This window comes from Corella eumyota, chromosome 1 (genome assembly GCF_963082875.1).
Source record: "Corella eumyota chromosome 1, kaCorEumy4.1, whole genome shotgun sequence".
Classification (NCBI taxonomy): Eukaryota; Metazoa; Chordata; class Ascidiacea; order Phlebobranchia; family Corellidae; genus Corella; species Corella eumyota.
In genome coordinates, this window is record NC_137490.1 from 701,375 (window position 1) to 773,463 (window position 72,089).

Genomic DNA, 72,089 nt, shown 5'->3' on the forward strand with positions numbered 1-72,089 from the left:
TCCCGAAGGTTATGAAAACATTTGTAAACTATTAAAGTTGTTTCATATAAATATATTATACTACAAAAAACTATCTAATGTTCCAATTTACCTTAATTTTACACTTTTTAAACTACTTTTAGATAACAGTTCAGCTTATGAGGAAATTGCTTTACGGATAAATTTAAATCCTGTGAACTACATAAACGCAGGGGCGCAAAATTTAGAAATTCATGAAAACAATGGTAAATTATTACCTAAATTATCATATTGTTTCTTATAAATACTATACACAAATCAAAAATAAAAAAACTATCCATTATTGCGATAAACTTTCCTTTGACATATTTTAAACCTTTTAAGGGGAAAACTTAGCTTCCAGGGAAAATGCATTACAAGTAAACTCACTTTATGAAAGTTACACGATTGAGTTAACAGAGTTGTTGGCGTTTTATTTGGAGTTATCAAAAAACAAGCAACAACTTAAAAAACAGTTTAGGGTTAGTAACTAACTTACATTGAAATATATAGATTAACTCTGTAGAAATACTTTTAGCTGACATACTGCCTTAAAAAAATCCCTATTAGTAAATATCTTTTGAAGATTGTTGACAAACATTAGTAATTAATATTAAAATGATATTTTTCACCCGACAGAAGTTGGAAAATATATCTTTCAAACTAAAAACAAGTTGTTTTGTTGCTGAGAGACAAGAGAGTGGGAACTTAAGCACTACAATACTACCATGTATGTATATAATAAATTGCATAATTTTGTGGTATAACATGTAATAAAATTTTTATTTGAGTTAGTTGCCCTGTTATTTTAAAACCTTTTCTTATTTAGATGATAGTAACCGCGTAAAATTACAGTCCAAAGAAAACAATTACATTAATGCAAGTTATATTACTGTAAGTTGTACAACAACATTATATTACAAATATAAAAGTATTTTTTTATAAAACTAACTCTACTACTAGTTTATTTTAAAACAAAATAATTCTTAATAAGAACATCATAAGCCTATGCTATGCCTGCTTGTTTTTTTTTGTTTAGTGTCCTGACCAGCAACAAAAGTTTATAGCTACATGCAACCCTGTTTCACAAACTGTTTCTAATTTCTGGCAAATGGTGTTTGAACACAATTGTAAACTGATTGTCATGTTGGCCAACATTGGGGAAGGTGAAGAGGTAATTATTATGTTGCATAATATGAATATTTTTATAAAAAATATTTTGTTTCTAATTTAAACTACATAAAAAAACAATTAATATACTAATATGTATATAAAATATGATTATTTCGACAAAAAAATATGTATATACATATGTATTGTTTTTGTAAATACTTGAGGACTTTACAGTCTTAAAAAATTAGTGACTTTTATTGCCAAGACCTAGTTTAAGTTGACTTTGGCAGTTCGGGATATTGTTAATTAAAATTGCCTACCTTATTTGCAGAGAGCTGCAGCTTAAAAGTTGTCACATATTCAGGTTATGTATTTTATCATGCTACAATACTATTTAAAAAGCAGCTTAAGATTTAAACAATAAAGCATTATTATTAACAGGAACAAAGTTATGAATATTGGGCAAAAAAGGGCACAACAAAACAATTCAGAAACATTAATGTGAATACAAAAGATGAAGTTGTATTTGATGGATATGTGAAACGAACTTTTCTTTTAAGCTTTGTAGATCAAACTTATAATACAGTAAGTTTAAAAAAATTACTTAAAACACTTTACTGTAATGTTATAATATTTTCCTTTTTTAAATATAGCATTTAAATAATCCATAACAGATTTGAATAGTTTGTTTAACCATAAAAAAATATACATACCAACAACTCTTTTGTCAACATACAACTTTGGAAAAATCGCAACCAATTAACAAGAGTGTTTTACAAAACAATGCACATTTTAGATTGCTCAAACAGTGACTCAGTTTCAATTTACAACATGGCCAGACAATAACGTTCCAATCCTAACAACTCCTTTTATCAGGTTTTATCAACATATAATGAAGTTAAATAAAACTTATCGACACAAAACACCGATAACTGTGCACTGCAGGTAATTATGCATAACAACCAATAAAACTTGGTTGGCAGTTTAAGTGTAAGCTGTACTAAGGTATTTTTGTGTTTTTTTATCTTTATCAAAATATAGTGTTATTTATTTACAAATATTTTAATTTTAACAGCGCTGGTGTAGGTAGAACTGGTACTTTTATTGCGCTTGATTGTTTAATGCAAGAGTTAAACCAGAAACAAAGTGTGAACATTTTTGAAACTGTCATTAACCTAAGAAAACAGAGAGCTTTTATGGTTCAGACTGAGGTATAATTAAGTCTAACATAATTTTAATTATTAATCACAGTAAGATTTCACATTACAACTTATGCCATAAAGTGATTTAATATTTTGTTTAATACTTTTTAATTGTCATTAAATACAGGAGGAATATCTCTTTCTGCACAAACTAGTTGTTGAAATAAACTTATACGGAGACACTGATGTTAATTGTAGAGATTTCAAAAAAATTAAAATGTGAATATAAATTTTTTTGTTTCTTCTTTAACTAGAATTATAGCATGATAGAAATTTGTGCAATAGGTTTTATAAATTTAATTTTGTTGGGTTTATTACCTGATTTAAAAAAATTAATTTCTTTGTATAACCAAATATACCTTGTTTAAATTTAGATTTACCAAGTTTGCTGAGCAATTTAACAAACTAGATTTAATCAAACCTCAAAATGCAACAAGTGAAATTGCCACAAGACCTGAAAATATTAGAAAAAATACAAACAACAATTTTTTGCCATGTAAGCAAAATTGCTCATGCAACAAAAATACCTTTAAAAAAAACTTTTTTTCGTATAGCACTTACTTTTTATTTAGATGACCACTCCATTTGCCATCTTCCCCCCTTACCCAACACCAATTCACCAGTTTATTACAATGCTTCATTATTCAATGTAAGTAATCTAACAAACAGAATGAATTTAACAAACAAATGGGTTTATAACTTTATAACTGCAGAAGTGTTAATATTTAATTTATTCAACAGTTTGGTACAATACCAATAATAGCAGCCCAAACACCAACAAATCTTAATTTTGTGGAGTTTTGGCATTGTATCTGGCACAAAAACGCACAAACCATAGTCATGTTAGAACAGGTAAAAGAAGCCCTTAGTCAGTACTAAAGTCTAAATTAAAAAATTGTTAAAAAAGTAAACCAAACGATGTAAATAATCTAATTTCATTTTTTTGCACACAAATTGTATTTTTTATAAATAACAAAAACCCTAATTTGTTTTTAGTATGTACAATCTGTTAAACATACAACTAATAGGCTTGATTATGGAAAATTAGCAAAGCCAGAAATTAGCATTTTTGTTTTAAAGTTATAAACCTTAATTAATTTTTAGACCAATTTACATCAGTACTTGCCAAATGCAAATGAAAAAACAAAAATGTTTGGAAATTACAAAGTTACTCTGGTTTCAGTGGCACAAGTGACAACATATGTTGAAAAAAGGAAAATTATACTTACTCTTAGTGATATTTCGGTAATATATAAAAGTTTTAATTAAAAAAAAAATTACTGTCAACTACAATAACTAAGCAAACTTGAATAAGCAGTATTAATATAATGAAAATAATAAAGTTTTTTAAGGCCCATAACAACTTTAAAATTAAATAAATAACCTATCATGGCCATTTAACGCGGTTTAACACATCTACATTTTTTAAAATGGCACCAAACTTTGTGTTATGTAAAAACAAAACATTAATCAACTATTTCTTAAGGTTGAAATCAACCATTTTCTTCTAGCAAACCTAGATGATAATATATTCTTTTCTAACTGGGTAGAGGTTGTAAATTTATTCTCCTCCAATTGTGGAGTGATAGTTGATTTAGTGGACAGAGTTAACAAAAGTTCACTTACATGTGGGGGGAGTATTGCTGTTCATTGTAGGTGGGTTTCAGTTTATTCGTTAGCTGATCAAAAAACAGTTTGTAAACTTTGACCTATTCTAGGCTACTTAAAGTAACATAAAAACAAATTACCAAAAATACAAACAATTAGGTTAATAACTAGTTATGTATTTTTTTATTAAATAAAACATATAACTTTTGCAAATTTTTTATAACTGCAGTAGCAAAAAAATAAAAATATTTTTTGCAAATATAATATTATGTTCTTGTTTAACTGTTTTAAAACACTACTTAAACAGTGATGGAGCAGGACGAACAGGGGTGTTCATCGGAGCTTTAAACTTGATTGAAAGAATCAAGAATGAAAACAAGGTTGATGTTTTGAGGACTGTTAAGGACATGAGAGATATAAGACCAGGAATGGTGGAGAATTTGGTAAAAAATATTTTTTTTCTTTAAGTTAATCACCATAAACTGTTTTAGGGAAATTATTAAAAAATTTAAGCTAAAACAAATCAAATAAGGTGTTATACAATAAACAATTTTAGGTTCATAGATAGAATTTATTTTATTTTTAGGACCAGTATTGTGCACTTTATGATATTGCAGAATCTTATCTTTCATCATTATCATATTATCAAAATTTCCAACCAAATAAATTTTAAACTTTTTAAATGTTGTTTATCAATAGTTATAAATTACCAAAAATAATATTTTCTGTATAATTTATAAGGGATTCATAATGAAAAGAGTTTTTAATTATCGATTACATTTGTGTAAAAAAATTACATTTGTGCTATAAATAACAATACTGTTTATAAAGTGATTTGTTAGGTATGCTTTTAAAAAAATTGTTGTATTTATTTAATAATAAACAAATCCATTGAAATTTATATATTAAATTTGCTTTCTGTATTAAACATAAATAAAAAATTTTCAAATCTGTTAATTTTTTATACCAAGTTTAGGTCATTTAAATTACTAAGTAATAATTAAAAAAATTATTAAAACAAGAGTAAAAATTAATATAATAAAATATCATTCAACACATAAAACATGTTAAATTACACATCAAGTGTTTACTATGTAATAAAAAGACGTGCTTTACATTGTTTAACAACCTTCCATGCAAACAAACATCTTAACAGTTTCTCTATTTTGTTTGTTCATGTGTTTGTGCAAATCAATAAAATCAGGTTATTTTTAAACCATGAATACATGATAAAGATATAAAGCACAATGACGTTGCGTTAGAGTTTTGGTATTAATAATCTCAAAAAATAAAAAAAAATTTTATGATGAAAAAATATTTTTTAAAGAAAATTTTTTTTTAAATCCCAGTTTAGTTTATTTTTACATTTTTTCAGCTTTATACAGCTTAAAAAGAAATATTATACTAATTTTAAAATATTAAACAGTTCGTTTAGAATGGTTATACTTTTAAATAGTTAATTAATGTTGTATAATTTTAAACTAAAGCATACTTTTACAATAATGCTGTAAAAATAAATTTGTTCTGCAAAATGACTTTGAAATTTTTTTCCTTAACTTTGGGTATTTTGTTTATTGCTTCTACACCATGTAAAGGTAAAAACTAAAGGTATATATGTGTATTTTATTTTCTATAATTGTTATAAAAACTACTTTTAAACTTAAAAATATGATCTCAACAGGAACCTTGGATGCTACAACAACTCACAATGGATACGAGATTAGTTTTTACACACATTCACTTTCTATAAGCCAACCTGAAGCTGAACAACTTTGTGTCGACAGTGGAGGAACTTTGCTTATAATTAAAGACTTAGCAACCCAGACTGCTGTTGAAAGTGTACTTGATATTATAAATCACACACCTGGTGGGTGGGCTTCTGGTTATTGGCTTGGTGCAAGTGGTTACTCACATCCATACACTTATACTTGGAGTGATGGTACACCAGTTCCTGAACCAGATACAAGTTCAGCTGATGGTTATGAAAACTGGTTTGTTTCATCAGGTGCTAATCCCAAGTATAATCCAGGACATCTTCGAATAAGATCTTCAGATTGTTGTGTTCGAGGAAGTTGGTATGATCATGCGGGTAATTTTCCAGGATACATTTGCCAAAAGAGTAAGTATCTTGAAAACTAATGTACAAAAAATATAATTTTTGTTATTTTTTATCTACATTTATAAAATAGCACAATTATACTTCTGTTTATTTATCAGTGTGAAAAGGCCAACATAAGGCTTTAATGAAAAGGAGATTGTTATTAATAAACTAAATAATTTAAAAATAGCATTTTAGCATCTAATGATGTGGTCTGTAATTTAAGATAACAAACCTGATAATTTTATAAACTGATTTCTTAAGAACAATATTATTTAAAGGATAATCCATTTGAATTTAGTAAATATTTCAACTCATTACTAAATTATTTAATTTTTTAAGTGTTTATTTAAAAATTAGATACAAAATGATTTTAAAAAAGTATAAGCTTAGATTTTTTATTTTAAACTCTTACAATAGATAAAAAGAGTTTTTTTTCATAAAATTAAATGCTAGAAATTTTCCAAGATAATTATTCTAGGTTAAAAATTGTTTTTGTAATTTAAACGCTAAATATCATTAACAGGAACCTTTGATGCTACAACAACTCACAATGGATACGAGATTAGTTTTCACACACATTCACTCCCTCTAAGCCAACCTGAAGCTGAACAACTTTGTGTCAACAGTGGGGGAACTTTACTTATAATTAAAGATTTAGCAACCCAGACTGCTGTTGAAAGTGTACTTGATGATTTAAATGACCAAACACCTGGTGGGTGGAGTTCTGGTTATTGGCTTGGTGCAAGTGGACATGCAGATCCATACAACTATACTTGGAGTGATGGTACACCAGTTCCTGAACCAGATACAAGTTCAGCTGATGGTTATGAAAACTGGTTTGTTTCATCAAGTGCTCCTAATCCCAGGTATAATCCAGGATATCTTAGGATTAGATCTTCATCATGTTGTAGTCGAGGAACTTGGTATGATCATAATAGTTATTTTCCAGGATACATTTGCCAAAGGCGTGAGTATTATTAGAAATAATGCAAAAAATATATTTTTTAAAGATTTAGTTTTCAAAGTGGTATAGTATAAATGTTGTCAGTGTTAGTTGTAAAATAGGTCTATTATATATATTTAAATGTGCTTTATTGAAATTAAATTTCTTAGATTGCTAAATATAGCAAAACTATTTTTTAGTAGTAAACATCGTTTGCCAAAAACAAATCTGCACTAAAGGCAAACAAATGAAGTTAACTCATTTAATTTCCACAACAAACTACCTTAAAACAAGATAGCAATGTGTTTTATGTTACAATATTTTCCTGGTTTTTATTCGTTTATGTTCACATAGTTCTGGTAGTAATAATTGTAAAATAGGTATACTCCACAAATTAATAACATTAAAATTTTCAAACCACAATTCTACAACAATCAAGTCACGTTTAAATTAAACCTATAAAACATTAAACCACACACCAATTGTTTACCAAGTAATAAAATGACGTACTTTACATTGTTTAACAACCTCCATGTAAACAAACATTTTAACAGTTTCTTTAATGACTAAGTTCTCAAAACCTAGTTAATTATAATAAAAAATAGAAATATAATAAAACAATACTTAATACTTAATTTAGTGGTCCAACATTAGTTTTTTTATTATATTTTTTTTGTAAATATCTTTATCCTCGATGTGGGAAAGTCGAATGGCGACTTAAACATAGAGTAACATCATGTACTTCGACCCAGTCTCGAGTTGCCTGTGGCAGTTTGGAATATTAAAGATTATAATTGCCCAATAATTATTCTGTTGATTAAGTGCCGACTCAGCACCTTACTCAAGGGCACTACAGCATGAGGTTGGTGGGGATTGAACCCACGACCTCATGTGTGGTGTAGCAAGTGTTCTTACCACTACACCAAGGTGCCGATTTTAATAAGTGACCTGCTGATTAGGTATATTAATGTTACATTACTGAAACTTCAACTTTGTAGATATATGCAGTTCTACACCCTGTAAAAATGGAGGAACATGCAACCATGCTATGAATGATGATGGTTATAATTGTGATTGCACTCCTGGCTTTAGTGGTTTAACATGTGAAATAGGTTTGTTGTATTTGTGATATAAATATAGACATATATATTTAGGGTATCTTCCACATTAAGTTATTTATTTGTATCACGATATAGCATAACTTTATATAGTGTAAATGTCAATAAACATGTTTGTAATTGTAAACCTGAGTATGTGGCACAAGCTGTGGAAATGGTGTGTATGTATTTAAATAAGTTGTGTTCCTGATAGTCTTATGTTATGCTGTGTATAATTTAATTGCAGACTCGAAACAAATATGTTTTAAATTTACCAGATGCTTGTGCTGGTTCAACTTGTCAAAATGGGGGAACATGTCATCGCGATACATCTCATGATGGGTTTACTTGTACTTGTACTCCTGGGTATAGTGGCACTATATGCGAAATAGGTTCGTTGTTTAATTCTGTTGTGTTCCTCATAATCTTATGCTTTTGCTTTGTATAATTTGCCTGTCCATGAAAACAAATATGTTTTAAATTTACCAGATGCTTGTGCTGGTTTAACTTGTCAAAATGGAGGAACATGTACTCGAGATACAACTGGAGGCGGGTTTACTTGTGCTTGTACTCCTGGGTATAGTGGAACTATATGCGAAATAGGTTCGTTGTTTAATTCTGTTAGTGTTTTTACTAGTCTTATGTGTTGCTGTGTATATATTATTTATGTGTTCTTATAGATGCTTGTACCCTGTATACTTGTCAAAATGGAGGAACGTGTACTCGAGATACAAGTGATGATGGTTTTACTTGTACTTGTAAACCTGGATATAGTGGCACTATATGTGAAATAGGTTTGTTGTTAGATTAAAACTTAGATTTTACAACAAAAAACAACTATTACAAATCAAATACTATTGATACTCCAATTATTTTTATATAGTGGCCTAACATGTGAAATGGGTAAACTGTGACTTGCAAAGCATAAGACTATAAGAAACATAAAATTATATATTTTTACAAATTTTTTTAATTTTTTTAAAAAAAATATGGTCCAAATTGTTGTTTTTAATAAACTACATATGGTAAATTTGCCTAGATGTTTAACATAGTTTATGTAAAAATTGAAGAACATGTAATCGTAATAAAGATGGCTTAGAATATACTTGTTTTTGTAATCCTGGGTTTTCTGGTTAAATTGTGAAATAGTAAACAAAAAGGATATTATATATACAGCAATCAAACAAAATAATTCAAATTATATATATATTTAGATCCATGTTTACCTAATCTATGTCAAAATGGTGGAACATGTATTCGTGATGTTGATGGAATGGGTTATACCTGCAACTGTACGGCTATGTTTGGTGGTCCAAATTGTGAAATGGGTTTGTAATAATAAGCTCATTAGGAAATTAAAACTACTAACACATGCATAAATGTTGTTGGTTTAAGTGACAAATGTTTTTGTTTACATGGCTTTATTGGTGATTAATGTCAAACAAGTTTACCCTTTAAAGTATATTTTTAACTTTGCAGATAATATAAACTTTAGTTATTGTTAACAAATACAATTTTAAACTATTTCAACATCTAAGTAAATTATATTTAGGCACATGCAGCCCCAACCCATGTAAAAATGGTGGAACTTGTACATTGAATGGTGCAACTTTTAACTGTTATTGTAGAGCAGGGTATGCTGGTGATTACTGTGAATTAGGTATAAACAAAAAAATAACATGTATAGAGTTAATTTAAAACTAAAAAAATGATCCCAAAGTTGATAAGGTTTTAGTAAACAAATTAAGCATAATTATGTTAATTAATAAATAACCAAACATCACAAAACAGCAAACACTCGTTTTTTTTGTATATATTTTTATCCTCAATGTGGGAAAGTCGAATGCGCAACTTAAACATAGAGTAACATTAGTTACTCTGACCCAGTCTCGAGTTGCCTGTGGCAGTTTGGGATATTAAAGATTATAATTGCCCGATAATTATGCTGCTGATAAAGTGCTGGCTCAGCAGGAGTTTATAGCGCCTTACTTAAGGGCGCTACAGCATGAGATCAGTGGGGATTAAACCCATGACCCCATGTGTGGTGTAGCAAGTGTTCTTACCACTTCACCATGCTGCTAGTTGTACATACCCTTATTAAATATTTATCCAAATTAAAAAAAAAAAAACAGTTTATTTTTAACATTCTTATTGTTTTAGATCCATGTACCATACAACCATGTGTTAACAATGCAACCTGTAATGTTAATGAACCAACTTATATATGTGATTGTTTGGATGGTTTTTATAATAAAAACTGCTCATCAGGTAAATATTATTGGTAATCTAAATATTTGCATACAATTGTAAAAATATATTTATAAATACAAAAAAAATAACTGCAAATTTGGGTATAAACAACAAATTTTTATTCAAATCCTTTATAATGAAACTAATAATGTTTTAGATGCATGTTCACCCAACCCCTATTATAACAATGTTCAATGTACAAGAAAACCACAAGGTTTATATGAGTGCAGTTGTAAAGAAAATTATGAGGGAATTGACTGCAGTGAAGGTATGGAAATATCATATTTGTTTTTTTAGAACTAAAATGATTTTAGAACTACTTTAGCTAAAAAACTTACTTTTAAAACTAAAATTAAACATTTTCACATAAATAAAAAAAATAATAAAAATAAATTTTAAATAAGTTTTAGTTACGTTAAAATAAATCTTTGTTTAAAGTTAATAATTAGATATTTATACTTTTTCACAGTTATATTTGAACTACAACCTGAGCTTGAATACTCATTATTTGTGAGTCAACAGGAACCTAGTTCATTTCAAACAGCTTACTATCGCAGTATTGGACATGGGGGAGGATTGGTTATTATTAAAGATAACATAACACAAGATGTACTTGAGAAATATCTAAGAAAATATTCAAGTGGTAATATATGGATTGGCGGACAAAATCAAGGAGGAGGTATTAGGCTTTGAACGCGATTTTATGATTTATTAAGTTACTTTTTTTTTATAGAAGTTACTTTTTTAGGCCAAACCCAGCAATAATTTTTGTTATTATATTCTCAAGCTGCCTTTACCATTAAACTGCTGAATGTTATAAGAATCTGCACTTTTTTATATCTTATTAAAAATTACCAAAATTGATATTTAGAGTCGGCAGCATAGTAGTAAGAACACTGTGCATCACTATATGAGGTTCTGAGGTAACCCTCTCTGCTTTCATGCTGTAGCACCTTTGAGTAAGGCGCTATAAACAGTATGAACGCCTGCTTAGCAAACCCTTAATCAGCAATGTTATTATTGGGAAATTGTAATCTATAATATCACAAACCACTAAAGTCAACTTAGAACTGGGTTGGGGTAACTGATGTTACTTCATGTTTAGGTCGTGAAGTCAACCTTCCCAGACTGACGATAAATAAACATAAAAGTAAATGTAAAAAAATATTTTAATTAAGTTTGGAAATGATTAGACAACAGTGAGATACCAACAACCCCCACTAGTGATGGTTATAGTAATTGGGAAATACTGGAAACAAAGATAGGAAATGAAGGAGATTGTTTGATGATTGACAGCTCAAATTTTAAATGAAAACCACAAAGTTGTTCAACTTTGTTGGATTTTGTTGTTGAAAAATCAGGTTGGATTAAAAATAACAAATTATATTAAAAATGGTTAATTAATAAATAAGAAAATAATTAACAAAATTTTAATTTGAATGATTCTAATTTTTAAATATAAGTGGTTTATATTTCGGTATTCATCTAAAAATACTTTAATTTATCTAAAATTACTTTAGATTCTGTTTCAATATGTTCTGACTCAAAATGTGAAAATGATGGAATTTGTCATGAAAGTGGAGTTCATTTTTCTTGTGATTGCTTAAGTGGTTATAATGGTGAAGTGTGTGAAAATATAATACCAGATGAAGGTTAGTTTATATATTTTAGGTAACTTTTCAAATAGTTAACCCTTAGCTTTATGTAGTTATGCCAGTAGTTCTTTTTACAATCCCCCGTCGCTTGTAAATATATAACATATTAATAATTTTATTTTCTAATTGGCTTTTTATTTAGAGAAGTTACTTATCTCTTAATTTTAAACAGATGCCATACTTGGTTTAGTTTTGGTTCTTATAATAACATTAAAATACCTTTTTCTATTTTAAGGTAATAATGTAACAATCTACATTGTGGTAGGAGTGGTTGTTCCACTTTTGGTGATTCTTGCCATGATTGGAGTTTATTTTTGGAGAAAAAGGTAATTTTATAAAAGTTATAATAAAAACATATTAGGATTAACAATTAAATATTTTTATTTTTAGATACACAAAAGCAAGAAATCCTGATAAAGTTCATAAAAACATTGGTAATAACCCTTAATATAAAAATTATTTAATGCCTATTGAACTATCAAACTTTATTTATTTTAATTATTTTTAGTTAAGAACTCAGCTTATGAAGAGATTGTTTTAAAAGTGAATTTTAATTATGAAAGTTTTACAATCAAGTTAACTGATATCTTGGCAGTTTATTTAAAGCTATCGAGAAACAATCAACAACTTAAAGAACAGTTTAAGGTGAAGTTAACTGCATTGAAAATATAGGCCTAATTAAAAAATATTTAGCCACAAACTTATTTAAAATAACCTTAAATACAATATTGGTAAAAAATATTTATCTTCAATTTTCTTTTTATTCCTAACAGAAGTTAGAAAACGCATCAACAAAACTACAAACAAGTTGTTCAGTTGCTGAGAAACAAGAAAACAAGAAATTCAGCACAACTATATTACCATGTATGTTAATAAAGTAAATACTACTAGTATAAGATATATTAACAATATTAAATATTAATGCCAACACCCATGTAGTTCAAAAACTCATTGTCTTTTTTTTAGATAACTGCAATCGAGTAATATTAAAATCCAATGAACACAACTATATCAATGCAAGTTATATTAACGTAAGTTCTGCAACAATTTTGCTAAACAAAAAGGATTGGTATTTTGTGGGCATATATATTGAAAAATGATATATAAAAAATTGTAAAAGAGGGATTATACTTATAAAACAAATAGCCTGTATTTGACCTGTTTGTTTGTTTTTGTTTAGTGTCCTGACCAGCAACAAAAATTTATAGCAACTTGCAACCCTGTTTTACAAACTGTTTCTAATTTCTGACAAATGGTGTTAGAACATGATTGTAAACTGATTGTCATGTTGGCTAACATTGGAGAAAATGAAAAGGTATTTATTGTTGTTTCATAATTTAGTATTAAGAGCAAGAAATACTTTAGTGGTATTGACTTAAATTACTCAACAGAACATTTTATACTACCAATACATAACCTTTTATGTTATACACAATTCAATGTTAAAAGGAAATTGTTTTAAACAGGAAAAATGTAATAAATACTGGCCAGAAGATGGCACAACAAAACAATATGGTAATATCAATGTGAAAACAAAAGATGAAGTTGTATTAGATGGATATGTGAAAAGAACTTTTCTTATTAACTTCGTGGATGAAACTTATAATAGCGTAGGTTTAAAAGTGTATTTAAAAACAATTTAAAGGTATGTTAAAAAACGAAATTTATAGTAAATACAATGATTCTAATAATTTATGACTCATTCTCATATGGTCTGTTCAAGCATAGGGCTTGTGGACATAAAAATGTTTTTGTATCCAACTTTTTGTTACTTTACAACTTGATTTAAACAAATAACTTTACGACAATAACCAAACAAATTTGTTACTCAAAATAGATTGCCCAAACAGTGACCCAGTTTCAATATACAACATGGCCAGACAACAACGTTCCAATCCTAACAACTCCTTTTATTAGGTTTTATCAACATATAATGAAGTTAAATAAAACATTTCGACACAAAACACCAATAACTGTGCACTGCAGGTAATTACTTATAACTACCAATAAACCTTGGCATGGTTGATAGATTGTAATCCTGTATCAAAATTATTAAAAAAGGGCATTTTTATTAGTGGTTTTAAACTGTGTTTTTACATGTTTATATTTACATATGAAACTTTTTACAGCGGTGGAGTGGGTAGAACTGGTACTTTTATTGGGTTTGATTGTATGATGAAAAATATACTTCAAAAACAAAATGTGAACATTTTTGAAACTGTTATGAACCTTAGAAAACAACGAGTTTTTATGGTTCAGACTAAGGTATTGTTAATTCAATTATAATTTTTGCTAACACACATAGTTCACATACTCTTAGTTTGACCCTTTAAATTATATAATAATCTTTTAAACACTTCATGCTTCAAAATAATTTTTGTTTAAGAGTTATTAAAATAATCTTTTTATATTAAATACAGGAAGAATATCTCTTTTTGCACAAATTAGTTGCGGAAATAAACTTATTTGGTGACACTGATATTGATTGTAAGGATTTAAAGCATCAAATTAAGAAATTGGAAAAGTAACTAAAATATTTTTTTTTTTTTTTGATAAAAAATACTACATGACAAATTTTAAAATAAGAATAGTTTTAAGACATACTTGTAATGATAAACCAAAACTAAATTAATGTTTTAAAACCCTGATTTAAAAATAGACTCTCTTAAAATTTAGATTTAACAAGTTTGCTGGGGAATTCAATAATTTAGATTTAATCAAACTGCAGAATGCAACAAACGAAATTGCTACAAGACCGGAAAACAAAGAAAAAAATTTGAACAACATTATTTTGCCATGTAAGCTTAGTTCACTTACAACAAAAAAGCAATAAGTTAAAATATAAAAATTACTTTTATAGTACTTTTTATTTAGATGATTACTCCATTTGCCATCTTCCACCTTTACCCAACAACAATTCACCAGTTTATTACAATGCCTCATTATTTAATGTAAGTAACAATCTGATATACAAATTAACTAACAAATTTGCCATTTTTTTTGTATATATTTTATCCTTGATTGACATAGAGTAACATCAGTTACTCCAACCAACTCTCAAGTTGCCTTTGGCAGTTTGGGATATTACATAGACTATAATTGTTTGCAGGAGTTTATACCATTTAAAGCGCCTTACTTAAGGGGCGCTACAGCATAAGAGCAGTGGAGATTAAACACATGACCTCATGTGGTGTAGCAAATGTTTTTACCATTACATCATGCTGCTGGTATTATTACAACATCTTAAAATAGTATAACAGTAAACTCAATAAATCGTAATCAAAATATTACAACTCTTCAACAGTGTGGTACAACACCAATAATAGCAGCCCAAACACCAACTAACATCAATTTTGTGGAGTTTTGGCATTGTATTTGGCACCAAAGAATACAAACCATTGTCATGCTAGAACAAGTAAAACAAAATTTCGTTTAAAACTAAAGTATTCTATTCTAAATTATGTTTGCAAACAGATTGTACTAATACAAATGTTTTAAATATAAAAAATATCTTTTAACTCATTGGAAAAACAGTTTTTAATATGACTGTGGACCTTTAAAAATTCAAATTAATACAAATCTAATTATTTTATGTTATAAGCTATATTTTTTGATTAATATTTAGACTGAGGAACATCAATATTGGCCAGATGCAAATAGAGAAACAAAAATGTTTGGAAATTACAAAGTTACTTTTGTTTCAGAGGAACAAGTGACAACTTATGTAACCAAAAGAAAGTTTTTACTGGCTTTAAATAATGTTAAAGTAAAAGTGTTATTTTGAAATACAAAAAATAGTAAGAATTTGTAAATAACAACTACATTAACAAAGAAATTTAAAAAAAATCATTAAAAAAAACAAAAATGTAAAAACTAACATGCATTCCAGTCCAACTATTCGTCGAATTAAATTAACATAAAACTAATCAATAAATCCATTAAAACAATACCTATCTGATTATTTCTAAGGTTAAGATCAACCATTTTCAACTAGCAAACCTGGATGAGCATTTATCTCCTGCTAACTGTGGTGTAATAGTTGATTTGGTGGACAGGGTTCACAAAAGTTCACTCACATGTGGAGGGAGTATTGCTGTACATTGTAGGTGGGTTAAAAAAAATAGTGAGCTATTAAAAAAATTGATCTGCAGCAATATGTATTTGTACGTCTAAACCTATTCTGTAAACCAAAAAAAAACTAAAACAGTCCACTAAACCAATATTAAGAGGCAGAAGACCACTGTTAAGTAAAAAGAAAAAGGTTATATGTATTAATTGTTAAATTAACCCAATTATTTTTGCAAAACTAATAATCATTGTAACTTGCTTAAAACTTTATTTAGTTAATATAAATTTTTCTAATTTTGTGATAACCTAAATAAATGTTTTGACAGTGATGGAGCAGGACAAACAGGGGTGTTTATTGGAGCTTTAAACTTGATTGAAAGAATCAAGAATGAAAACAAGGTTGATGTTTTAAGGACTGTTAAGGACATGAGAGATATAAGACCAGGAATGGTGGAGAATTTGGTAAGATAAAAATTATACTTATTTAGTTCAATACTTTTTTAACAACTTGCAGGTGTTTAGCTAAATTTTTTTTTAAATAATCCACATACATAAACATCTTCCTGGTAAATGCTAACTTAACTATAAACAAAAAATCCTTTAAAAATAAAAACGAACATTTTTTAATTCTAATTAGCAAATATAAAAAACCCTCAATGTAATAGCAATATAAGGTAAGTATTCTCCAATAAATAATATTAAACATTTTGTTTAGGATCAATATCGATCACTTTATGATATTGCAGAATTTTATATAGCATCGTTATCAAATTACCAGAATTTTCAACCAATAAAATCCTAAAAATATTTAACTGAAGAATAAATTAATTTCTTTTTTGTTGGTATATAATTATAGCTTATGTTGCTTTATGTCCAGTCTATTGCATTTTTGTAAGTAATTAAAACTTTTAAAAAATTATGATTTTGTAACAAATCAATAAAAATTTATCAACTACACAAATTCTTTTGATAAACCAAAATTTATGATTTATTTTATAGATACATTAACAATGCGTTGGAATTTTTGCAATTTTTTTTAATGTAAAAATTTCATTTGTTACAGAATGATAGAGAAACTAGTTAATATTTATTAGGTAGCATATAAAAGGTCACATTATTAAACCAAATTTGCTAAATTTAAATGTCAGGCTTTAGCTAAACATTTTTCTAATTTGTTAAATTTTGTTTATTTTAAATTTTAATTAAGAACATTTATACTATTTTAGAAATTCTGTTATTCTATTTGTTAAATAAAGTGTTTATATTAACAGCATAACCATGCACATTGTCTTTGTTTCTATAATGCAATTTCCCAAATGTTAACACAATTTATAAAAAATTATAAATAAATGTCAATTTAAAACAGTTAAAACCCCTTTAAAAATTTACCACATGTTTAACACAAAAGTAACATCCAAAATTCCACAAGTTATTTAAACACCTAAATATTTTCAATTAAATATAAAACCTCATGCCAAGTGTTTTGCGGTGTAATAAAACGACCTAAACCATTTATTAATAATTTAATACCCAACAAAAATTTTTGCCATTTAGTTATTATGTTTGCTTACAGGTGCAAACTATTAAAATCTTGGTATATTTTAATATACAAATCTAATAAAAACTTATAAACCCTTTTGATCTTGCATTTAATGATTTAATTTTTGGCAATAATAAGCTTAGTAATTTAAAGAACAAAATTTGGATAGAATAATAGTTGATGCTAAACTTATTTATTTTTGTATCATAGTTAGGTTAAATGTATTATTTCATGGTAAGGTTAAATATATTGAAGTGGGAGTGGAGAAAATGTTAAATAAATTTAAAATTTTACTGTTTATATATTTAATTTAAAGAAATGTTTAAATAAAGAGATATTTTTAAAATGAATTTGATTTTTTTTGGTTTTGTTTTAATTCTAAGTGGTTTTACAACATGCAAAGGTAAGAAATACATTAATTTCATTTTTTTCTTTAATATACACTATTTGGTCTAGGTATTTAAAAAAAAAAAATTCACTTATTTTTAAACAGGAAGTGATCCAGATTCTACAATAACTTACAATGGATATGAGATTGATTTTTACACCAACACACCTTCCATAAGCCAGCCTGAAGCTGAACAAGTTTGTGCTGAAAATGGGGGAACTTTGCTTATAATTAAGGATTCAGCAACACAGAATGTTACTTACTCTAAAATCTTAGAACTTAACTATGGGGCAACTGGTGGCTGGAGTTCTGGTTATTGGCTTGGTGCAAGTGGTTACTCAGATCCATACAACTATACTTGGAGTGATGGATCTCCAGTACCTGAATATGGCGCAAGTACAACCAACAATTATGAGAATTGGAATCCTTCTTATTACCCTAGGTATAACCCAGGATATCTTCGAATAAGATCACAAAATGGCTATACACCTGGAAGTTGGTATGATAGAAGGACAAATTTGCCTGGATATATTTGCCAAAAACGTAAGTTTAAAGCTTTATAATTGTATATAAGTTAAATGTTTTTGTATAACTGTTAAGTATTGGCACTTTCATACTATAAAATTTTATTATGTTATATATTTAACATATTTTTCAAATAATTTTTTTCTTAATTTATATTTAACCTAATTATAATAAATATAGTTTTTTTTTTAATAAATTGGTATTATACCATTTCTTATTTTTACAATTTTAATAATTCTGTATTAACCACCAACACTATCTTCGACAAAATCAATTATTTTAATAAGTAATCACGATGTCTTGTTTATTTGCAGTTATATGTGTTCCTAACCCATGCCAGAATGGAGGAACTTGTGATGACAGTGGATTAATTAATAAATGTTATTGCACAACAGGCTTTGCTGGCTATCAATGTGAAATTGGTTTGTAAAGATTTATTATTTTGTTGTCTACTTTCACTACCAATAAATTTATGTTGTAAACCACATTAAACTTTTAAATGAAAATTTGGTAAAAAATATCTCATAATGTGTAAATATTATGAATAATGATTAAGAAAAAAATATTAAGAAAGGAAAAAATTTAAAAAAAAATATTAAGAAATTTTTGCAATTTTGCAATACGTTGAAATTTTTGCTATTTTTTTTAATGTAAAAATTTTATTTGTTAAATAGAATGATAGAGAAAGTAGGTAATATTTATTAGGTAGCAAATAAAAGGTCACCAGGCAATATTAAACTAAATTTATTAAATTTAAATGTCAAGCTATAGCCAAACATATTTGTAATTTGTTAAATTTTGTTTATTTTCAATTTTAATTAATAACGTTTTTACTATTTTAGAAATTCTGTTATTTTAATTGTTAATTAAAGTGTTTATATTAATGTCATAACGCATGCATTGTCTTTGTTCCCATAATGCACCTTCTTTATCATTAACACTATTTATAAGAAACTATAAATAAATGCCAATTCGAAGCAGTTTAAACCCCTTTAAAAATTCACCATTAATATAACACAAAAGTAACATCCAAAATTCCACAAGTTATTTAAACACCTAAATATTTTCAATTAAATATAAAACCTCATGCCAAGTGTTTTGCAGTGTAATAAAACGACCTAAACCATTTATTAATAATTTAATACCCAACAAAAATTTTTGCCATTTTGTTATTATGTTTGCTTGCAGGTGCAAACTATTAAAATCTTGGTATATTTTAATATACAAATCTAATAAAAACTAGTAAAGCCTTTTGATCTTTTTTTTAACAAATTTATTTTTGGCAATAATAAGCTCACTAATTTAAAGAACAAAATTTGGATAGAACAATAGTTGATGCTGAACCTATTTATTTTTGTACCATAGTAAGATTAAATAAATTAATTCATGGTAAGGTTAAATATATTAAAGTTGGGGTGGAGAAAATGTTAAAAAAATTAAAATTTTACTGTTTTTATATATTTAAGTTAAAGAAATGTTTAAATAAAAAGAGACTTTTTTGAAAATGAATTTAAATTTTTTTGGTTTTGTTTTAATTTTAAGTGGTTTTACAACATGCAAAGGTAAGAAATACATTAATTCCATTTTTTTCTTGAATATACACTATTTAGTCTAGGTATTTAAAAAAAAATTACTTATTTTTAAAAAGGAAGTGATCCCGATGCTACACTAACCCACAACGGTTATAAGATTAATTTTTACACCAACACTGACCCAATAAGCCAGCCTGAGGCTGAACAAGTATGTGTGGCCAATGGGGGAACTTTGCTTATAATCAAGGATTTAGCAACACAGAATGTTGTGCTGTCTAAAATCTTAGAACTTAACGATGGGGCAACTGGTGGCTATTATTCTGGTTATTGGCTTGGTGCAAGTGGTTATTCAGATCCATACAACTATACTTGGAGTGATGGTACATCTGTACCTGAATATGGCGCAAGTACAACCAACAATTATGAGAATTGGTATCGTTCCTATGAACCCAGGTATAACCCAGGATATCTTCGAATAAGATCACAAAATGGCTATACACCTGGAAGTTGGTATGATAGAAGGACAAATTTGCCTGGATATATTTGCCAAAAAGGTAAGCATTTCTAGTTTTATATCTGTATATTAGTTTAAATTTTATTTAATATTTGCATGTTACTACTCTTACAATACAACATTAACATTTAGCATTGTTTAAACACTTTAAAATACTTAATAATTGTTTTTGTAAGAAGCATTTAAAAAATTTAAATAAATATTAAATCACTGATTTTGTACAAAACCAAACTATAAAAAATAGTTCATGATTTGAATAATGTCCATGTGCATATTAAAAACTAAAACTTTTAATGTTTGTTTATATAGTAAATTGAAATAGAATAGAGCAAATTAAAATAACCATATTTTTAGATCCATGTTCTACTGACCCATTATTCAAATATAGTACACATACTTAACATTCTTTAATATTTAGATCCATGTTTACCTGAACCATGTCAAAATAATGGAACATGTAATCGTAATGATGATGGAATGGGACACACTTGTACTTGTGATACTGGGTTTAGTGGTTCAGATTGTGAAAATGGTAAACAAAAGGAAATATTGTAAACCAACAATTATCTTTTATTTATTTATTTAATTTCAGATCCATGTTCAACTAACCCATGTCAAAATAAAGGAACATGTTATCGTTTTGATGATGGAATGGGTTATACTTGTGCTTGTGAAATTGGGTTTTCAGGTGTAAATTGTGCAAGAGGTTTGTATTTTAATATGCAAATGACCATTTTATTTTTAACTTACTTAAATTAAATATTGTCCTTTACAAATTCAATTATTAATAAAACCTTTTTGAAAAAATTAAACAATATCAGTTTTTTCAGTATAACCAAAAAAATAACAGATTGTTATAATAAATAATAAAATCTTGTTTTAATCCTTGTTTTTTTATTTTTTTAAGATTAGTCACATAAGATTTATTTTTATTTATTATTTCAAATTAGTTATCTTTACAGATGCTTGTGATCCTAGCTCATGTATTAATAATGGAACTTGTGTTCGAGATAATATTGGTGATCTTTATACTTGTCAGTGTCAAGAAGGGTATAGTGATGAAAACTGTGAAATAGGTAGTTACCTTGTACTGAATAAGATAATTATTTTAAAAAAAATATTTTTGTTCAAGTTACAAATAAATATTTTGTATTTATTGTTTAGACCCCTGCACAAATCAAACCTGTACAAATAAAGGAACTTGTAATATTATTGGTTCAACTTATCAATGTGATTGTAATGATGGATATAGTGGAAATGATTGCGAAACAGGTTTGTTTAAATGAGCAGTTTAGAACATAATATTCCCTATTGCAACTGTACTATATGTATTTGTTTAAATCTTTTTAATTCATGCATAAATAATAGTTTAACTGAGTAATAAGTATATTAGCTATATTTGCAAGGGTATACATAAGATTTAGTATGAAATAGGTTAACATTTGGGAATTAAAAATTTAAATTCAAAAACTAACCAACTTTGTTTTAAACAATTTAGGCAACTAATAATCTTGTTAAAAACATTTTAGATCCATGTGATCATGATAATTGCCTTAATAATGCAACTTGTGAACGTAACGATGATGGTTTAAACTATATTTGTAATTGTACAGCTGGGTACTATGGACATCATTGTGAAATGGGTAAGTTAGTTATAGTTTATATAAATTACTGTTTTTAGAACAATTACACTTAGTTTGGTAGTAAAAAAATTTAAATTTAATTAATTTGAGCAGAGTATAAAATCAAGAAAATTAATATTTTTACAGATTCTTGTGATCCTAGCCCATGTATGAATGAAGGAACTTGTGTTCGAGATTATATTGATGATCTTTATACTTGCCAGTGTCAAGATGGTTATAGTGGTGTTGATTGTGAAATAGGTAATTTAAAATTCAGTCATTTTGTAAGCACTAAAATAATTCATTAAAAAATTAAGTTTTGAATTCTATTTGTTCAAGTTACAGATAACTATTTTTTTTGTTTAGATCCCTGCACAAATCAAACATGCACAAATAGAGGAACTTGTAATATTATTGGTTCAACTTATCAATGTGATTGTAATGATGGATATAGTGGAAATGATTGTGAAACAGGTTTGTTAAAATAAGCAGTTTAGAAGACTATATTTCCTATCGCAACTGTACTATATGTATTTGTTTAAAGCTTTTTAATCCATGCATAAATAATGGTTTAACTGAGTGATAAGAATTTTAACTATATTTTTAAGGGTACACATAAGATTACAGGGTGTTGGTATGAAATAGGTTTACTCTTGAAAAATAAAATTTCAAATTCAACAACTAACCAATTTTGTTTTAAACAATTTACGTAACTAATAATCTTGTTAATAAACATTTTAGATCCATGTGATCATAAAAATTGCCTTAATAATGCAACTTGTGAACGTAACAATGATGGTTTAAATTATACTTGTGATTGTACAGCTGGGTACTATGGACATTATTGTGAATTTAGTAAGTTAGTATTTGTTATGTGAATTATTTTATTTTTAATGCATAAATGTATATTCAGTTATATATTAAAATATAATTTATTTATTTAGGTATGAATTATGTTTTTAGATAAAATAAATTATATTTTTAGATGCTTGTGAGCCTACCCCATGTATAAATAATGGAACTTGTATTCAAGATAATATTGGCGATCTTTACACCTGCCAGTGTCCAAATGGTTTTAGTGGTGTAAATTGTGAAATAGGTTAACTTGAAATTAAATTATTTTAAAAGTAACAAAAATATTTATAATTTTTTTTTGCATTTTACAGTAAAAGCTAATTAATAACTATGTTACTAATACTTGTCATAGATCCATGCACGAATCAAACATGTACAAATAGAGGAATTTGTAATATTATTGGTTCAACTTATCAATGTGATTGTAATGATGGATATAGTGGAAACGATTGTGAAACAGGTTTGTTAAAATAATCAATTTAGAACACTGCTTTCTATTGCAACTGTACTATATGTATTTGTTTAAATCTTTTAATCCATGTATAAATAATTCTTTTAATGGGATAACAATTAATCTAAACCACATTGTAATTGTACACTTGACATTACAAGATGTCAGTTGTTAATAGGTTTACTATTAGAAATTCAAAAGTTTAAAATCAACAATACGCCAATTTAGTCTTAAACATTTCAAGTAAATAGGGTCTTGGTATAATTTTTAGATCCATGTGATCATGAGAATTGTGTTAATAATGGAACTTGTATTCGTGACAATGATGGCTTTAATTATACTTGTAGTTGTATGACTGGGTTCTATGGATTTTATTGTGAAATGGGTAAGTTAGTTATAGTTTATATAAATCACTGTTTTCAAAACAACTATGCTTAGTTTGGTGTTAAATTAATTAAAATTTTATTTATTTAAGCAGTGTATAAAATCAAAAAAATAAAATATTTTTTCAGATGCTTGTGATCCTAGCTCATGTAAGAATGAAGGAACATGTGTTCGAGATAATATTGGTGATCTTTATACTTGTGAATGTTTAGATGGTTATAGTGGTGTTGATTGTGAAATAGGTAAAAATAAACTAAATTTTATTTTATTAGCACTAAAAATATTTATAAGCATCAAGTTGTGCAAAATTCATTAATTTTTAAAAAAGTTTACAATTCTACATGTTAAAATTACTAAGAGATATTTTTGTTGATTGTTTAGACCCATGCACAAATCAAACTTGTTCAAATAGAGGAACTTGTAATATTAATGGTTCAACTTATCAATGTGATTGTTATGATGGATATAGTGGAATGGATTGTGAAACAGGTTTGTATAAAAAGCAACTTATTACTCCACATAACTTTAAATTGTAATAAAACAGCTTAATTTATCTTCATACAATACACTTAGTCCAACGGAGTGTTACATTTAAATTACTAATTTTTCAAAATTACAAACTCAAATTTAACAACACACCAATTTACGATACAATTCACCCAGTAACTTGATGTAAGATGTTAAACATTTTAGATCCATGTGATCATAATGATTGTAATAATAGTGCAACTTGTGCGCGTAACGATGATGGTTTAAATTATACTTGTGATTGTACAGCTGGCTACTATGGATATCATTGTGATATTGGTAAGGTGTTATAGTTAAATAAAATATTATATATTAATGTAAGAATTCGCATTTGGCTGTAAATTTATATACAGTTTACTAGTTTAAGCATGGTAACTATAAAAATGAAATATATTTCAGATGCTTGTGATCCTAGTCCATGTATAAATAATAGAACTTGTGTTCGAGATAATATTAACGATCTTTATACTTGTCATTGTCTGCCTGGGTATAGTGGTGTAAACTGTGAAATAGGTATACTTGAAATTTAATAACTTTAAAAGTACCCAAATTATTTATAAGTTTTCTTTTTTGCATTTTACAAAAATAAACATGTTACTTATGTTTGTAATAGATCGATGCACTAGTATAACATGCACCAATAGAGGAACTTGTAATATCACCGGTTCAACTTATCAATGTGATTGTAATGATGGATATAGTGGAAATGATTGTGAAATAGGTTTGATAAAAATTTTACTCTATTTACAAAATGGGTGGTAAACCTATTAAAATTTACTTATTTATAACTCTATAGATCCTTGTGAAACAAATAATTGTCAAAATAATGCTACATGCATTCGAGATGCTAATGGTTTAAATAATACTTGTACTTGCCAACCTGGTTACTATGGGTTTAGATGTGAGAATGGTATGTACAATTTTTAATAGTGTTTCTGTAATTAGAATAACATTTTTTCTATGTAAAATTCATATCAAACATAAAAACATAAGTATATTACAAAAACAAGAAAGATTTACAGTTCTTTCCTTTGTTTTAAAACTGACAACAGTATTATTTTAGATCCCTGTACCATACAACCATGTTTTAATAATGCAACTTGTAATGTTACTGAACCAACTTATATGTGTGATTGTCTGGATGGCTTTTATGATAAAAATTGCTCAACAGGTAACTGTTAAAAGTATAATTTTGTGTAACTATAAATTAAGTATATATTTTTACTAAACTGTATAAGTAACAGCAATATTGTTAAAATACTCAACTTCAGGAAGTAAATAATTGATTTTATCAAAAAAATATCTCAAACACATAAACATAATAAAAGCTAAGTTTTAATCAAATCATGTAATTTTTAACACTTTAATAATAAAAACCAATACATTTAAAGATGCATGTTTACCCAACCCCTGTTATAACAATGTTCAATGTACAAGAAAAACACAAGGTTTATATGAATGTAGTTGTACAGATAATTATGAAGGAATTGACTGCAGTGAAGGTATGGAAATTTAAACTATTTTAAAATTATAAACCAAGGTTAAAAATCATTTTTGACAATATCAATATTTTTTACAGTTATATTTGAACTACAACCTGATCTTGAATACTCATTATTTGTGAGTCAACAGGAACCTAGTTCATTTCAAACAGCTTACTATCGCAGTATTGGACATGGAGGAGGGTTGGTTATTATTAAAGACAACACAACACAAGATGCACTTGAAAAGTATTTAAGAAAATATTCAAGTAGAAATATTTGGATTGGGGGACAAAATCAAGAAGGAGGTAATAGGTTTTGAGCGCGATTTCATGATTTATTAAGTTACTTTTTATTTATAGAAGTTACTTTTTCAGGCCAAACCCAGCAGTTTTTGTAAACCCATTCTTGAGGTTGTTTTTACCATTCGTAATATTTATATTATTTCTATTAAGTTTGGAAATGGTTAGACAACAGTGAGATACCAACAACCCCCTCTAGTGATGATTATAGTAATTGGGAAGCTCTAGAAACAAGGATAGGAAATGAAGGAAATTGTTTGATGATTGACAGCTCAAATTTTAAATGGAAACCACAAAGTTGTTCAACTTTGTTGGACTTTGTAGTTGAAAAATCCGGTATTGCATAAAATTTTAAATTTGACTTATTTGTATATTATACTTGTTTCTAACTTTTTGATGAATATTTCATTTTACTTATGTAAAACTTTATTTATAAACAAAATAATATTTTCATTAGTTGTTTGAACTCATAACCCAAAAATCTTTTTAAATTTTTTTAAAATTTAGATTCACAATCAACTATTCCAATATGTTCTGACTCAAAGTGTAAAAATGATGGAATTTGTCATGAAAGTGGAGTCCATTTTTCTTGTGATTGTTTAAGTGGTTATAATGGTGAAGTGTGTGAAAATATTATACCAGTTGAAGGTTGGTTAAGAAAATAGTATTTAATTTTTTTGTGTACAAGCATACAACTATATAACTTAAGCGCACCGTTCTAACTTAGTTACAAATTCTGGAATAACGTTAACTTTGAATTATTTAGTTAGGCCTTTATAAAAGATATTGACTTACAAAAACATTAAGGGCTCCAAAAGGTTTAATAAAAATCCACCAAAATAAGCAAACCTGAATAACTTCAATCTTTAATTTTAAATATCTGCAGACCTTACACAGTATAGTTTGAGCTTTCAGTTTAATTTTAAAATTACTTTATTTATGTTTAGGTAATAATGTAATAATTTACATTGTGGTAGGAGTATCAGTTTTAATAATTATTGGTGTGACTGGAATTTGCATTTGTAAAAAAAGGTAAATTAATAAAATCATAAAAAAACTGTTTAATATGATTTAAAGTTTAATTAATAAATAAAAATAAGCCATTTTTTTAATTATAGAAAAACAAAAGCATCAAATTCCGAAAGACCTCGGTTAAACATTGGTAAACTATTAACTAAATTAAATGACATTTTTTATTAAATGATAAACTCTAATAAACGATTAAAATATCAGTGATTTTGTTAAAATATTTTTAGAGGAGAATTCTTATGAGGAGATTGTTTTAAAAGTGAATTTTAATTATGAAAGTTTTACGATCAAGTTAACTGATATTCTGGCAGTTTATTTAAAGCTATCAGGAAACAATCAACAACTTAAAGAACAGTTTCAGGTTAAGTTACTAATTTTAACCATGTATAAACCGTATTAAAATCTTTTTAGCCTACACACAACATTTAGACAAACTTTAAAATTAATATCAAAATATTCCGGTTGTATAATGTTGTTAACAACTATCAATCTTACTTTTATACTAAACAGAAGTTGGAGAATGCATCAACAAAACTAAAAACAAGTTGTTCAGTTGCTAAGAAACAAGAAAATAAAACACTAAGCACTGCAATACTACCATGTATGTATAAAATTAATAAATTCTTAGTTTAAGTTTATAAAATGTTACGTAGCTTATGCCAACTACATTGTAGTTTTAAAATTATTTTGTTTAAGATAACTGCAATCGAGTAAAATTAAAATCCATTGAAAACCAATACATCAATGCAAGTTATATTAACGTAAGTTGTGCAACAACGATATCAATATGTTTATACATTTGGAAATTAAATAATTCTATTAAACAAAATTTTTTATTTAGTGTCCTGGCCAACGAAGAAAGTTTATAGCAACCTGCAACCCTGTTTCACAAACTGTTACTAATTTTTGGCAAATGGTGTTAGAAGATGATTGTAAACTGATAGTTATGTTGGCCAACATTGGGGAAAATGGAATGGTATTTTTTTTATTGTTTACATGGGCCTTGAGTAAGGCTCTATAACTTATATGAACTCCTGCTAAGCCAACACCTATTCAGCAGCTTACAGTAAGCGGGTAGTTATATGCAATAATATCCAAAACTGCAGCAGGCAACTTGAAACCGAGTCGGAGTAACTGATGTTACTCTATGTTTAAATCGTGAAGTCAACCTTCCCACATTAAGATAAATAAATGTGAAAAAAAAACATTGGCAGAAGAGTTTTTTTTAAAGGCAGCGTGTTGTAGTCAGAACTTTTGGTTTCACTACATAAGGTCCTGGGTTTAGTGACCGCTGCCGTTGGGTGAAGGACTGTAAACAGATGATACTCTATGTTTAAGTCATAAAGTCGACCTTTTGACATTAAGAATAAACAAATACAAAAAAACATTTTTTTTGTAGAATATTTAGTATAAATGTTTTATATTTATTTACTCTTGATGTAAAAAAAGAACTAAATGGCTTAAATTTAAAGTAACAATTTTTACCCAATCCAGTCTGAAGTTGACTTAGTCAGTTTGAGATATTGCTTATTATAATTACCCAACACTTAATCTGCCAATTGATTTTAGTTGGGCAAAAAATTTGTACTGTTTATAGCTATTTTAAACCATTGAAAATTTTTAAACAGAACATTTATTTATCAGGAGCAATGTAATAAATACTGGCCAGAAAAAGGAGAAACAAAACAATTTGGAAATATTAATGTAAAAACAAAAGATGAAGTTGTATTTGATGGATATGTGAAAAGAACTTTTCTCATTAACTTTGTGGATGAAACGTATAATAGTGTAAGTTTATTTGAAATGAATTTTCAGTTATGTCATGAACTATAACACATTCAAAATATATTGATAAAAAAAAGTATGACTCAGCCTAAGATAACAGTTTTGTAAATGTACTTTGATTATTAAAGAATTTAGTAAATAAAGCGTTTTGGTAATCCATGACAGTCTTAGTCTGTTTAACCAAAAAAATATACACAAAACAACAACACTTTTGTCATTCAACTACTTTAGAAAAATTGAAAAAATGTTTTTTTTAGATTGTGCAAACAGTGACCCAGTTTTAATACACAACATGGCCAGACAACAACGTTCCAATCCTAACAACTCCTTTTATCAGGTTTTATCAACATATAATGAAGTTAAATAAAACTTATCAACACCAAACACCAATAACTGTGCACTGCAGGTAAAAATGTATTTCTTCCCATACTTTTTGGTTTTTAAATCAACTGTAAAGTAGGCATTTTTATCGGTAGTGTTTTTTACATGTTTATTAAGGTATGTTGTTATTTTTTTACCAATTTTTAACTTTTACCAGTGCTGGTGTAGGTAAAACTGGTACTTTTATTGGGTTTGATTGTTTGATGCAAGAAATAAATCAGAAACAAACTGTAAATCTCTTTAAAACAGTCATTAACCTCAGAAAACAACGAGTTTATATGGTTCAGACAAAGGTGCCATTATTTTTTTTATTTTTTTTACTGTTGAGCATATTTTAACAATAGCATACCTAGTACAAAAAGTTCAAATCTTCTACATTATTATTAATAATATAGTTTTAAATTAAACATTCTTTTTTTGTTAAATACAGGAAGAATATCTCTTTTTGCACAAATTAGTTGCTGAACTTAAGGTATATGGTAACACTGATATTGATTGTAAAGATTTGAAAAAACAAATGAGAAAAGCAGACAGGTATTTAATACATTTTTGCCCCAATTTTGGTTAGAATCATAACAATAAAATTATCAATTAAAAAAGAACAAATAAACAAAAGATTTTCAATATAAATTAATAACCTGAAAGAGTCCTTTACAAATTTTAGGCACAACAAGATTAATGAGGAGTTTAACAAATTGGATTTAATTAAACCTCAAAATGCAGCAAATAAAATTGCCACAAGACCTGAAAATATTGAGAAAAACTTAAACAACAAGATTTTGCCATGTAAGCTAGGTTGTTTTACCCACAGAAAAGTAATATATACAAAAAGAGATTCCTTTTATTTAACTTTTTATTAATTTAGATGACCACTATATTTGTTTTCTTCCACCTTTGCCCAACAACACTATCCCAGCTTACTACAATGCCTCAGTATTCAATGTAAGTTACAAAATAGTTTAACAAATATATGTTTAATAACATATACAAAATTGTAAATAAACTATTACAACTCTTTAACAGTTTGGTACAACACCAATAATAGCAGCTCAAACACCAACTAACATCAACTTTGTGGAGTTTTGGCATTGTATCTGGCATCAAAGAATACAAACCATTGTCATGCTAGAACAGGTAAAACAAACCCATATTTAAAACATTAGTTTTTTTGTACAGTTAGCACAGCTGTATAGCCTAGAAACTTGAAAATATTTTAAACACTGACAAATTAAATTTTAATTTTAAATTAATTTTAGACTAAAAAACATCAGTATTGGCCATATAGAATCAAGGAAACAAAAATGTTTGGAAATTACAAAGTTACTTTGGATTCTATGGAACAAGTGACAACTTATGTTACCAGAAGAAAATTTTTACTTTCCCTTAATAATGTTAAGGTAATAATAAAAGTTAATTTTTTTTAAATAACAATTATATTAATAAGGAAATAATAATTTACTGTTAATAGAAAATAAAACATTAACATCAACAAAACACCACAAAAATTAAAAAAAAACAATTATTTACATAACTTAACCTCTCAACTAGCAATTTGATCTTCCTGAATAAAACGACAAAACTAAAACATTACTTAATCAACTATTTCTAAGGTTGAAATCACTCATTTTCAACTAGCAAACCTGGATGATCATTTATCTTCTTCTAACTGTGGAGTGATAGTTGATTTAGTGGACAGGGTTTACAAAAGTTCACTTACATGTGGGGGCAGCATTGCTATACATTGTAGGTGGGTTACATTTAATTATTTATTGCTTAATTATGTACATAAAATTGATATAAAGAAATATGTATCAGTATGCTTTTGTAACCTGTATTAAGAAATATAAACAAAATATAGGCAAAAAACAAACCAAACCACTATTAAAAAGTAGAACTCCACTGTCAAGTAAAAAATGCTATATCCTTATTTTTTTAAATAATTTTAATCATTTATGTAAAGCTCACATTTATTGCAACTAGCTTTGAATTGTATTTAGTGAATATAAAATTTTGTATTTTTTAATAACCAAAACAATGTTTTAACAGTGATGGAGCAGGACGGACAGGAGTGTTCATTGGAGCTTTAAACTTGATTGAAAGAATTAAGAATGAAAAGAAGGTTGATGTTTTGAGGACTGTTAAGGACATGAGAGATATAAGACCAGGAATGGTGGAGAATTTGGTAAAAAAATTTATGTTTTAATTTAGTCTATATTATAAAGAGTATCGAACATATATACTTTTTACATAAATAGTAGTAAAAAAAACAATTTTATCATAAAAACAAACCAATTTATAAAAAATCATATTTAAGCCAAGCAGTTATATAATTCAAGCTAAATCAATAATTAAATAGAACCATGTAAAAATCAAAACAAGGTAGGTTTTTCCTAATAAAAATTATATATTTATTTTTAGAAGCAATATAGCTCACTTTATGATATTGCAGACTATTATCTAACATCATTATCAAGTTATCAAAATTTTCAACCAATAAAATCCCCAAAATATTTAAATAAAGCATGAATTAATTTTCTTAATTGTTTCTAATTTTTGCCAATACTACTAGGTCTGTACTTATGTATTGATATTAAAATCTTACAATTTAACTAATCACACACTTGTTTTAAATATAGTGAGTACACTTAAATTTTTTTAAGGAATCAGTCCAGTTGTATTTTTAATAGATTATGCAGTATAATTTACATTAAATGTATATGTTATATACCATTAAAAAATTGCTAAAATTTATTATTTCTGATGCAAAAATCTTGTTATGTAAAAATTCAAAACAAAATATTTGTTCATTTAAATCAAAAAAATATTTAAAAACTTATGTAAGTAACTAATAGTTTTTTATTACAAAACAATTATAAAAATTAAAAATTTAGACAAATAAACAACATATAAAAAGTTATAAATATTTTATGCTACAATTCACTAAAATTTAAACAACTATTAATTAATATTTTGCTAATGGTTATAAGAAAATATAATTCTATTGAAAAGTAAAACATAAGAACCAATTTGTTATTTTGAAAATTTACATTAAACATTCTACATTGAGTTATTTAAACACTTAAATCATGTTTTATTAAACTTATAAAACGTTAAGCCACACACCAAGTGTTTACTATGTAATAAAATGACGTGCTTTACATTGTTTAACAACCTTCCATGCAAACAAACATCTTAACAGTTTCTCTATTTTGTTTGTTCATGTGTTTGTGCAAATCAATAAAATCGAGTTATTTTTAAACCATGAGTACAACATGAAAGTAGAGAGCACACTGATCTTGCATTTAACAATATAGTTTCTGGCAATAACAATCTCAAAAAATTAAAAAAAATTTAATGATGAAAAATTATTTTCTACAAAAAAATATTATTATAATATCAGATTAGTTTGATAGTTTGAAGTTTTTTCTCAGTTTAAAAAAAAATATTATTTTGGTTTAGAAGATTAAACAGTTAGTTTAGATAGGGTAAACTTTAAAATAGTTAATTAATGTTATTTAATTTTTATCTAAAGTATACTTTTACAATAATGCTGTAAAAATATTTTTTTTCTGCAAAATGACTTCGAAATTATCTTCCTTAATATTGGGTATTTTGTTTATTGCTTCTACACCATGTAAAGGTAAGAACTAAATATATATATATATATATGCGTATAGTATTTTTTAAACTTGTTATAAAAACTACTATTAAATTTAAAAATATGATCTCAACAGGAACCCTACATGCTAACATAACCCACAATGGATATGAAATTAATTTTTACATACATTCAACTTCTATAAGCCAGCCTGATGCTGAACAACTTTGTGTCAACAGTAGTGGAACTTTGCTTATAATAAAAGATTCAGCAACCCAGAGTGCTGTTAGAGATGTACTTACTGTTACAAATGACCAAACATCTGGTGGGTGGGCTTCTGGTTATTGGCTTGGTGCAAGTGGTTACTATGATCCATACAACTATACTTGGAGTGATGGTACACCTGTTCCTGAACCAGATACAAGTTCAACTGATGGTTATGAGAATTGGTGGGTCGGATCAGGTGTTAATCCCAAGTATAATCCAGGATATCTTCGAATAAGATCTTCAGATTGTTGTACTCGAGGAAGTTGGTATGATCATGATGGTAACTTTCCAGGATACATTTGTCAAACAGGTAAGTGTCAGGCAATTAATATTTTAAAAATACTTTCGTTTATATTTTTTGTTAAATTTTCTAATATTTTTCTATTTTCACCCAAATCATGTCGAAATAGTGAATCATGTAGTATTTTTTTTTTAATGGCAATATTTTTAATTATGTAGATGTATGCAGTTTTACACCCTGTAAAAATGGGGGAACATGCATCCATGATATGAATGATGATGGTTATATTTGTGATTGTACTCCTAGTTATATTGGTCTAACATGTGAAATAGGTTTGTTTAGTTGTAACGCTTTAAATCAATTAATAAGTGGCCTGTTGATTAGGTATGATCAATGTTACATTACTGATTTTAATTATGTAGATGTATGCAGTTCTACACCCTGTAAACATGGGGGAACATGCATTCTTGATATGAATGATGATGGTTATACTTGTACTTGTACTCCTAGTTATATTGGTCTAACATGTGAAACAGGTTTGTTTAGTTGTAACGCTTTAAATCAATTAATAAGTGGCCTGCTGATTAGGTATGATAAATGTTACATTACTGAATCTTTAATTATGTAGATGTATGCAGTTTTACACCCTGTAAAAACAGCGGAACATGCATCCATGATATGAATGATGATGGTTATATTTGTGCTTGTACTCCTAGTTATAGTGGTCCAACATGTGAAACAGGTTTGTTTAGTTGTAACGCTTTAAACTAATTAATAAGTGGCCTGAAGTTTAGCATGGGTATGTTACATTACTGAATCTTTAATTATGTAGATGTATGCAGTTTTACACCCTGTAAAAACAGCGGAACATGCATCCATGATATAAATGATGATGGTTATATTTGTGATTGTACTCCTAGTTATATTGGTCTAACATGTGAAACAGGTTTGTTTAGTTGTAACGCTTTAAACTAATTAATAAGTGGCCTGAAGTTTAGCATGGGTATGTTACATTACTGAATCTTTAATTATGTAGATGTATGCAGTTTTACACCCTGTAAAAACAGCGGAACATGCATCCATGATATGAATGATGATGGTTATATTTGTGCTTGTACTCCTAGTTATAGTGGTCCAACATGTGAAACAGGTTTGTTTAGTTGTAACGCTTTAAACTAATTAATAAGTGGCCTGAAGTTTAGCATGGGTATGTTACATTACTGAATCTTTAATTATGTAGATGTATGCAGTTTTACACCCTGTAAAAACAGCGGAACATGCATCCATGATATAAATGATGATGGTTATATTTGTGATTGTACTCCTAGTTATATTGGTCTAACATGTGAAATAGGTTTGTTTAGTTGTAACGCTTTAAATCAATTAATAAGTGACCTGCTGATTAGGTATGATAAATGTTACATTACTGATTTTAATTATGTAGATGTATGCAGTTTTACACCCTGTAAAAACAGCGGAACATGCAACCATGCAATGAATGATGATGGTTATACTTGTGCTTGTACTCCTAGCTTTAGTGGTTCAAATTGTGAAACAGGTTTGTTTAGTTGTAATGCTTAAAAAGTAAATAGTATGTGCCCTGATGCCTAGTTTTAAACGGTACTATTTGATGTAATAGTAAATTTGGCAGATTTAGTATTAACCTGCTAAGCTTTAAAACAACTACTTTATAATTTTTTTTTTAATTTTTTAATTTAACTTAAATGTAAATTTAATCTTGTAATAAAAGATGTATGCAATTCTATCATTTGTCAACATGGAGGAACATGTGTCCATGAAAATAATGAAGATGGTTATGTTTGTAGCTGTAAACCTGGTTATAGTGGGGATCATTGCCAAGACGGTAATTTAATTAAATTTACTCCTCACTTCTTTAAAAAATACCACCATAATTTTAATGCTTGCTAATTAAACTGTACTCGTGTCCATTTAAATCAAACCTTTACTTAATTTGTATAAGGATGCAAGAACACAATACAAGTACAGCTCAAGCACAAACTAAGTCTAAATAATCAGCTGGAAAGTACAGATTTAATGGCAAACATTTTAAATAAGCTGTTTATTGGATTGTGTGGCATTACAATAATAAACAAGGGGTATAGTTCCAAAAAAAAAATTAAATACCATTTTTTAATAGATCCATGTAAGCATGAACTTTGTCAAAATAATGGAACTTGTGAACGTGATGCTGAAGGTTTAAATTACACTTGTGATTGTCTACCTGGGTATACTGGTCACCATTGCCAAATAGGTTGGTATATTAATAGTATTGCAATTTAACAAAATGTTTTAAATAAATTATATAAAACACAAATAATTAATCAAATTACTTAATTTAATATTATTTGTGTAAAAATGTCATTATTTTTACATTTTTAATGCTTAATTAATGATTTATAAGATGTTTGTGATTCTTCACCATGTCAAAATGAGGGCACATGTAAACATGCCAACAATAGTGATAACTATCTTTGCGAGTGTGTGGATGGATATGGTGGTGTTAACTGTGAACTGGGTAATTTATTTTTTAAATAAACAATAACTCTGTATTAAAAAAAATAAAGTAAAAACAGACAAAATAAGAATATAGTGGAAATTAATATAAAGTCTGTTTTTGTTTTCTTTTGTTATTTGAAGTATTCATAGTTTTAAATATTGAAAATATTTAAAATGTTTAGACTTTAATAATAATGCAAACCAATCCTCTTTAAGTTACTGGCAGCGTGGTGTAGTGGTAAGTAAGAACACTCACTACACCACAATAAGGTTGTGGGTTCAACCCCCACTGCTCTCAAGCTGTAGCGCCCTTGAGCCAGGCGCTATAAACGATTCCTGCTGAGCCGGCACTTAATCAGCAGCATAATTACCGGGCTATATAATATCCCGAACTAATAAAGGCAACTCAAGAGTGGGTCAGAGTAACAGTTGTTACTCTATGTTTAGGTTGTGCATTCGACGTTTTCACATCAAGGATAAATATATAAAAGTTAATGTAAAAATTAATACAACAGATCCATGTCAACCACATCCATGTCAAAATGGTGGATCTTGTAAACCAGCTAAAAATGGTCTAAGTTATACTTGTGAGTGTATGGCTGGGTTTTCTGGTACGAATTGTACAGAGGGTTAGTAACTAAATTTATTTACTTGTTTTTCAAAATTATGTTATAGTTTTGGTAAAAACAAATATTTAACTAAATTTTAACCTATATATATTATAAGAGGTACATTCTCTGACTAAAACACTAGAAAAACCAAAAAAAAATTAAAAGTTTTTTTTAATAGATTCATGTTTCCCTAATCCTTGCTTTTACAATGGTATATGTAACCATGCTGAAAATGAAAAAGGTTATATTTGCGATTGTCAACCTGGATATAGTGGTTCAGATTGTGAAACAGGTGAATAAAATAATAGTTTTTATCATAAGGCTTTATGTGTATTAAAAAAGAGAACTGTTAATATTACTATAATAACACATAATCTAAAACTTTTAGACCCATGTGATCATGATAATTGCCTTAATGGTGGAACTTGTAAACGCAATGATAATGGTTTAAATTATACTTGTAATTGTAAGCCTGGGTACTATGGAACTACATGTGAAAATGGTATGTATTCTGTACTCAATAAACTTAAAAATTTGTCAAAAAGATAAACATGCTGTAATAAATACATATGTGGCTGGGGGCAACATAGAATTTTTGAAATTCTAATATCTCTTTTAAATTAAAACTGCATTAACTTTCAATTAATTAGATTTAAAAAAAAATCAGTACATTGCATATTTTTAAGTTTTCGGTTTAAAAACACTATTTTAGCAATTTTCTGGAATAGTCAATTATTTTTTTGTTTGTAAACAAAAACTTAGGTTTAAATTAATATCGACAGCTGTGACCTTAATCTAGTAATCCAATACTTTTTCATTAAAGCTCTGCCATTTTATTTCAGATCCCTGTACCATACAACCATGTGTTAACAATGCAACTTGTCATGTTACTGAACCAACTTATATGTGTGATTGTTTGGATGGTTTTAATGATAAAAACTGCTCATCAGGTAATTTTTGGGTTTGATGACTATGTCATAATATACTATAAAATCTTTGTATAAACAATAATATTTATGGCATGCTTTTTTTAATCATGAAGTTATTTTTGTCATTTTTCTTGTGCATTAATGTGATATATATTGTATATCTTTTACTTATTTTCATTAATGCTCAAAAAACCTGAATAAAAAAAAATAGTTACATTATGTTAAAAACATTATCTTAAAACAACAAATATAAAAAATCTCAAAAACAACCAATGTAAAATCACTGTTTCTGTGGTTTTAAGAACAATTTTTATTTTTACTCTTTTATTAAAATCACACATTTTAAGATGCATGTTTACCCAACCCCTGTTATAACAATGTTCAATGTACAAGAAAACCACAAGGTTTATATGAGTGTAGTTGTACAGATAATTATGAGGGAATTGACTGCAGTGAAGGTATGGAAATAAAACTATTAGTTAAAAATTACTTAGATCTACTTTAGCTAAAAAGACAAAATTTTAATCTGAATTTAAACAACTTCACATAATTTAAAAAAGTAATCCTATATTGATTGTAATTTAAATGCTGTGGCATAAAAATAAATTTTAACTAAATCTTGGTAATAAAATTATTTTTTTTTTAAATAAAAATTAAACATTTTAATATTTTTTACAGTTATATTCAAACCACAACCAGAGTTAGAATACTCATTTTTTGTAAGCCAAGAAGAACCTAGTTCGTTTAAAACAGCTTCTGACCTAAGTATTGCACAGGGGGGAGGATTGGTTATTATTAAAGACAACATAACACAAGATGCACTTGAAAAATATCTGAGAAAATATTCAAGTGGTAATATATGGATTGGTGGACAAAATCAAGAAGGAGGTTACAATTTAAAAAATGATATTACATTGTGGTAATTGTAATGTAGATTATATATGGATTTAAAATCACTTTATAAAAAGTTAAAAAATTAATTTTTAACCTTTTTTGAATTGAGTGTTTTTTAAAGATAGCAAAATTCTATCAGAAGTTTATATTTAGTTTGGAGATGGTTAGACAACAGTAAGATACCAACAACCCCCTCCAGTGATAGTTATAGTAATTGGGAAACACTGGAAACAAGGATAGGAAGAGAAGGAGATTGTTTGATGATTGACAGTTCAAATTTTAAATGGAAACCACAAAGTTGTTCAACTTTGTTGGATTTTGTTGTTGAAAAGTCAGGTATTACATGTATTTTAAATCTTAAATTGTTGTGTACACTTTTTTCAGTAGTTGCCAAAACTCAGACCCCAAAAACCTCTTTTTAACAGATTCACAACCAATATGTTCTAAGTCAACATGTGAAAATGAGGGGATATGTCATGAAAGTGGAGTCCATTTTTTTTGTGATTGTTCAAGTGGTTATACCGGTGAAGTTTGCCAGAATATGATACCACAAGAAGGTAAATGCTTGTTTTAATAATAGAGTATTATCAGTTTTTTTGTTAGTAATTTGACTATTTTTGGGATGTAGTAATTTGATACCTAACATTTTTGTTCAATATTTTTATATAGCATTACAAAAGCCTAATACAATTTCTTTTAGGAATAAAACAGAATTTAATTACAATAACAACTTTTTATAATATAATTAAATAAATAAAACAAAAATTATTTTTAGGAACAGATGGAGTGATTATAGCAATAGCAGTTGTTATACCATTACTGGTTATTATACTAGGAGTTGGGGGTTATTTTTGGTGGAAAAAAAGGTTAATTCTGATATTTTATAGTATAACATAATAAAAAAAACAAGATACAAGTGAAACTGTTTGTAGCACATACCTTACTATAAAAAATGTATTTTTAAATACCTTAACTATACTAGTTTAAGATTTTTTTAAAAATCATACCACCTTTATTTAAATTGTCACTATTTAATATTTAACAGAAAAGAAACAAAGACTAAGGGAAGTCAACCTAATGGTAAACATGTTTTGGACTTACATTATATTAATTATGTGTATTTAACACAAAAAATCAATTAATATGAAGCACATTTCTAACAAAATGTTCAAAAACACATGTTGATATTACTCAAAACTTTAGTTAATCTGTTTATTTTTAACTAGGAAATATGTCTACAAACTCGGCGAGTGTATATGAGAATGTTTCCCTCAAACTTAAAAATATATCTTATGAAAAGTACAAGATTTTAAAGAATAATTTGTTGGAAAAGTTTAAAATTCTCTCCCAGGAAGATAGTGATGAACTAGAAAACGAATATCAAGAGGTAATTTAAATTTATTATAATTTTCTATTTTTTCTGTATATAAAAAAACAATTCCATTTAAATGTTAACTACCGAAATACTAAAAGAAGTTGTTTATAATAACGAAAACGAAATTTTTCTTTATACAAAAAGAATTTAGCAAAAGCACTATTTTTAACTCTAAAAAATATGGAAAACCAACAATATATCACAAAACTATAAACTGTTAATTATAAATTTTTACCAGGAAATACGGAATTTATCACTTTCTGTTAAAACAAGTTCATCGGAAGCTGAGAAAACTGAAAACAAACCAAAAAACAGATTCAAGAATATTTTACCATGTAAGATTATTAATTTAAAGTTGCTTAACACATTTTATACATTAAAAAAAATTATTCTAATTAACATTTAAATTAATGACAAAATGTGTCAAATATATTAAATCTATTTTGTGGTTTAAAACAAGCTATAATGCAAAAAAATCATACTAAAATAATTAAACATTTACATTATTAAATAAACAAACAAAAAAATTTTCCCAAAATTACCAAGTTATATTGCTTATTTAAATTTATAAAAATATTTGTTTAGTTAACAAGACAAGAGTGGTTTTAAACAAATCGGAAGACAATTACATCAATGCAAACTATATAAAGGTAACTTATATTAAATAACTTGATTACGTTGGACAAGTTACTTCAAAAATATGTTAATGGATATATAAAAATAAACAAAGATAATATCTCATGTTAAGGTATACTAACAAATAAACTTAACATTTATAATAAACCAAAAAGAAACAAAATTTATACGAAACTAACTTTAAACACAGGATTACCATGGCAACAGAAAATACATAGCAACTCAGGGTCCTTTACCAAGAACTGTTTCTGACTTTTGGCAAATGGTTTTAGAACATGATTGTAAACTTATTGTAATGTTGGCTAATGTGGTGGAAAATGGAAAGGTACCTTGTATATGCCAAAACTTATTTTAAGATTAAAATTTTGAAAGACCAAGTTTTAAAACCAAGTTTTTCCTATATTTTGAAACACCAAGTTTTTATACATTTATAATTGGAGAATTTTTTAATTCTTAAAAAGTGGTGTAGTATATAGTAGTAGGTTAAACTTAATTTAGTTAACATCTAACCTATTAGCAATTTAAATTAAAAGTTTTGAGAAAAACTAAATACAAATGTAGTTTAAATTATAAAACATTATTCTTACAGAAAAAATGTGAAAAATATTGGCCAGAACTTGGTGAAACATTACAGTTTGGAAACATAACAATTAAAGCTTCAGAACAAGTTTGTTATGGTTGTTATGTTAAAAGAAAATTCTGCATAAGTCCTCTTTATGATACTTATAATAATGTAAGTTTATTTGTGTATCTTAGACAAAATATTACCAAGTTTTTACTAGTTATTAAACAATTTCAAAAAACGTATTATACAAATGTAACTAAATCCTAATTAAATACACATTACTTATAGGTTGAAAAGTATGTGACGCACCTTCAGTTTATAACATGGCCTGATCATGGAGTTCCACGCACAACAAGTAGTTTCTTTAGATTTTATAACCAAGTTGTTACCATACAAAGTGGAAGCGATGCCCCTACTGTTGTACATTGCAGGTTTGTGTAAATAAATAAATTAAACTCTATGCACATATGAACACAAAAAAGCAATGTTAAAACCCATTACTATTTATTTAAAAATTCTCACCTAGATGTAAAACCTGATTTACGCACTTAAACATTGAATTTTTAAATGCCATCATTTTATGTAGGAGTCAATAAACTAAAAAAACATATATCAAGCTTTTTTTTTTTTCTAAAACATATATCAAGCTTTTTTTTGCTTGTAAAAAAAAAAGTAAAAATATGTATGCTTAAGGTAACAAAAAAAATAAATTAAATTGTAATGAAAATAATGGTAAAATATTTAGCAAAAACTACAATTTAACTATTTTTACAGCGCTGGTGTAGGTAGAACTGGTACTTTTATTGGGTTTGATTGTTTGATACAAGAAATAAACCAAAAACAAAGTGTGAACATTTTTGAAACTGTAATCAATCTCAGAAAACAACGGGTTTTTATGGTACAAACTGAGGTATACAGAAATTTATTGTTCAAAGGTCTATATAATAAAGTATAGTAAACAAGCAAAGAGCATAACATAAATGCTTGGTCTACAATATTAAGTACCTACCCATTTTAAAACAAAATAAATTAAAAACTTAAAATTTTTACAGGGTCAATATGTTTTCCTGCACAAATTAATGGCTGAGGTAGTTTTATTGGGAAATACAGACATCAAAGTTTCAAGTTTGGCCAGAACAATTAAAGAACTAAAAGAGTAAGATTTATCTTTTTTTTTTAAAAAACTTTTTTTTTTAAACTAAACCTACTTTGTGAATAAGTTATTTAACACTTAAAAGTTTTATTTGTTGTTGTTTTTAGTTTTAATAAATTCACTGAGGAGTTTAATAAATTGGATTTAATTAAACCACAAAATGCAACAAATGAAATTGCCACAAGACCTGAAAATATTGAGAAAAACTTAAACAACAAGATTCTGCCATGTAAATATTGTTCTACACCTTTTTATGAATAAACTTCTAAAATAGCTGGCAAAATATGAAAATATATTGTATTATTGGTATTTTTCAATATTAGTATATCAACATACTTTTGCCAAATTAATATGGCAAATGTTACAAACCATTTATACATTTTGTAGATGACCATGCTATGTTTATTTTGTCACCTTTACCAAATGAACATGTTCCTTATTACAACGCTTCGCTTATACGAGTAAGTAAAGTCAAATTTACAATTCCACAAATTGATATGGCAACATTACAAAAAATATAGAACCATAGTTTATAATAACATTTTTGCAAGTTAATTTACCAATATATCTTTATGTTGAAAAAATTTATGTCATTCGGGAAATTTTATTTCAGTGATTTACATAAATTATTAACTTATAACATTCTAAATCATTCCATTGTTTGAAAATCTTAAACGATTGACGTCATTTTAATAAACACTCCCCTCGTAATGAAATAATTTATGCAAAAATTCTTCAAATTTGTTAGTTTGTTTGCTATTTAAACTAACAGCAACTTTAGCAAACATTTTTATTTTTGTCGCTAATATTGGTTTGGATGTAAAATACTTCAACAGTATTGCAACTGCTCTCAATATTAAATAAATTACTGATTTATTTATGTAGGGATATGGTAAGGAAGAACTTATACTTGCAGCCCAAGCACCAACAAAGAAAACTGCTGTTGAGTTTTGGCATGGAATATGGACCCACAATATTCAAACGATTGTCATGTTAAACGATGAAATAAAGGTATGTTAATACATGTTAACCTTTTTATAGTTACTCTATAGCGCAATCTTGCGGTTGGATTTATTGTTGTAAAATTATATTTAATACTGTAGGACAAATACTGGCCAAAAGCTGAAAAAATCACTTTATTGTTTGGAGAATACAAAGTTACATTGATCAGTATAGAACAGATATTACCAGTTATTACCAAACGGATATTTCGTCTAACATACGAAAACAAAGAGGTAGTTGAAACAGAATTATTAACCATAATTAAAAAAACATAACAAAAACCTGTATTGAAATAGTGACTATTTAAAACTTTTTTTATTCAATTAAAATTATGTACACGATTTAAACTTAATTCTTAATTTTAGATTGAGATTTGTCACTTTCAATTAAATAACTGGAAAGAGCACACTGCCCCACCAGATTATGATGTCATAATCAAGTTAATTGGGTTAACACAAACTTGTAGCAAAGAAAACAGTGGAACTGTTGCTGTACATTGCAAGTAAGTAAATAACCCCCCCCCAAAAAAAAACTTCATGTACACTTTTAGTAGTAGAAATTATAACTAAACTGCTTTATAAAGTTGTTTTAGACCATACACTTATGACTTCACTAAAATAACCTAGATTTTGTTGTTGTATGTTTTTATTTAATCTTTTTTAATTTTATTTATGCTTAATGTGGGAAGGTCAACTTCACGACATAAACATAGGGTAACATTTGTTACCCCTAACTTGGCAGTTTGTTTATAAAGTTAATAGCCCCCTAATCAAAAACGTTACAATACAACCCAGTGGAAATCAAACTTAGGACCTCAACGAGTAAAGTCTACTGTTCTAACCACTACAATATGCTCCTGGCAACAATACTACACTGCTGGCAATAAATCGATGCAAATATTATTAAATAAAACATTTCATGGTTACAATAAAACAATTTTTGTATTGTGTCTGGTGTATGACAAGTTAAAAAAATACATGACATAAGCTTGTTTAATCTATATATTTAAACCTTTTCAACAGTGATGGAGCAGGACAAACAGGGGTGTTCATTGGAGCTTTAAACTTGATTGAAAGAATCAAGAATGAGAACAAGGTTGATGTTTTGAGGACTGTTAAGGACATGAGAGATATAAGACCAGGAATGGTGGAAAATTTGGTAAGATATTAAAGGTTTAATTTTTACCCAACACATTATAATATAAGATGACATGATGTTTAATATAAAACACTATTAATAATAAATTAGCAAGCGTTTTAGGCTAAAAAAAACAGATACTTTTTGATTACAAATAACCAAAATTTAACACAAATAAAGTGCTTTAAAATATATTTGTATTTTATAAATATTTGTATTTGGTACCTACTACAATCAAGTATTTTTAAACTTTAATTTTTTTTAGGATCAGTATGAAGCATTATATAACATCGGAGTTCATTATCTCGCCTCATTCTCTATCTACGAAAACTTTGAGTAAATTAACTCAAAGATTTTTTAGTGTTTTTGTCTAAAATCATGTGATATACAATGTACATAACACGATGTACATTAACAGTAAACAAATTAAAAATTTAAAGGACAGTTAAATATTTGTAAATGTGTCTGTTGTTTATTATTTTTTTAGTGCAATCAAAGCAATGATACTATATAATTTTATTTAATTGAACTGTTTTTAGTTTTAGTTTCAAGTGTTCGCCTTGCAATTTTTTCCTAATATATGCCATTTTTTTAGTATTGGTTTATAATAGTATTGGTTTAAAAACATAATATTGGTTTATAATAAAGCAAAATTTTCTTAAATTAGTAAAACGTAATAGGCTATATAAATCCCAATGCTTAAAACTTAAAATATCACACTATTAAACATATTATACTTCTGAAATAACTGTACAAATTATTTTTAAGTTATGACTCTTACTAGCATATAATGCTAAAACACAAAAATTATCTTAGATCATTTTACCAAGAAGTTGTGAAAATTTATTTTTTTAAACTTAAATAACAATCTGGTACCACCAGAAATATAAATATTGTGCTCTATTTTTTTTATAATAATATTAACTGTACTCACATTTGCTGATTGCTTTATTATTCAGAATTGTTTTTGTTTGTATTTCTTTTGATCTAAAATGTAAAGCAAGTTAGAAAATTAAAATTGATAATATATATATTTGAAAACATGACTTAAAAGAAGTAATTGTTTAATAAACCTAAAAGTAAATTTTTTTTTTTTTAAATAATAGAAAGGTAATGCATGTATTATTGCTATTACTAAGATTACTGCTAGTAATTTAAACTATAATCTCAACTTAATTTCATAACTAAGCAATATTGTATCTAAATTGGAATGGTTTTAGTGTTAATTGTAGCAAATATGAGTATATGCAAATTAGGTAGGTATGTTTGCAGAAAATAAACTTTATAAATGCCAAGTAATTTGTTTTTGCTTGGAACACAAATCATTGTCAAACCCTACAAAAATTATGTTTTTCGTGTATAACATATAAAAAATTATTGTCTGTAAAATGTACAACATACAAGGATACTTTAAGTGTGTTTGTTACCAGAAAAAAAAAGATTTTTTTTACCTTTTAAGCCAATTATTACATATAAAGCTAGATACAACCTCTGCAAAAATTGACAGCAAACAAAAAACCCCTTTGTCGATTTATTTCGCAGTTTATTATAGTGTTAAATTTTTTTCTAAAAAGTTTATTGCATGACATATTATAAAACTATAATTATGAAATTAAAACGTTATGCCATTTGTCATTTTTTTTATAAAAAAAAAAATAAAAGTTTTTTTTTAATTTGCCTTTTAAATCCTTCCTTCAAAGCCTAACAAAACACATTAACATTCCAAACCAAGTTATTAAACAAATAAATGTTTTAACTAAATTTATAAAACAGAAATGCACACACCTGGTTTTTACAATGAGATAAAATGCTATTCTTAATCTTTTTTAATAACCTAGCATCAAATAAACTTCTTAAAGGCTTTTTTTATGTTTGTTCACCTGTTTGTGCATATTCAAAAAGTCTGGATATTTTTAAACCATGAATATACGATAAAATAATAAAAGAGGTTAATTTTGCATTTAATGGTTTAGTTTTTAGTGATAATGATCCCAAAAAATTTAATTGATTGATGTGATTTATGTTTAATTTTTAATTGATTGATGTGATTTATGTTTAATCTAGATTATACATTCATAGTAATGCTTTAATAAAGATTTTTTTAGCGCAATGACTTTTTACCCAGACTGTTGTTAATAATGTACTTGATGATTTAAACCATACAACTGGTGGGTGGGGCTCTGGTTATTGGCTTGGTGCAAGTGGTGATGCAGATCCATACAACTTTACCTGGAGTGATGGTTTACCGGTACCTGAACCAGATACAAGTCCAACTGATGGTTATGAGAATTGGTATGTTTCATCAGGTGTTAATCCCAAGTATAATCCAGGATATCTTAGAATAAGATCTTCAAATTGTTGTGGTCGAGAAAGTTGGTATGATCATAATGGTACTTTTTCAGGATACATTTGCCAAAAGCGTAAGTAGCTTAAAATTTTTGTCAGTATTTGACCATTTTAATAAAAAAACCAATTTTCCACAAAGATTTATTATTTTATCAAAATTATAATGTATTTAGTTCCATGTACAACTAACACATGCATGAATGGTGGATCTTGTTATACTGTTAATTCAGATGACAAATGTTTTTGTTTACCTGGCTTTACTGGTGATCAGTGTTAAACAGGTACAACTTTTTATCAGTTTTATTTAAGCTATTCCAAGGTTAAAATGTAAAGGCCAAAGTAATGTACTATTGATAAATAGTATTTTTGACAATGTAAATATATGTACACTATTACTATGAACTTTTTAGTAAAAAATATATAAAGAAATAAAAAGTATATTGTACATTTATGATATTGTACATTTATTTTTAAACCTACTTATTAATAAAAAACAATCTTTTGCAACATTTAATTATTTAAAATAAATTTTCCACCATCTTCTGTGATTTAATTTATACTTAGGTATATAACAAACAATATCAAAAAAAATTAAATTTAACTAATAAATATATATTGCAGTTGTTTTACCTTTTTTGTTTTGATTACAGTTTTTTATGCATTTTAACCAACTTATTCTGCTTTAAAAACATGCCTTTTTTTTAAACAACTGTTAGGCTCCTTATTAGGTTAAGCACCTTATAAATGTTAATAAAGGCGATTAAAAGAAGGAATGACACATAAAAAAATAAATATTTGCCTAAATTTTTTAATGCAGAAGTGCAGTTTTTTTTTGTTTTTGAAAGACAATTTGAAAATGGTAAACAAGAAAAATGTGAAAATGGTAAACAAGAAGAAATATTGAAAACTAGCGAACATTTTAAATTTATTTGTTTACTTTTAGATCCATGTTTACCTGAACCATGTCAAAATGGTGGAACATGTAATCGTAATGATAATGGAATGGGACACACTTGTACTTGTGATACTGGGTTTACTAGTTTAAATTGTGGGATAGGTTGGTAATATTAAGTTTATTACCTTAATATAATACCCAAGGTTTATTAATTTTATCTATTTAGATCCATATTCATCTGAACCATGTCAAAATGGTGGAACATGTAATTGTAATGATAATGGAATGGGACACACATGTGCCTGTGATTGCAGTTATGTCATAAACTATAACACATTCAAAATATATTGATAAAAAAAAGTATGACTTAGCCTAAGATAGACTGTTTAAGTTTATAGTATATACACACAAACAGTTTTGTAAATGTACTTTGATTATTAAAGAGTTTAGTAAATAAAGCCTTTTGGTAATCCATGACAGTCTTAGTCTGTTTAACCAAAAAAATAAACACATAACAACAACACTTTTGTCATTCAACTACTTTAGAAAAATTGAAAAAATGCTTTTTTTAGATTGTGCAAACAGTGACCCAGTTTCAATATACAACATGGCCAGACAACAACGTTCCAATCCTAACAACTCCTTTTATCAGGTTTTATCAATATATAAGAAGTTAAATAAAACTTATCAACACAAAACACTAATAACTGTGCACTGCAGGTAAAAATGTATTTCTTCCCATACTTTTTTGTTTTTAAATCAACTGTAAAGTAGGCATTTTTATTGGTAGTGTTTTTTACATGTTTATTAAAGTATGTTGTTATTTATTTACCAATTTTTAAATTTTACCAGCGCTGGTGTAGGTAAAACTGGTACTTTTATTGGGTTTGATTGTTTGATGCAAGAAATAAACCAGAAACAAACTGTAAATCTCTTTAAAACTGTCATTAACCTCAGAAAACAACGAGTTTTTATGGTTCAGACAGAGGTGCCATTATTTTTTTTACTTTTAAGCATTATTTAACAATAGCATACCTAGTACAAAAAGTTCAAATCTTCTACATTATTATTAATAATATAGTTTAAAATTTAACATTCATTTTTTTAAATACAGGAAGAATATCTCTTTCTGCACAAACTAGTTGCTGAACTTAAGTTATATGGTAACACCGATATTGATTGTAAAGATTTAAAAAACCAAATGAGAAATACAGACAGGTATTTAAAACAATTTTGCCCAAATTTTGGTTAGAATCGTAATATTGAAATTATTAAAAAAAAATTAACTAAATGGTTGCAATAAAATTTTTTTACCCAAAAAAGTCTTTTACAAATTTTAGGCACAACAAGATAAATGAGAAGTTTAATAAATTGGATTTAATTAAACCTCAAAATGCAACAAATAAAATTGCCACAAGACCTGAAAATATTGAGAAAAACTTAAACAAGATTTTGCCATGTAAGCTAGGTTGTTTTACCCACAGAAAAGTAATATATACAAAAAGAGATTCCTTTTATTTAACTTTTTTTTAATTTAGATGATCATTCTATTTGTTTTCTTTCACCTTTGCCCAACAACACTATCCCAGCTTACTACAATGCCTCAGTATTCAATGTAAGTTACAAAATAGTTTAACAAAAATAATTTCTATAACATATACAAAATTTTATACAAAATATTATAACTCTTTAACAGTTTGGTACAACACCAATAATAGCAGCCCAAACACCAACTAACGTCAATTTTGTGGAGTTTTGGCATTGTATTTGGCATCAAAGAATACAAACAATTGTCATGCTAGAACAAGTAAAACCAACCCACATTTAAAACATTAGTTTTTTTGTACAGTTAGCACAGCTGTATAGCCTAGAAATTTTAAATATTTTAAATACTAACAAATAAATTTATAATTCTTGATTAACTTTTAGACTAAAAAACATCAGTATTGGCCATATAGAATCAAGGAAACAAAAATATTTGGAAATTACAAAGTTACTCTGGATTCTATGGAACAAGTAACAACTTATGTTACCAGAAGAAAATTTTCACTTTCCCTTAATAATGTTAAGGTAATAATAAAAGTTAATTTTTTTTAAATAACAATTATATTAATAAGGAAATAATAATTTACTGTTAATAGAAAATAAAACTTAACATCAACAAAACCCCACAACAATAAAAAAAAACTAATTATTCACATAACTTAACTTCTTAACTAGCAATTTGATCTTCCTAAATAAAACAAAAAAATTTAACTATTATTTTAACTAAAACATTATTTAACCAACTATTTCTAAGGTTGAAATCATCCAGTTCCAACTAGCAAACCTGGATGAGCATTTATCTCCTGCTAACTGTGGAGTGATAGTGGATTTAGTGGACAGAGTTAACAAAAGTTCACTTACATGTGGGGGCAGCATTGCTATACATTGTAGGTGGGTTACATTTAATTATTCATTGCTTAATTATGTACATAAAATTAATATAACGAAATATGTATCAGCATTTTTGTAACCTTAAGAAATATAAACAAAATATAGGCAAAAAACAATCCAAACCACTATTAAAAAGTAGAATTCCACTGTCAAGTAAAAAATGTTATATCTGTATTTTTTAAATATAATTTTAATCATTTCTGTAGCTCATATTTATTGCAACTAGCTTTGAACTTTATTTAGTGAATATAAAATTTTGTATTTTTTAATTACTAAAACAATGTTTTGACAGTGATGGAGCAGGACGAACAGGGGTGTTCATCGGAGCTTTAAACTTGACTGAAAGAATCAAGAATGAGAACAAGGTTGATGTTTTGAGGACTGTTAAGGACATGAGAGATATAAGACCAGGAATGGTGGAATATTTGGTAAGAAATAAATGTTTTAATTTAGTCTAATACTTTCATTAATAAAGAGTATCGAACATATATACTTTTTACATAAATAGTAGTAAAAAAACGATTTTATTATAAAAGCCAAACAATTTATAAAAAATCATATTTAAGCCAAGCAGTTATACAATTTAAACTAAAACAATAATTCATTAGAACCATGTAAATATCAAAACAAGTTAGGTATTTGCTAATAAAAGTTATATATTTATTTTTAGAAGCAATATAGCTCACTTTATGATATTGCAGACTATTATCTAACATCATTATCAAGTTATCAAAATTTTCAACCAATAAAATCCCCAAAATATTTAAATAAAGCATAAATTAATTTTCTTAATTGTTTCTAATTTTTGCCAATACTACTGGGTCCTGTACTAATGTATTGATGTTAAAATCTTACAATTTGAATATTTACATTTTATTTTAAACATATTAAGTACACTTAAACTTTTTTAGCAAATCAATCCAGTTGTATTTTTAATAGATTATGCAATATGACATTAAATGTACATTTTATATACAATTAAAAAATTGCTAAAACATATTATTTTTAATGCGAAAAATCTTATAATGTAAAAATTTAAAACAGAATATTTGTACATTTAAATCACAAAAATATATGAGAAGCTTATGTAAGTAATTTGTTGTTTTTTAATACAAAACAACTATAAAAATTAAAATTTTAAACAAATAAACAACATATAAAAAGTTATAAATACTTTCTGTTATAATTTACTAAAATTTAAACAACTATCAATTAATATTTTGCCAATGGTTATAAGAAAATATAATTCTATTAAAAAGTAAAACATAAGAACCTTATGAAATTTGTCTTTGTAAAACTTTAACATAAAACATTCTACATTGAGTTATTTAAACACTTAAATCATGTTTCAATTAAAACTCTATAAAACGTTAAACCACACACCAAGGGTTTACTATGTAATAAAATGACGTGCTTTACATTGTTTAACAATCTCACATGCAAACAAACATCTCAACACTTTCTCTATTTTGTTTGTTCATGTGTTTGTGCGAATCAATAAAATCGAGTTATTTTTAAACCATGAATACATGATAAATACAAAAGCACACTGATCTTGCTTTAAAATAATTTAGTTCTTGGTTATAATGGGCTCTAGAAAAAGATTACATATAAAAAAAAATATTGTTTAAAAAAATAGTAAGCTTTTGTACATTTAGTAATTTAGAATGTTTATGCTTTAAACAGTCAGGCAAAAAGTTATAATAAATTAAAACTTTTCTATTACATTTAATCCTGGGTATGCATAAACGAATGGTATAGCCAGAAATTTCTTAAAATGACTTTAAAATTTATTTATTCAACTGTAATTGTTTTATTGTGTTTGTCTACATTATGTAAAGGTAAGAATTAAGCGTAATTGTTTTATATTTTATAAAACTAACAAAAGCGTATTTCTTTATATTTAATTAAAACAGGAAGTGATTCAGATGCAACAATAACCAACAATGGATATGAGATTGATTTTTACACCAACACACCTTCTGTAAGCCAACCTGGAGCTGAACAACTTTGTGCTGAAAATGGGGGAACTTTGCTCGTAATCAAAGATTCAGCAACACAGAATGTTGTGCTGTCTAAAATTTTAGAACTTAACGATGGGGCAACTGGAGGCTGGCATTCTGGTTATTGGCTTGGTGCAAGTGGTACACCAACACCCTATGACTGGCATTGGAGTGATGGTTCACCGGTGCCTGAACCTGACACAAGTAAACCTGATAATTATGAGAATTGGTATGGTGATGTTTATCCAAATGATGATCCAGGATATCTTCGAATTAGATCAGAAGATGGCACCTATATACCTGGAAGTTGGTATGATCAAAAATTACAACTTCCAGGATATATTTGCCAGAAACGTAAGCATATTTTTAAATTAGACAATTATATTTATTATAGTTTGAGTTAAAAACATTAATTAAATAAAAATGAAAATAATTCTAACTTGTTTATGTATTAAGTTTAAAAATAAATATTAGTTATTGGTATTTTTACATGAAACATAGGAAAGTTTCAATAACTAATTATAATTGTCACTTCTACTTGATTTTTTAAAAATGATTTTTAAACCTACAAATACATACAATAAAAAAAATTAATATTTCGCTAAGTTAAACTATTTTTGAACAACATTTGCCACCAATTTAACTTTTTTTTACTCGTGTACAAATAAACTATATTACATTAAGAAATTTTTGGTGGTTATGTTAAAAAATACCCTTTTTATTTAACACCTTAATAGTGATTTTAAAAAAAGTATGATTTTTTAAAAATAAGGAATACTACATGGAAAGCAAATTACCATACACTTTTGGACGGATTATTGTTTTTTTATATTTAGCTACTTGTGACACTAATCCATGCGAAAATGATGGAACTTGTAGCATTAATGGTACAACTCATCAATGTGCTTGCATGACTGGGTTCATTGGTGATTATTGTGAAACAGGTGAGTTTAACAGCTCTATATAGAGCTTTGTGCAAGTTTTTGTTTTATTTTAATATTATTTAGCTGTTTGCACCGATACTTTATGTGAAAATGGTGGAAGCTGTACCACTGACGGTTCAACTCATCAATGTGCTTGCATGACTGGCTTTACTGGTGATTATTGTGAAACAGGTGAGTTTAACAGCTCTATATAGAGCTTTGTGCAAGTTTGTGTTTTATTTTAATATTATTTAGCTGTTTGCATCAATACTTTATGTGAAAATGGTGGAAGCTGTACCACTGACGGTTCAACTCATCAATGTGCTTGCATGACTGGCTTTACTGGTGATTATTGTGAAACAGGTGAGTTTAACAGCTCTATATAGAGCTTTGTGCAAGTTTTTGTTTTATTTTAATATTATTTAGCTGTTTGCACCGATACTTTATGTGAAAATGGTGGAAGCTGTACCACTGACGGTTCAACTCATCAATGTGCTTGCATGACTGGCTTTACTGGTGATTATTGTGAAACAGGTGAGTTTAACAGCTTTAAATACAGCTTTGTGCAAGTTTTTGTTTTATTCTCCATTATTTAGCTGTTTGCCTACCTTCTATATGTCAAAATGGTGGAAGCTGTACCACTGACGGTTCAACTCATCAATGTGCTTGCATGACTGGCTTTACTGGTGATTATTGTGAAACAGGTAAGTTTAACTGCTCTATATAGAGCTTTGTGCAAGTTTGTGTTTTATTTTAATATTATTTAGCTGTTTGCACCGATACTTTATGTGAAAATGGTGGAAGCTGTACCACTGACGGTTCAACTCATCAATGTGCTTGCATGACTGGCTTTACTGGTGATTATTGTGAAACAGGTGAGTTTAACAGCTCTATATAGAGCTTTGTGCAAGTTTGTGTTTTATTTTAATATTATTTAGCTGTTTGCACCGATACTATATGTGAAAATGGTGAAAGCTGTACCACTGACGGTTCAACTTATCAATGTGCTTGCATGACTGGCTTTACTGGTGATTATTGTGAAACAGGTGAGTTTAACAGCTCTATATAGAGCTTTGTGCAAGTTTGTGTTTTATTTTAATATTATTTAGCTGTTTGCACCGATACTTTATGTGTAAATGGTGGAAGCTGTACCACTGACGGTTCAACTCATCAATGTGCTTGCATGACTGGCTTTACTGGTGATTATTGTGAAACAGGTGAGTTTAACAGCTTTAAATACAGCTTTGTGCAAGTTTGTGTTTTATTTTAATATTATTTAGCTGTTTGCACCGATACTTTATGTGAAAATGGTGGAAGCTGTACCACTGACGGTTCAACTCATCAATGTGCTTGCATGACTGGCTTTACTGGTGATTATTGTGAAACAGGTAAGTTTAACAGCTCTATATAGAGCTTTGTGCAAGTTTGTGTTTTATTTTAATATTATTTAGCTGTTTGCACCGATACTTTATGTGAAAATGGTGGAAGCTGTACCACTGACGGTTCAACTCATCAATGTGCTTGCATGACTGGGTTTATTGGTGATTATTGTGAAACAGGTAAGTTTAGCCACTCAATATTCAGCTTGTAACTACTGATAATCTTTTCTACTTTTAAACTCATGTTAATCTTACTATAATTTAGTTACATGTGCAACTAACCCATGTCAGAATGGTGGAAATTGTAGTACTGATGGTGCAACCCATCAATGTGCTTGTATGCCTGGTTTTAATGGTGATTATTGTGAAACAGGTTTGTACAAACAACCAATATTAGCCAGATAGTTATTCAAAAACACTTGAGAGTTTACTTTAATGTACCCCCCTAATAGTTTTTAAACAATTTTTTAAATTTGCTTTAAAAATAACAAAAAATGTTTCTTAAACATCTAGATCCTTGTAAATTAAGTGATTGTCAAAATAATGGAACGTGCATCAGAGATGCTAATGGTTTAAATTATACTTGTAAATGTCAACCTGGGTACTATGGGTTTAAATGCGCAAGTGGTTTGTACAACTTTGTGTAGTATACTTTAACGTTTGAAAAATAAGTTTAACATACATATAAACCACAAAAATATTTATTCAAATGCCAATATTTAGAAAGAAATTTATTTTAATAAAAATTCTTAAATACAGATATTAAAAGTAGCAGTTTTTAATTAAAAATAATGTTACTTTGGTTTCAAATTTACACAGTTTTATTGTTTTAGATCCCTGTACCATACAACCATGTGTTAATAATGCAACTTGTAATGTTAATGAACCAACTTATACATGTGATTGTTTGGATGGTTTTAATGATAAAAACTGCTCATCAGGTAAATTAAGTAACTTAAATGAATTATTTTGTGTAACATGGAATCGTGTTGTTGTTGTTTTCACTAAACTATACAATGTAAAAGCATTAATCTAATAAATAACAACAAACAATAATATTGAAGACCTAAATCTTTTTTAACATAGTTATAATAAAACCAAATAATTTAAGATGCATGTTTACCCAACCCATGTTATAACAATGTTGAATGTACAAGAAAACCACAAGGTTTATATGAGTGTAGTTGTACAGATAATTATGAGGGAATTGACTGCAGTGAAGGTATGGAAATAAAACTATTAGTTAAAAATTACTTAGATCTACTTTAGCTAAAAAGACAAAATTTTTAATCTGAATTTAAACAACTTCACATAATTTAAAAAATATTCCTATACTGTAATTTAAATGCTGTGGCATAAAAATAAATTTTAACTAAATCTTGGTAATAAAATAATTTTTTTTTTTAATAAAAATTAAACATTTTAATATTTTTTACAGTTATATTCGAACCACAACCAGAGTTAGAATACTCATTTTTTGTAAGCCAAGATGAACCTAGTTCGTTTAAAACAGCTTCTGACCGAAGTATTGCACAGGGGGGAGGATTGGTTATTATTAAAGACAACATAACACAAGATGCACTTGAAAAATATCTGAGAAAATATTCAAGTGGTAATATATGGATAGGTGGACAAAATCAAGAAGGAGGTTACAATTTTAAAAAATGATATTACATTGTGGTAATTGTAATGTAGCTTATATATGGATTTAAAATCACTTTATAAAAAGTTAAAAAATTAATTTTTAACCTTTTTTGGATTGAGTGTTTTTTAAAGATAGCAAAATTCTATCAGAAGTTTATATTTAGTTTGGAGATGGTTAGACAACAGTGAGATACCAACAACCCCCTCTAGTGATGGTTATAGTAATTGGGAAGCACTGGAAACAAGGATAGGAAATGAAGAAGATTGTTTAATGATTGACAGCTCAAATTTTAAATGGAAACCTCAAAGTTGTTCAACTTTGTTGGATTTTGTTGTTGAAAAATCAGGTATTACATGTATTTTAAATCTTAAATTGTTGTATATAACACTTATTTCAGTAGTTGCCAAAACTCAAACCCCAAAAACCTTTTTTTAACAGATTCACAACCAATATGTTCTGACTCAAAGTATGAAAATGATGGGATATGTCATGAAAGTGGGGTCCATTTTTCTTGTGATTGTTCAAGTGGTTATACCGGTGAAGTGTGCCAGATTATAATACCAGAAGAAGGTAAATGCTTGTTTTAATAATAGAGTATTATCAGTTTTTGTGTTAGAAATTTGACTGTTTTTGGGGTTTTAGCAATTTGATACATAACATTTTCGATTAACATTTTTATATAGCATTACAAAAACCTGATAAAATTTCTTTTAAAAATAAAACAGAATTTTAATTACAATAACAACTTTTTATAATATAATTAAATAAATAAAACAAAAATTATTGTTAGAAACAGATGGAGTGATTATAGCAATAGCAATTGTTATTCCATTACTGGTTATTATACTAGGAGTTGGAGGTTATTTTTGGTGGAAAAAAGGTTAATTCTGATATTTTGTGGTATAACATGATAAAACAAAGAAAATACAAATAAAACTGTTTAAGCACATACCTTTATATAAGAAATTTCATTTTAAATACCCTAATAATACTTGTTTAAATTTTTTTTTTAATTTTAAATACCCTAATAATACTTGTTTAATTTTTTTTTATCATACCACCTTTATTTAAATTGTCACTATTAAATATTTAACAGAAAAGAAACAAAGACTAAAGGAAGTCAGCCTAATGGTAAACATGTTTTAAACTTACATTATAATAATTATGTGTATTTAACACAAAAATATCAATTAATGTTAGGCACATTTCTAACAAAATGTTCAAAAACACATGTTGATATTACTCAAAAACTTTCTTAGTTAATCTGTTTATTTTTTATTAGGAAATATGTCTACAAACTCGGCGAATGTATATGAGAATGTTTCCCTCAAACTTAAAAATATATCTTATGAAAAGTACAAACTTCTAAAAAATAATTTGTTGGAAAAGTTTAAAATTCTCTCCCAGGAAGATAGTGATGAACTAGAAAACGAATATCAAGAAGTAATTTAAACTTATTATAATTTTCAAATTTCCCTATATAAAAAAAACAATTCCATTTAAATATTAACTACCAAAATACTAAAAAAAATTGTTTGTAATAAATAAACCAAATTTTCTCTCTATATATATAATATTTAGCAAACAGCATTCTTTTTAACTCTAAAATATAAAAAAAACAGCGGTATATCAATACCACTACACAATTCAGTAGTTAATCACTAATTATTCCCAGGAAATACAAAATTTATCCATTTCTGTTAAAACAAGTTCATCGGAAGCTGAGAAAATTGAAAACAAACCAAAAAACAGATTCAAGAATATTTTACCATGTAAGATTATTAATTTAAAGTTGCTTAATACATTTTATACACTAAAAAAATTATTTTAATTAACATTTAAATTAATGACAAAATGTGTCAAATATATTAAATCTATTTTGCGGTTTAAAACAAGCTATAATGCAAAAAAATCACACTAAAATAATTAAACATTTACATAACTAATATAAACAAACTAAAAAATTTTTCCAAAATTACTAAGTTATAATGCTTACTTGAATTTATAAAAAATATTTGTTTAGTTAATAAGACAAGAGTGGTTTTAAACAAATCGGAAGACAATTACATCAATGCAAACTATATAAAGGTAACTTATATTAAATAACTTGATTACGTTGGACAAGTTACTTCAAAAATATGTTAAAGTATATATAAAAATAAACAAAGATAATATCTCATGTTAAGGTATACTAACAAATAAACTTAACATTTATAATAAACCAAAAAGAAACAAAATTTATACGAAACTAACTATAAACACAGGATTACCATGGCAACAGAAAATACATAGCAACTCAAGGTCCATTACCAAGAACTGTTTCTGACTTTTGGCAAATGGTTTTGGAACATGATTGTAAACTAATTGTAATGTTGGCTAATGTGGTGGAAAATGGAAAGGTACCTTGTATATGCCAAACATTATTTTAAGATTAAAATTTTGAAAGACCAAGTTTTAAAAACCAAGTTTTTCCTATATTTTGAAAGACCAAGTTTTTAAAACGTTTTTATACATTTATAATTGGAGAATTTTTTAATTCTTAAAAAGTAGTGTAGTATATAGTAGTAGGTTAAACTTAATTTAGTTAACATCTAACCTATTAGCAATTTAAATTAAAAGTTTTGAGAAAAACTAAATACAAATGTAGTTTAAATTATAAAACATTATTCTTACAGAAAAAATGTGAAAAATATTGGCCAGAACTTGGTGAAACATTACAGTTTGGAAACATAACAATTAAAGCTTCAGAACAAGTTTGTTATGGTTGTTATGTTAAAAGAAAATTCTGCATAAGTCCTCTTTATGATACTTATAATAATGTAAGTTTATTTGTGTATCTTAGACAAAATATTACCAAGTTTTTATTAGTTATTAAACAATTTCAAAAAACGTATTAAACAAATGTAACTAAATCCTAATTAAATACACATTACTTATAGGTTGAAAAATATGTGACGCACTTTCAGTTTATTACATGGCCTGATCATGGAGTTCCACGCACAACAAGTAGTTTCTTTAGATTTTATAACCAAGTTGTTAACATACAAAGTGGAAGCGATGCCCCGACTGTTGTACATTGCAGGTTTGTGTAAATAAATAAATTAAACTCTATGCACATATGAACACAAAAAAGCAATGTTAAAACCCATTACTATTTATTTAAAAATTCTCACCTAGATGTAAAACCTGATTTACGCACTTAAACATTGAATTTTTAAATGCCATCATTTTATGTAGGAGTCAATAAACTATTTGATCTTTCTATAAATACAAAGCAATAGAAATTCTAAAATCAATGTAATCCAGTTATTTTTATCCATACAAAGCAATAAAATGTTGCAACATATGCTACTATAAAATGACTTTCCTTATATTGTTTGCTTAAATCGTTTTTCATGTTTGCTCAGTCTTCGACAGAAACTAATACACGTTTAAACAGAAATTTATTTTTCTTAAATAAGACCTAGGCATGTTCAATATTTTTTAGAACCCATATGACAAAAACACTTAATTACATAAAATAAAAAAAAAACATACCAAATTTTTTTTTTAAATTTATCATATTTATATATTTCTAAAACATATACCAAGCTAGTTTTTGCTTGCAAAAAAAAGTAAAAATATGTATGCTTAAGGTAACAAAAAAATAAATTAAATTGTATTGAAAAAAATGGTAAAGTATTTAGCAAAAACTACAATTCAACTATTTTTACAGCGCTGGTGTGGGTAGAACTGGTACTTTTATTGGGTTTGATTGTTTGATGCAAGAAGTGAACCAAAAACAAACTGTGAATATTTTTGAAACTGTAATTAACCTAAGAAAACAACGAGTTTTTATAGTTCAGACAGAGGTATACAGAAATTTATTGTTCAAAGGTCTATATAATAAAGTAAAGTAAACAAGCAAAGAGCGTAACATAAATGCTTGGCCTACAATATTAAGTACCTACCCATTTTAAAACAAGAAATTAAAAACTTAAAATTTTTACAGGGTCAATATGTTTTCCTGCATAAGTTAATGGCTGAAGTAGTTTTATTGGGAAATACTGACATCGAAGTATCAAGTTTGGCCAGAACAATTAAAGAACTAAAGGAGTAAGATTTATCTTTTTTTTTAAATAACTTTTTTTTTAAACTAAACCCACTTTGTCAATAAGTTATTTAACACTTAAAAGTTTTATTTATTGTTGTTTTTAGTTTTAATAAATTTACTGAGGAGTTTAATAAATTGGATTTAATTAAACCACAAAATGCAACAAATGAAATTGCCACAAGACCTGAAAATATTAAAAAGAACTTAAACAACAAGATTCTGCCATGTAAATAATGTTCTACACCTTTTTATGAATAAACTTCTAAAATAGCTGGCAAAATATGAAAATATATTGTATTATTGGTATTTTTCAATATTAGTATATCAACATACTTTTGCCAAATTAATATGGCAAATGTTACAAACCATTTATACATTTTGTAGATGACCATGCTATGTTTATTTTGTCACCTTTACCAAATGAACAAGTTCCTTATTACAACGCTTCGCTTATACGAGTAAGTAAAATCAAATTTACAATTCCACAAATTGATATGGCAACATTACAAAAAATATAGAACCATAGTTTATAATAACAAGTTAATTTACCAATATATCTTTATGTTGAAAAAATTTATGTCATTCGGGAAATTTTATTTCAGTGATTTACATAAATTATTAACTTATAACATTCTACATCATTCCATTGTTTGAGAATCTTAAACGATTGACGTCATTTTAATATACACTCCCCTCCTAATGAAGTAATTTATGCAAAAATTCTTCAAATTTGTTAGTTTGTTTGCTATTTAAACTAACAGCAACTTTAGCAAACATTTTTATTTTTGTCGCTAATATTGGTTTGGATGTAAAATGCTTCAACAGTATTGCAACTGCTCTCAATATTAAATAAATTACTGATTTATTTATGTAGGGATATGGAAAGGGAGAACTTATACTGGCAGCCCAAGCACCAACAAAGAAAACTGCTGTTGAGTTTTGGCATGGAATATGGACCCACAATATTCAAACTATTGTCATGTTAAACGATGAAGTAACGGTATATAATACACTTCACAACTTTTTTTGTGACTCTATAGCGCAATCTTGCAATTGGATTTATTGTTGTAAAATTATATTTATACTGTAGGACAAATACTGGCCAAAAGCTGAAAAAATCACTTTATTGTTTGAAGAATACAAAGTTACATTGATCAGTATAGAACAAATATTACCAGTTATTACCAAACGGATATTTCGTCTAACATACGAAAACAAAGAGGTAGTTGAAACAGAATTATTAACCATAATTAAAAAAAAACATAACATAAACCTGTATTAAAATAGTGACTATTTAAAACTTTTTTTATTCAATTGAAATTATGTACCCGATTTAAACTTAATTCTTAATTTTAGATCGAGATTTGTCACTTCCAATTAAATAACTGGAAAGAGCACACCGCCCCACCAGATTATGATGTCATAATCAAGTTAATTGGGTTAACACAAACTTGTAGTAAAGAGAACAGTGGAACTGTTGCTGTACATTGCAAGTAAGTAAATGGCCCCCCCAAAAAAGGTTTAAATCATAAACCCCAATTTTGTATTACAAATTATAACCAAACTGCTTGTATACCTACAAGTAAAACCTAGTGTTCTAACCACTACACCTTGCACCTGGCAACAATACCACACTGCTGGCAATAAATTGATGCAAATATTATTAAATAAAACATTTCATGGTTACAATAAAACAATTTTTGTATTGGGTCTGGTGTATGACAAGTTAAAAAAATACATGACATAAGCTTGTTTAATCTATATATTTAAATATTTAACAGTGATGGAGCAGGACGAACAGGGGTGTTCATTGGAGCTTTAAACTTGATTGAAAGAATCAAGAATGAGAACAAGGTTGATGTTTTGAGGACTGTTAAGGACATGAGAGATATAAGACCAGGAATGGTGGAAAATTTGGTAAGATATTAAAGGTTTCATTCTTACCCAACACATTATAATATAAGATGACATGTTTAATATAAAACACTATTAATAATAAGTTTGCGAGCGTTTTAGGCTAAAAAAAAAAACAGATACTTTTTGATTACAAATAACCAAAATTTAACACAAATAAAGTGCTTTAAAATATATTTGTGTTTTATAAATATTTGTATTTGGTACCTACTACAATCAAGTATTTATAAACTTTAATTTTTTTTAGGATCAGTATGAAGTATTATATAACATCGGAGTTCATTATCTTGCCTCATTCTCTATCTATGAAAACTTCGAGTAAATTAACTCAAAGATTTTTTAGTGTTTTTGTCTAAAATCATGTGATGTACATAACACGATGTACATTAACAGTAAACAAATTAAAAATTTAAAGGACAGTTAAATATTTGTGATTGTGTCTGTTGTTTATTATTTTTTGGTGCAATCTAAGCAATGATACTAAATAATTTTATTTAATTGAAATGTTTTTAGTTTCTGTTTCAAGTGTGCGCCTTGCAATTTTTTCTTAAAATATACCATTTTTTAGTAACACATTTTTCACACATTAAAAAATGTGCTGATAACATTATTGTTATCAAATTTCTTCATAATATTGGTTTATAAAAAAGTTAAATTTCTGAAATTAGTAAAACATAGTAGGCTATAGATATCCTAATGCTTAAAACTCAAAATATCACACTTTTAAACATAATATACTACAGAAATAACTGCACAAATTGTTTTTAGGTTATGACTCTTACTAGCATATAATAATAAAACACAAAAATTATCTTAGATCATTTTGACAGGATGTTGTGAAAATTTATTTTTTTAAACTTAAATAACAATCTGGTACTACCAGAAAATATAAATATTGTGCTCTATTTTTTTTCATAATAATATTAACTGTACTCACATTTGCTGATTGCTTTATTATTCAGAATTGTTTTTGTTTCTATTTCTTTTGATCTAAAGTGTAAAGCAAGTTAGAAAATTAAAATTGATAATATATATATTTGAAAACATGACTTAAACTTATTAATAAAAAACAATCTTTTGCAACATTTAATTATTTAAAATAAATTTTCCACCATCTTCTGTGATTTAATTTATACTTAGGTATATAACAAACAATATCAAAATAAATTAAATTTAACTATCAAATATATATTGCAGTTGTTTTAACTTTTTTCTTTTCATTACAGTTTTTTATGCATTTTAAACAACTTATTCTGCTTTAAAAACATTCTTTTTATGTTTTTTAAACAACTGTTAGGCTCCTTATTAGGTTAAACACCTTATAAATGTTAATAAAAGCGATTAAAAGAAGGAATGACACATAAAAAATAAATATTTGCCTAAATTTTTTAATGCAGAAGTGCAGTTTTTTTTTTTTTGAAAGACAATTTTAATAAACCCCAGGAAAAAATGTTAACGACCTCGCTACATCATTACATGGGAATCACTGGTTTATAAGAAATAACATCTTACCATAAAGTTGTTTAACACATTTAATTTTTTACAATGATGGATTAAATTATACTTGTACTTGTGATACTGGGCTTGCTGGTTTAGATTGTGAAAATGGTAAACAAAAAGAAATATTGAAAACCAACAAACATCTTCAATTTATTTATTTACTTTTAGATCCATGTTCATCTGAACCATTTCAAAATGGTAGAACATGTAATCGTAATGATGATGGAATGGGACACACTTGTACTTGTGATACTGGGTTTACTGGTTAAAATTGTGGGATAGGTTGGTAATATTAAGTTTATTACCTTAATATAATACCCAAGGTTTATTAATTTTATCTATTTAGATCCATGTTCATCTGAACCATGCCAAAATAATGGAACATGTAACCGTAATGATGATGGAATGGGACACACATGTGCCTGTGATACTGGGTTTAGTGGTTTAGATTGTGAAAATGGTAAACAAGAAGAAATATTGAAAACTAGCAAACATTTTAAATTTATTTGTTTACTTTTAGATCCATGTTTATCTAAACCATGTCAAAATGGTGGGACATGTAATCGTAATGATGATGGAATGGGACACACTTGTACTTGTGATACTGGGTTTACTGGTTCAAATTGTGGGATAGGTTGGTAATATTAAGTTTATTACCTTAATATAATACCCAAGGTTTATTAATTTTATCTATTTAGATCCATGTTCATCTGAACCAGGCCAAAATAATGGAACATGTAACCGTAATGATGATGGAATGGGACACACTTGTACTTGTGATACTGGGTTTACTGGTTCAGATTGTGAAATAGGTTTGTAATATTAAACTTATTACCTTAATAAAGTACCAAAAGTTTTTTTTGTTTAAATATTTATTTTTAATTTTGGAAGGTTACTTGTGCGACCTGAATATAGAGTAACATCAGGTACCTGATCTAGTCAAAAGTTGCTTTAAGCAGTTTTGGATATTATAGAGATTATATTTGCCCAGAACATGTAATTGTGAAGATAGGGGGAAATTAGTTTTTAAATATATTTAAGTTACACCAAACATAAATTCTTTTTTTTTAATTATCCAAATTCAGTATTTTAAAGAATATTAAAAAATTGTTTTGTAAATATTTTTACAAAATTGATAAAAACTTAATTTGTTTAAAAATCAAAGGAGTAAAAAAATTAAAAAAAAAATCAGTCAGAGAAATTTTTTATAAAAAATTTAGAAATCAGATCAGAGAACAACTAGACAGCTTAACCCAATGACAATTCAAACCACACAAGTTTTTTTTATTAAAATAAACAAAAAAATATTGATGTTATTTTAGATGTTTGTGATACAACACCATGCCTTAATGAAGGAACATGCATGCATTTTGATAACCCAAATGGGTTTACTTGCACTTGTAAATCTGGCTATAGTGGAACATTATGTGAAATAGGTTTGTTTTTTAAATAAGTTGATGTTCCTCATGGTCTTATGCTTTGCTGTGTAAGTACTTTTCAATTAATTTTATTTAATTTACGTATAAAAAAAATATTAAAAGGGTTTTAGTATTTTTGTAAAACAGTATTTATACGGATGATCTTGTGTTTGTAAAAAAATCAAATATTGAATTGTTTAGACCCCTGCACATATCAAACATGTACAGATAGAGGAAATTGTAATATCACTGGTTCAACTTATCAATGTTATTGTAATGATGGATATAGTGGAAATGATTGTGAAACAGGTTTGTTAATTATTTTATTTAATATTTGATAATCAGTATTTTTATTTAATATTTGATAATCAGTATTTCAATTTCTTTACCCAATGCTAATAGATCCATGTGAAACCAATGTTTGTCAAAACAGTGGGGAATGTGTTAGAGATGCTGATGGTTTAAATTACACTTGTACTTGTCAATTTGGTTATTATGGGTTTAGATGCGAAAAAGGTAAATTTACATCATATTCTATCAGTAATATTTATTTTACCTGTTTGTAAACTCTATCAAAACTAGTTTTATAAAAATATAACAAAAAAACTCATAAACAGAAAGTAGTTTTGAATTCCTCTGTCATTTTTTAGATCCCTGTACGATACAACCATGTGTTAACAATGCAACTTGTAATGTTACTGAACCAACTTATACATGTGATTGTTTGGATGGTTTTAATGATAAAAACTGCTCAACAGGTGTATAGTATGCTAAAAGAATTATTTTGTGTTATACACAATAAAATGTGACAGCCACAAGATTTAAATTTTCTTATTTGGAGAAAGTGATCTATATATAATGGAGCTTAATGGTTGTTATATATGCTCAATTTATAAGCCTACACAATAGATAAAACTTCCATTTGTGGTGCGCGTGTAAATTATCGTGAGCAAACATCAGTTGATAGTTGCAGTCATACATCCTGGCCAGCGGGCTATTGCCTCGTATATAATATTAAACAAAAAAAAGACCATAATAACTAATACATTTTAGATGCATGTTTACCCACCCCTGTTATAACAATGTTCAATGTACAAGAAAACCACAAGGTTTATATGAGGGTAGTTGTACAGATAATTACAAGGGAAATGACTGCAGTGAGGGTATGAAAATTAAAACTATTAGTTAAAAATTACTTAGATCTACTTCAGCTAAAAAAGATTTTAATCTGAATTTTAACAACTTCCATAATTTAAAATAGTTATCCTATATTGTTATTAGAATGCTGGGCAGAAATATAAATTTTACTTAAATTTTAATCACAAATTTTTTTTTTTCAAATTAAAAGTTAAACATTTTAATCTTTTTTACAGTTATATTCGAACCACAACCAGAATTGGAATACTCATTTTTTTGTAAGCCAAGATGAAGAGTTCATTTCAAACAGCTTACAATCGCAGTATTGGGCATGGGGGAGGGTTGGTTATTATTGAAAACAACATAACACAAGATGTGCTAGAGCAATATTTAAGAAAATATTCAAGGGGGAATATATGGATTGGTGGACAAAATCAAGGAGGTTACAATTTAAAAAAATGATTTTACATTGTGTTTATTGTAATGTAACTTATATATGGACTTAAAATCACTTTATTAAAAAAACAAACAGAGTAATTTTAATTTAAAAGTTAGTTTATATATGGAATACAAAAATCCCTTTAAAAAAAGTTAAAAAATTTCAAAATTCTATCAAAAGTTTATATTTAGTTTGGAAATGGTTAGACAATAGTGAGATACCAACAACCCCCTCTAGTTATGGGTATAATAATTGGGAAGCTCTAGAAACTAGGATAGGAAGAGAAGGAGATTGTTTGATGATTGACAGCTCAAATTTTAAATGGAAACCACAAAGTTGTTTAACTTTGTTAGATTTTGTTGTTGAAAAATCAGGTTGGATAAAAATTAACAAAAAAAAACTAAAGTTAAAATCCTTTTATGATCATTTACTGTATATTTTTTACATATAATTGGTAATATCTATTAATTTACTGTAATTATTAAATATTTAACTTGTTCATAAGCCTTAAAAGTGTTGTAAAAAATAATACCAGTCTGGTTTAATACTGTACTAAAAATATTAAACCAAAATGATCACAATTCTTCAACAAACTAAATTTGAGTTAATAATCACACAACATTATTAACAATGGCATTCTTACAAGGCAGTTAATTTACTAAGTACTCAAGTGATAAAACTATTTAAATTTTAATGTTATTTAGAATTGAGCATTCAAAATGTGAAAATGATGGAACTTGTCATGAAAGTGGAGTTCATTTTTCCTGTGATTGTTTAAGTGGTTATAATGGTGAAATGTGTGAGAATATAATACCAGATAAAGGTTGGTTAAGAAAATAGTATTTCATTTTTTTGAATGCAATCATACATCTACATAACTTAAGCACAGTGCCCAAACCCAGTAAGGGTTTTAAAATATTAGTAACTTAGAATTATTTTAGTTATGCTTCAATAAAAAATGATTTTACTGACTGACAAATATATTAAAGGCTTCAAAAAAATATCTAAAAAAGCAGTCCTGAATAACTTCAATCTTTAATTTTAAATATATGTAGTCCTTACACAGTATGGTTTGAGCTTACATTTTAATTTTTTTTTAAATTACTTTCTTTATGTTTAGGTAATAATGTAATAATTTACATTGTGGTAGGAGTATCAATTTTAATAATTTTTGCTGTTGTTGGAATTTGCATTTGTAGAAAAAGGTAAACTAATAAAATCATAAAAAAAACTGTTTAAGATAACTTAAAGTTCAATAAATAAAAAGCTGTTTTTTTAATTATAGAAAAACAAAAGCATCAAATTCCGAAAGACCTCGGTTAAACATTGGTAAACTATTAACTAAATTAAATAAAATTTTTGATTCAATGATAAACTCTAATAAACGATTAAAATATCAGTGATTTTGTTAAACTGTTTTTAGAGGAGATTGCTTTAAAAGTGAATTTTAAATATAAAATTTTACAATCAAGTTAACTGATATCTTGGCAGTTTATTTAAAACTATCAGGAAACAAACAACAACTTAAAGAACAGTTTTAGGTTAAGTTACTAATCTAACCATGTATAAACCGTATTAAAATCTTTTTAGCCTACAAACAACATTTAGACAAACTTTAAAATTAATATCAAAATATTCTGGTTGTTTAATGTTGTTAACAACTATCAATCTTACTTTTATACTAAACAGAAGTTGGAAAATGCATCAACAAAACTAAAAACAAGTTGTTCAGTTGCTAAGAAACAAGAAAATAAAACACTAAGCACTGCAATACTACCATGTATGTATAAAATTAATAAATTTTTAGTTTAAGTTTATAAAATGTTACGTAGCTTATGCCAACTACATGTAAGTTTAAAAATCATTTTTATTTAAGATAACTGCAATCGAGTTAAATTAAAATCCAACGGAAACCAATACATCAATGCAAGTTATATTAATGTAAGTTGTGCAACATCGATATCAATATGTTTAAACATTTGGAAATAAAATAATCCTATTAAACAAATTGTTTTATTTAGTGTCCTGGCCAACAAAAAAAGTTTATAGCAACCTGCAACCCTGTTTCACAAACTGTTTCTAATTTCTGGCAAATGGTGTTAGAACATGATTGTAAACTGATAGTTATGTTGGCCAACATTGGGGAAAATGGAATGGTATTTTTTTATTGTTTATATGGCCCTTGAGTAAGGCTCTATAACTAATATTAACTCCTGCTAAGCCAACACCTATACAGCAGCTTACAATAAGCGGGTAGTTATATTCAATAATATCCAAAACTGCAGGAGGCAACTTGAGACCGGGTCGAGTAACTAATGTTACTCTATGTTTAAATCGTGAAGTCAACCTTTCCACATTAAGGATAAATAAATGTGAAAAAAAAACATTGGCAGAAGAGTTTTTTAAAAGGCAGCGTGTTGTAGTGAGAACATTTGGTTTCACTACATGAGGTCTTGGGTTTAGTGACCGCTGCCCCTGGGTGAAGGACTGTAAACAGATGTTACTCTGTGTTCAAGTCATAAAGTCGACCTTTCGACATTAAGAATAAATAAACACAAAAAATTTTTTTTAGGAGAATATTATTGTTTACCCTTAATGTAAAAAAAACGACTTAATGGCCTAAATTTAAAGTAACAATTTTTACCCGATCTAGTCTGGAGTTGACCCAGTTTGGGATAATGGCTATTATAATTACCCAACACTTAATCTGCCAATTGATTTTATTTGGGCAAAAAATTTGTACTGTTTATAGGTATTTTAAACCATTGAAAATTTTTGAACAGAACATTTTTTTATCAGGAACAATGTGATAAATACTGGCCAGAGAAGGATAAAACAAAACAATATGGAAACATTAATGTAAAAACAAAAGATGAAGTTTTTTTTGATGGATATGTAAAAAGAACTTTTCTGATTAACTTTGTGGATGAAACTTATAATAGTGTAAGTTTATTTGAAATGAATTTGCAGTTATGTCATAAACTGTACACATTCAAAATATATTGATAAAAAAAAGTATGACTCAGCCTAAGATAGACTGTTTAAGTTTATAGTATATACACACAAACAGTTTTATAAATGTACTTTATTAAAGAGTTTAGTAAATAAAGCGTTTTGGTAATCCATGACAGTCTTAGTCTGTTTAACCAAAAAAATACACACATAACAACAACACTTTTGTCATTCAACTACTTTAGAAAATTGAAAAAATGCTTTTTTTAGATTGTGCAAACAGTGACCCAGTTTCAATATACAACATGGCCAGACAATAACGTTCCAATCGTTACAACTACTTTTATCAGGTTTTATCAACATATAATGAAGTTAAATAAAACTTGTCGACACAACACACCAATAACTGTGCACTGCAGGTAAAAATGTATTTCTTCCCATACTTTTTTGTTTTTAAATCAACTGTAAAGTAGGCATTTTTATTGGTAGTGTTTTTTACATGTTTATTAAAGTATGTTGTTATTTATTTACCAATTTTTAACTTTTACCGGCGCTGGTGTAGGTAAAACTGTTACTTTTATTGGGTTTGATTGTTTGATGCAAGAAATAAACCAGAAACAAACTGTGAATCTCTTTAAAACAGTCATTAACCTCAGAAAACAAAGAGTTTTTATGGTTCAGACAGAGGTGCCATTATTTTTTTTACTTTTAAGCATATTTTAACAATAGCATACCTAGTACAAAAAGTTCAAATCTACTACATTATTATTAATAATATAGTTTTAAATTTAACATTCTTTTTTTTAAATACAGAAAGAATATCTCTTTCTGCACAAACTAGTTGCTGAACTTAAGTTATATGGTAACACTGATATTGATTGTAAAGATTTGAAAAAACAAATGAGAAAAACAGACAGGTATTTAAAACATTTTTGCCCCAATTTTGGTTAGAATCATAACATTAAAATTATCAATTAAAAAACAACAAATAAACAAAATATTTTCATAATAGTTTAATTACCTGAAAGAGTCTTTTACAAATTTTAGGCACAGCAAGATTAATGAGGAGTTTAACAAATTGGATTTAATTAAACCTCAAAATGCAACAAATAAAATTGCCATAAGACCTGAAAATATTGAGAAAAACTTAAACAACAAGATTTTGCCATGTAAGCTAGGTTGTTTTACCCACAGAAAAGTTGTATATACAAAAAAAGATTCCTTTTATTTAACTTGTTTTTAATTTAGATGACCATTCTACTTGTTTTCTTCCACCTTTGCCCAACAACACTATCCCAGCTTACTACAATGCCTCAGTATTCAATGTAAGTTACTAAATAGTTTAACAAATATAATTTCAATAACATATACAAAATTGTAAATAACCTATTACAACTCTTTAACAGTTTGGTACAACACCAATTATAGCAGCCCAAACACCAACTAACATCAATTTTGTGGAGTTTTGGCATTGTATCTGGCACCAAAGAATACAAACATGTTAGAACAAGTAAAACAAATCATGTTAGAACAAGTAAAACAAACTCCCATTTAAAACATTAGTTTAATATAAAAAATATTTTTAAATATTGACAAATTATGTAAATAATAAATAAAAACTTTTAGTTAAAATTAAATAGTAGCATTGTACAGTTAGCATAGCTGTATAGCCTAGAAATTTTAAATATTTTAAATACTAAAAAATTTAATTTTAATTCTTAATTCAATTTTAGACTAAAAAACATCAGTATTGGCCATATAGAATTGAGGAAACAAAAATGTTTGAAAATTACAAAGTTACTTTGGATTCTATGGAACAAGTGACAACTTATGTTACCAGAAGAAAATTTTTACTTTCCCTCAATAATGTTAAGGTAATAATTAAGATTAAGATTTTTTGAATAACAATTACATTAATAAAAAAATAATAATTTACTGTTAATAGAAAATAAAATATTAACACCAACAAAATACTATAAACAATAAAAAACTAAATATGCACATAACTTAACCTCTTAACTAGCAATTTGATTTTTCTAAATAAAACAACAAAAGTTTAACTACTGCCTTAAGAAAACAAAACCTATCAAATTTTTTTCTAAGGTTGAGATCATCCAGTTCCAACTAGCAAACCTGGATGATCATTTATCTTTTTCTAACTGTGGAGTAATAGTGGATTTAGTGGACAAAGTTAACAAAAATTCACTTACATGTGGGGGCAGCATTGCTGTACATTGTAGGTGGGTTACATTTAATTATTCATTGCTTAATTATGTACATAAAATTGATATAACGAAATATGTATCAGTATGCTTTTGTAACCTGTATTAAGAAATATAAACAAAATACAGGCAAAAAACAAACCAAACCACTATTAATAAGTAGAACTTCACTGTCAAGTAAAAAATGCTATATCTGTATTTTTTTAAATAATTTCAATCATTTCTGTAAAGCTCATATTCATTGCAACTAGCTTTGAACTGTATTTAGTGAATATAAGATTTTGTATTTTTTATTAACCAAAACAATGTTTTAACAGTGATGGAGCAGGACGAACAGGGGTGTTCATCGGAGCTTTAAACTTGATTGAAAGAATCAAGAATGAAAACAAGGTTGATGTTTTGAGGACTGTTAAGGACATGAGAGATATAAGACCAGAAATGGTGGAGAATTTGGTAAAAATATATGTTTTAAATTAGTCTTGTAACTCCATTAATAAAATGTATCAAATAT

General features: G+C 27.1%; 1 protein-coding gene across 1 annotated transcript; it reads left to right on the plus strand.

The window, feature by feature from the left end:
* The first annotated feature begins 40,667 nt into the window (after positions 1-40,667).
* On the plus strand, positions 40,668-44,616 carry LOC145763855 (receptor-type tyrosine-protein phosphatase epsilon-like). The gene is made up of 11 exons (XM_082575392.1): positions 40,668-40,744; positions 41,009-41,152; positions 41,273-41,415; positions 41,759-41,894; positions 42,037-42,109; positions 42,525-42,598; positions 43,023-43,148; positions 43,241-43,372; positions 43,505-43,641; positions 44,162-44,297; positions 44,542-44,616. The coding sequence occupies exons 1-11, from the start codon at positions 40,682-40,684 to the stop codon at positions 44,614-44,616; spliced, it is 1,239 nt and encodes a 412-aa protein (XP_082431518.1). The 5' UTR covers positions 40,668-40,681.
* The last annotated feature ends 27,473 nt before the right edge of the window (positions 44,617-72,089 follow it).

Bases quoted from the DNA above. Each gene is read 5' to 3' on its own strand.
- LOC145763855 (XM_082575392.1), top strand. From the start codon at position 40,682: ATGGTTTTAGAACATGATTGTAAACTTATTGTAATGTTGGCTAATGTG. The intron at 40,745-41,008 runs GTACCTTGTATA...TTATTCTTACAG, and splicing joins ATGTGGTGGAAAATGGAAAG to AAAAAATGTGAAAAATATTG. The intron at 43,149-43,240 runs GTATGTTAATAC...TTAATACTGTAG, and splicing joins TGTTAAACGATGAAATAAAG to GACAAATACTGGCCAAAAGC.